The sequence below is a fragment of the Phoxinus phoxinus genome, assembly GCF_949152265.1.
Source record: "Phoxinus phoxinus genome assembly, chromosome: 4".
In the NCBI taxonomy this organism is placed as follows: Eukaryota; Metazoa; Chordata; class Actinopteri; order Cypriniformes; family Leuciscidae; genus Phoxinus; species Phoxinus phoxinus.
In genome coordinates this window covers 3,664,846-3,736,934 of record NC_136879.1, presented here as the reverse complement: position 1 = coordinate 3,736,934, position 72,089 = coordinate 3,664,846, and the positions used below count along the sequence as shown (strand labels likewise).

The window sequence follows — 72,089 nt, the reverse complement described above, 5'->3', positions numbered from 1 at the left end:
CTCATGTTTTGGAAACAATCCTCTTAACTCTGAGGGACCTCTTTCATGACGTAATCAACTATTTTCTTGATGTGCTACCTCTTTTAGACTTGTTTTACCGACAAATTTCACAGCACTTTTGCAGCTGGCGCTGTGGCTTAGCTGGTCAAAGCGCCTGTCTCGTAAACAGGAGATCCTGGGTTCAACTCCCAGCAGTGCCTATGCCACAGGATATGGGAGTTCTTAAGCTTTTCACATAAGAAAGTATTTGCATGCCGAACAGTGTGTAACTGCACAAAACTGGAAAAACTAAGAAGTGCTGCGCATGCAATACTTCCTTGAAGTGTGTCATTTTTTGGATCTGTGGTGCAATGGATAGAACTTTGGACATCTAGGATGCGAATAGATAAGTTCCCTGGTTGTGGTTTTGAGTCCCACCAGAATTGCCAATGGCCTCTTTTGCTCTGATGTCTCTGTAAGTCAGACATATGTTTAAAACTGGGGTCCACAAACTACTTCAGAAGCCTACCCTTCACATTCTGCTCATCTCCCTTATTGGACGCACCCAAGTCAGATCATAGAGTACTATCTGGTAGGTTTCGAGAATGGTTTGAAAACCACTGGCTTAGGCCAAAATCTGCTACTTCCTATTGTTGAGATCAAGCCTCTGGATGTGTGTTCAAAACAGTCTTTACCAATATGAATATATAATTCATGAAAATCTCTCTGGATTGAGTCTTTCAGATCAGCTGAAAGCATAGCAAAAATTGCTTTCCATTTCTCCTAGCTGAGACAGAGTTTAGATGGATTGTAACCGGAGGTTCCAAAAATTTTTCAGACACAAAGTATTGAGAGTTTCAGATATTCCTTCTTTCCTCAACAGCGCCCTGAATGCCCCTCGGGTTTTGGAAATAAACCAATAACCTCTTTCATGATGCAATCAACTATTTTCCTGACCTGCTACCTCTCTTAGACTTTTTTTCTGCCAACGCATTGTCAAAGGTTTAGCACGTGGCGCTGTGGCTTAGTTGGTCAAAGCGCCTGTCTTGTAAACAGGAGATCCTGGGTTCGAATCCCAGCAGTGCCTGTGCCACAGGATGTGGGCACAGCTCACTTAAACTTTTTACATATGGAAATATTTGCATGCTGACCTGTGTGAATCTGCACAGAAAGTGGAAATCTAAGAAGTCGTGTGCATGCAATAGCGTCTTAAAGGCTGGCTTTTCGTGGCTCTGTGGCGCAATGGATAGCGCATTGGACTTCTAGGTTGTGAATGGAGGTATTCAAAGGTTGTGGGTTTGAGTCCCACCAGAGTCGGGCATACCCTCTTTTGCTCAGATGTCTTTGTGTTGGACAAGCATACGCTTAAACCTGGGATCCACAAACTACTTCAGAAGCATACCCTTCACGTTCTGCTCATTTCCCTTATTGGACTCACCCAACTCAGATCATAGAGTGCTCTACTAATTAGCTTAAGTCACCTATTTAAATAAGGGTGATAACAAGAATGGGTTGAAATCCACTGGCTTAATCTGCAACTACCTATTGTTGGCCACCTACCTAGCAACAACAAAAACAATTTCTCCCAGCTGAAACAGCGTTTAGATGTATCGTAACTGGAGGTTCCCAAACCATTTGAGACATGAGTACTGAGAGTTTCGATCCAAATTGAAATGGTTTGATATATTCCCTCGTCCCTGAACAGAAGCCTGCACACCTTTCAGGTTTTGGAAATAATCCTCTAACTTCAAAGGGACCTATTCATGATGTAATCAGCTATTCTCCTGACGAGCAACCTCTTTTAAACTTTGTATACAAAGGCATCGAACCATGGACAGTACCTGGCGCTGTGGCTTAGTTGGTCAAAGCGCCTGTCTAGTAAACAGGAGATCCTGGGTTCGAATCTCAGCAGTGCCTGATCTGTGGCTTCTAGGGAGTAGTCATTCAAACATTTCAGATGTTAAAGTCTCCGCAGGAAAGACATTCTGTACTTCTCGGTTGCAAATGAAGGCTTTTAAAAGGATGTTGGTTTTTGGGTCCCACCAGAGTCACGAATGGTGTCCCTTTGCATAGACGTCTTTGCCAGACAGATTTTGCCGTTTCATATTAGAAGAAAGCTCAGGAAACATTTTAGCCATGAGTATCGAGAGTGTAGAGCCAAAATGAAATGAGTTCAGACATTCCTTTGAGGCCTGAAAGCCCCTCATGTTTTGGAAACAATCCTCTTAACTCTGAGGGACCTCTTTCATGACGTAATCAACTATTTTCTTGATGTGCTACCTCTTTTAGACTTGTTTTACCGACAAATTTCACAGCACTTTTGCAGCTGGCGCTGTGGCTTAGCTGGTCAAAGCGCCTGTCTCGTAAACAGGAGATCCTGGGTTCAACTCCCAGCAGTGCCTATGCCACAGGATATGGGAGTTCTTAAGCTTTTCACATTAGAAAGTATTTGCATGCCGAACAGTGTGTAACTGCACAAAACTGGAAAAACTAAGAAGTGCTGCGCATGCAATACTTCCTTGAAGTGTGTCATTTTTTGGATCTGTGGTGCAATGGATAGAACTTTGGACATCTAGGATGCGAATAGATAAGTTCCCTGGTTGTGGTTTTGAGTCCCACCAGAATTGCCAATGGCCTCTTTTGCTCTGATGTCTCTGTAAGTCAGACATATGTTTAAAACTGGGGTCCACAAACTACTTCAGAAGCCTACCCTTCACATTCTGCTCATCTCCCTTATTGGACGCACCCAAGTCAGATCATAGAGTACTATCTGGTAGGTTTCGAGAATGGTTTGAAAACCACTGGCTTAGGCCAAAATCTGCTACTTCCTATTGTTGAGATCAAGCCTCTGGATGTGTGTTCAAAACAGTCTTTACCAATATGAATATATAATTCATGAAAATCTCTCTGGATTGAGTCTTTCAGATCAGCTGAAAGCATAGCAAAAATTGCTTTCCATTTCTCCTAGCTGAGACAGAGTTTAGATGGATTGTAACCGGAGGTTCCAAAAATTTTTCAGACACAAAGTATTGAGAGTTTCAGATATTCCTTCTTTCCTCAACAGCGCCCTGAATGCCCCTCGGGTTTTGGAAATAAACCAATAACCTCTTTCATGATGCAATCAACTATTTTCCTGACCTGCTACCTCTCTTAGACTTTTTTTCTGCCAACGCATTGTCAAAGGTTTAGCACGTGGCGCTGTGGCTTAGTTGGTCAAAGCGCCTGTCTTGTAAACAGGAGATCCTGGGTTCGAATCCCAGCAGTGCCTGTGCCACAGGATGTGGGCACAGCTCACTTAAACTTTTTACATATGGAAATATTTGCATGCTGACCTGTGTGAATCTGCACAAAAAGTGGAAATCTAAGAAGTCGTGTGCATGCAATAGCGTCTTAAAGGCTGGCTTTTCGTGGCTCTGTGGCGCAATGGATAGCGCATTGGACTTCTAGGTTGTGAATGGAGGTATTCAAAGGTTGTGGGTTCGAGTCCCACCAGAGTCGGGCATACCCTCTTTTGCTCAGATGTCTTTGTGTTGGACAAGCATACGCTTAAACCTGGGATCCACAAACTACTTCAGAAGCATACCCTTCACGTTCTGCTCATTTCCCTTATTGGACTCACCCAACTCAGATCATAGAGTGCTCTACTAATTAGCTTAAGTCACCTATTTAAATAAGGGTGATAACAAGAATGGGTTGAAATCCACTGGCTTAATCTGCAACTACCTATTGTTGGCCACCTACCTAGCAACAACAAAAACAATTTCTCCCAGCTGAAACAGCGTTTAGATGTATCGTAACTGGAGGTTCCCAAACCATTTGAGACATGAGTACTGAGAGTTTCGATCCAAATTGAAATGGTTTGATATATTCCCTCGTCCCTGAACAGAAGCCTGCACACCTTTCAGGTTTTGGAAATAATCCTCTAACTTCAAAGGGACCTATTCATGATGTAATCAGCTATTCTCCTGACGAACAACCTCTTTTAAACTTTGTATACAAAGGCATCGAACCATGGACAGTACCTGGCGCTGTGGCTTAGTTGGTCAAAGCGCCTGTCTAGTAAACAGGAGATCCTGGGTTCGAATCCCAGCAGTGCCTGATCTGTGGCTTCTAGGGAGTAGTCATTCAAACTTTTCAGATGTAAAAGTCTCGGCAGGAAAGACATTCTGTACTTCTCGGTTGCAAATGAAGGCTTTTAAAAGGATGTTGGTTTTTGGGTCCCACCAGAGTCACTAATGGTGTCCCTTTGCATAGACGTCTTTGCCAGACAGATTTTGCCGTTTCATATTAGAAGAAAGCTCAGGAAACATTTTAGCCATGAGTATCGAGAGTGTAGAGCCAAAATGAAATGAGTTCAGACATTCCTTTGAGGCCTGAAAGCCCCTCATGTTTTGGAAACAATCCTCTTAACTCTGAGGGACCTCTTTCATGACGTAATCAACTATTTTCTTGATGTGCTACCTCTTTTAGACTTGTTTTACCGACAAATTTCACAGCACTTTTGCAGCTGGCGCTGTGGCTTAGCTGGTCAAAGCGCCTGTCTCGTAAACAGGAGATCCTGGGTTCAACTCCCAGCAGTGCCTATGCCACAGGATATGGGAGTTCTTAAGCTTTTCACATAAGAAAGTATTTGCATGCCGAACAGTGTGTAACTGCACAAAACTGGAAAAACTAAGAAGTGCTGCGCATGCAATACTTCCTTGAAGTGTGTCATTTTTTGGATCTGTGGTGCAATGGATAGAACTTTGGACATCTAGGATGCGAATAGATAAGTTCCCTGGTTGTGGTTTTGAGTCCCACCAGAATTGCCAATGGCCTCTTTTGCTCTGATGTCTCTGTAAGTCAGACATATGTTTAAAACTGGGGTCCACAAACTACTTCAGAAGCCTACCCTTCACATTCTGCTCATCTCCCTTATTGGACGCACCCAAGTCAGATCATAGAGTACTATCTGGTAGGTTTCGAGAATGGTTTGAAAACCACTGGCTTAGGCCAAAATCTGCTACTTCCTATTGTTGAGATCAAGCCTCTGGATGTGTGTTCAAAACAGTCTTTACCAATATGAATATATAATTCATGAAAATCTCTCTGGATTGAGTCTTTCAGATCAGCTGAAAGCATAGCAAAAATTGCTTTCCATTTCTCCTAGCTGAGACAGAGTTTAGATGGATTGTAACCGGAGGTTCCAAAAAATTTTCAGACACAAAGTATTGAGAGTTTCAGATATTCCTTCTTTCCTCAACAGCGCCCTGAATGCCCCTCGGGTTTTGGAAATAAACCAATAACCTCTTTCATGATGCAATCAACTATTTTCCTGACCTGCTACCTCTCTTAGACTTTTTTTCTGCCAACGCATTGTCAAAGGTTTAGCACGTGGCGCTGTGGCTTAGTTGGTCAAAGCGCCTGTCTTGTAAACAGGAGATCGTGGGTTCGAATCCCAGCAGTGCCTGTGCCACAGGATGTGGGCACAGCTCACTTAAACTTTTTACATATGGAAATATTTGCATGCTGACCTGTGTGAATCTGCACAAAAAGTGGAAATCTAAGAAGTCGTGTGCATGCAATAGCGTCTTAAAGGCTGGCTTTTCGTGGCTCTGTGGCGCAATGGATAGCGCATTGGACTTCTAGGTTGTGAATGGAGGTATTCAAAGGTTGTGGGTTTGAGTCCCACCAGAGTCGGGCATACCCTCTTTTGCTCAGATGTCTTTGTGTTGGACAAGCATACGCTTAAACCTGGGATCCACAAACTACTTCAGAAGCATACCCTTCACGTTCTGCTCATTTCCCTTATTGGACTCACCCAACTCAGATCATAGAGTGCTCTACTAATTAGCTTAAGTCACCTATTTAAATAAGGGTGATAACAAGAATGGGTTGAAATCCACTGGCTTAATCTGCAACTACCTATTGTTGGCCACCTACCTAGCAACAACAAAAACAATTTCTCCCAGCTGAAACAGCGTTTAGATGTATCGTAACTGGAGGTTCCCAAACCCTTTGAGACATGAGTACTGAGAGTTTCGATCCAAATTGAAATGGTTTGATATATTCCCTCGTCCCTGAACAGAAGCCTGCACACCTTTCAGGTTTTGGAAATAATCCTCTAACTTCAAAGGGACCTATTCATGATGTAATCAGCTATTCTCCTGACGAGCAACCTCTTTTAAACTTTGTATACAAAGGCATCGAACCATGGACAGTACCTGGCGCTGTGGCTTAGTTGGTCAAAGCGCCTGTCTAGTAAACAGGAGATCCTGGGTTCGAATCTCAGCAGTGCCTGATCTGTGTCTTCTAGGGAGTAGTCATTCAAACATTTCAGATGTTAAAGTCTCCGCAGGAAAGACATTCTGTACTTCTCGGTTGCAAATGAAGGCTTTTAAAAAGATGTTGGTTTTTGGGTCCCACCAGAGTCACGAATGGTGTCCCTTTGCATAGACGTCTTTGCCAGACAGATTTTGCCGTTTCATATTAGAAGAAAGCTCAGGAAACATTTTAGCCATGAGTATCGAGAGTGTAGAGCCAAAATGAAATGAGTTCAGACATTCCTTTGAGGCCTGAAAGCCCCTCATGTTTTGGAAACAATCCTCTTAACTCTGAGGGACCTCTTTCATGACGTAATCAACTATTTTCTTGATGTGCTACCTCTTTTAGACTTGTTTTACCGACAAATTTCACAGCACTTTTGCAGCTGGCGCTGTGGCTTAGCTGGTCAAAGCGCCTGTCTCGTAAACAGGAGATCCTGGGTTCAACTCCCAGCAGTGCCTATGCCACAGGATATGGGAGTTCTTAAGCTTTTCACATAAGAAAGTATTTGCATGCCGAACAGTGTGTAACTGCACAAAACTGGAAAAACTAAGAAGTGCTGCGCATGCAATACTTCCTTGAAGTGTGTCATTTTTTGGATCTGTGGTGCAATGGATAGAACTTTGGACATCTAGGATGCGAATAGATAAGTTCCCTGGTTGTGGTTTTGAGTCCCACCAGAATTGCCAATGGCCTCTTTTGCTCTGATGTCTCTGTAAGTCAGACATGTTTAAAACTGGGGTCCACAAACTACTTCAGAAGCCTACCCTTCACATTCTGCTCATCTCCCTTATTGGACGCACCCAAGTCAGATCATAGAGTACTATCTGGTAGGTTTCGAGAATGGTTTGAAAACCACTGGCTTAGGCCAAAATCTGCTACTTCCTATTGTTGAGATCAAGCCTCTGGATGTGTGTTCAAAACAGTCTTTACCAATATGAATATATAATTCATGAAAATCTCTCTGGATTGAGTCTTTCAGATCAGCTGAAAGCATAGCAAAAATTGCTTTCCATTTCTCCTAGCTGAGACAGAGTTTAGATGGATTGTAACCGGAGGTTCCAAAAAATTTTCAGACACAAAGTATTGAGAGTTTCAGATATTCCTTCTTTCCTCAACAGCGCCCTGAATGCCCCTCGGGTTTTGGAAATAAACCAATAACCTCTTTCATGATGCAATCAACTATTTTCCTGACCTGCTACCTCTCTTAGACTTTTTTTCTGCCAACGCATTGTCAAAGGTTTAGCACGTGGCGCTGTGGCTTAGTTGGTCAAAGCGCCTGTCTTGTAAACAGGAGATCGTGGGTTCGAATCCCAGCAGTGCCTGTGCCACAGGATGTGGGCACAGCTCACTTAAACTTTTTACATATGGAAATATTTGCATGCTGACCTGTGTGAATCTGCACAAAAAGTGGAAATCTAAGAAGTCGTGTGCATGCAATAGCGTCTTAAAGGCTGGCTTTTCGTGGCTCTGTGGCGCAATGGATAGCGCATTGGACTTCTAGGTTGTGAATGGAGGTATTCAAAGGTTGTGGGTTTGAGTCCCACCAGAGTCGGGCATACCCTCTTTTGCTCAGATGTCTTTGTGTTGGACAAGCATACGCTTAAACCTGGGATCCACAAACTACTTCAGAAGCATACCCTTCACGTTCTGCTCATTTCCCTTATTGGACTCACCCAACTCAGATCATAGAGTGCTCTACTAATTAGCTTAAGTCACCTATTTAAATAAGGGTGATAACAAGAATGGGTTGAAATCCACTGGCTTAATCTGCAACTACCTATTGTTGGCCACCTACCTAGCAACAACAAAAACAATTTCTCCCAGCTGAAACAGCGTTTAGATGTATCGTAACTGGAGGTTCCCAAACCCTTTGAGACATGAGTACTGAGAGTTTCGATCCAAATTGAAATGGTTTGATATATTCCCTCGTCCCTGAACAGAAGCCTGCACACCTTTCAGGTTTTGGAAATAATCCTCTAACTTCAAAGGGACCTATTCATGATGTAATCAGCTATTCTCCTGACGAGCAACCTCTTTTAAACTTTGTATACAAAGGCATCGAACCATGGACAGTACCTGGCGCTGTGGCTTAGTTGGTCAAAGCGCCTGTCTAGTAAACAGGAGATCCTGGGTTCGAATCTCAGCAGTGCCTGATCTGTGTCTTCTAGGGAGTAGTCATTCAAACATTTCAGATGTTAAAGTCTCCGCAGGAAAGACATTCTGTACTTCTCGGTTGCAAATGAAGGCTTTTAAAAAGATGTTGGTTTTTGGGTCCCACCAGAGTCACGAATGGTGTCCCTTTGCATAGACGTCTTTGCCAGACAGATTTTGCCGTTTCATATTAGAAGAAAGCTCAGGAAACATTTTAGCCATGAGTATCGAGAGTGTAGAGCCAAAATGAAATGAGTTCAGACATTCCTTTGAGGCCTGAAAGCCCCTCATGTTTTGGAAACAATCCTCTTAACTCTGAGGGACCTCTTTCATGACGTAATCAACTATTTTCTTGATGTGCTACCTCTTTTAGACTTGTTTTACCGACAAATTTCACAGCACTTTTGCAGCTGGCGCTGTGGCTTAGCTGGTCAAAGCGCCTGTCTCGTAAACAGGAGATCCTGGGTTCAACTCCCAGCAGTGCCTATGCCACAGGATATGGGAGTTCTTAAGCTTTTCACATAAGAAAGTATTTGCATGCCGAACAGTGTGTAACTGCACAAAACTGGAAAAACTAAGAAGTGCTGCGCATGCAATACTTCCTTGAAGTGTGTCATTTTTTGGATCTGTGGTGCAATGGATAGAACTTTGGACATCTAGGATGCGAATAGATAAGTTCCCTGGTTGTGGTTTTGAGTCCCACCAGAATTGCCAATGGCCTCTTTTGCTCTGATGTCTCTGTAAGTCAGACATGTTTAAAACTGGGGTCCACAAACTACTTCAGAAGCCTACCCTTCACATTCTGCTCATCTCCCTTATTGGACGCACCCAAGTCAGATCATAGAGTACTATCTGGTAGGTTTCGAGAATGGTTTGAAAACCACTGGCTTAGGCCAAAATCTGCTACTTCCTATTGTTGAGATCAAGCCTCTGGATGTGTGTTCAAAACAGTCTTTACCAATATGAATATATAATTCATGAAAATCTCTCTGGATTGAGTCTTTCAGATCAGCTGAAAGCATAGCAAAAATTGCTTTCCATTTCTCCTAGCTGAGACAGAGTTTAGATGGATTGTAACCGGAGGTTCCAAAAAATTTTCAGACACAAAGTATTGAGAGTTTCAGATATTCCTTCTTTCCTCAACAGCGCCCTGAATGCCCCTCGGGTTTTGGAAATAAACCAATAACCTCTTTCATGATGCAATCAACTATTTTCCTGACCTGCTACCTCTCTTAGACTTTTTTTCTGCCAACGCATTGTCAAAGGTTTAGCACGTGGCGCTGTGGCTTAGTTGGTCAAAGCGCCTGTCTTGTAAACAGGAGATCCTGGGTTCGAATCCCAGCAGTGCCTGTGCCACAGGATGTGGGCACAGCTCACTTAAACTTTTTACATATGGAAATATTTGCATGCTGACCTGTGTGAATCTGCACAAAAAGTGGAAATCTAAGAAGTCGTGTGCATGCAATAGCGTCTTAAAGGCTGGCTTTTCGTGGCTCTGTGGCGCAATGGATAGCGCATTGGACTTCTAGGTTGTGAATGGAGGTATTCAAAGGTTGTGGGTTCGAGTCCCACCAGAGTCGGGCATACCCTCTTTTGCTCAGATGTCTTTGTGTTGGACAAGCATACGCTTAAACCTGGGATCCACAAACTACTTCAGAAGCATACCCTTCACGTTCTGCTCATTTCCCTTATTGGACTCACCCAACTCAGATCATAGAGTGCTCTACTAATTAGCTTAAGTCACCTATTTAAATAAGGGTGATAACAAGAATGGGTTGAAATCCACTGGCTTAATCTACAACTACCTATTGTTGGCCACCTACCTAGCAACAACAAAAACAATTTCTCCCAGCTGAAACAGCGTTTAGATGTATCGTAACTGGAGGTTCCCAAACCATTTGAGACATGAGTACTGAGAGTTTCGATCCAAATTGAAATGGTTTGATATATTCCCTCGTCCCTGAACAGAAGCCTGCACACCTTTCAGGTTTTGGAAATAATCCTCTAACTTCAAAGGGACCTATTCATGATGTAATCAGCTATTCTCCTGACGAGCAACCTCTTTTAAACTTTGTATACAAAGGCATCGAACCATGAACAGTACCTGGCGCTGTGGCTTAGTTGGTCAAAGCGCCTGTCTAGTAAACAGGAGATCCTGGGTTCGAATCCCAGCAGTGCCTGATCTGTGGCTTCTAGGGAGTAGTCATTCAAACTTTTCAGATGTAAAAGTCTCGGCAGGAAAGACATTCTGTACTTCTCGGTTGCAAATGAAGGCTTTTAAAAGGATGTTGGTTTTTGGGTCCCACCAGAGTCACGAATGGTGTCCCTTTGCATAGACGTCTTTGCCAGACAGATTTTGCCGTTTCATATTAGAAGAAAGCTCAGGAAACATTTTAGCCATGAGTATCGAGAGTGTAGAGCCAAAATGAAATGAGTTCAGACATTCCTTTGAGGCCTGAAAGCCCCTCATGTTTTGGAAACAATCCTCTTAACTCTGAGGGACCTCTTTCATGACGTAATCAACTATTTTCTTGATGTGCTACCTCTTTTAGACTTGTTTTACCGACAAATTTCACAGCACTTTTGCAGCTGGCGCTGTGGCTTAGCTGGTCAAAGCGCCTGTCTCGTAAACAGGAGATCCTGGGTTCAACTCCCAGCAGTGCCTATGCCACAGGATATGGGAGTTCTTAAGCTTTTCACATAAGAAAGTATTTGCATGCCGAACAGTGTGTAACTGCACAAAACTGGAAAAACTAAGAAGTGCTGCGCATGCAATACTTCCTTGAAGTGTGTCATTTTTTGGATCTGTGGTGCAATGGATAGAACTTTGGACATCTAGGATGCGAATAGATAAGTTCCCTGGTTGTGGTTTTGAGTCCCACCAGAATTGCCAATGGCCTCTTTTGCTCTGATGTCTCTGTAAGTCAGACATGTTTAAAACTGGGGTCCACAAACTACTTCAGAAGCCTACCCTTCACATTCTGCTCATCTCCCTTATTGGACGCACCCAAGTCAGATCATAGAGTACTATCTGGTAGGTTTCGAGAATGGTTTGAAAACCACTGGCTTAGGCCAAAATCTGCTACTTCCTATTGTTGAGATCAAGCCTCTGGATGTGTGTTCAAAACAGTCTTTACCAATATGAATATATAATTCATGAAAATCTCTCTGGATTGAGTCTTTCAGATCAGCTGAAAGCATAGCAAAAATTGCTTTCCATTTCTCCTAGCTGAGACAGAGTTTAGATGGATTGTAACCGGAGGTTCCAAAAATTTTTCAGACACAAAGTATTGAGAGTTTCAGATATTCCTTCTTTCCTCAACAGCGCCCTGAATGCCCCTCGGGTTTTGGAAATAAACCAATAACCTCTTTCAAGATGCAATCAACTATTTTCCTGACCTGCTACCTCTCTTAGACTTTTTTTCTGCCAACGCATTGTCAAAGGTTTAGCACGTGGCGCTGTGGCTTAGTTGGTCAAAGCGCCTGTCTTGTAAACAGGAGATCCTGGGTTCGAATCCCAGCAGTGCCTGTGCCACAGGATGTGGGCACAGCTCACTTAAACTTTTTACATATGGAAATATTTGCATGCTGACCTGTGTGAATCTGCACAAAAAGTGGAAATCTAAGAAGTCGTGTGCATGCAATAGCGTCTTAAAGGCTGGCTTTTCGTGGCTCTGTGGCGCAATGGATAGCGCATTGGACTTCTAGGTTGTGAATGGAGGTATTCAAAGGTTGTGGGTTCGAGTCCCACCAGAGTCGGGCATACCCTCTTTTGCTCAGATGTCTTTGTGTTGGACAAGCATACGCTTAAACCTGGGATCCACAAACTACTTCAGAAGCATACCCTTCACGTTCTGCTCATTTCCCTTATTGGACTCACCCAACTCAGATCATAGAGTGCTCTACTTATTAGCTTATGTCACCTATTTAAATAAGGGTGATAACAAGAATGGGTTGAAATCCACTGGCTTAATCTGCAACTACCTATTGTTGGCCACCTACCTAGCAACAACAAAAACAATTTCTCCCAGCTGAAACAGCGTTTAGATGTATCGTAACTGGAGGTTCCCAAACCATTTGAGACATGAGTACTGAGAGTTTCGATCCAAATTGAAATGGTTTGATATATTCCCTCGTCCCTGAACAGAAGCCTGCACACCTTTCAGGTTTTGGAAATAATCCTCTAACTTCAAAGGGACCTATTCATGATGTAATCAGCTATTCTCCTGACGAGCAACCTCTTTTAAACTTTGTATACAAAGGCATCGAACCATGGACAGTACCTGGCGCTGTGGCTTAGTTGGTCAAAGCGCCTGTCTAGTAAACAGGAGATCCTGGGTTCGAATCCCAGCAGTGCCTGATCTGTGGCTTCTAGGGAGTAGTCATTCAAACTTTTCAGATGTAAAAGTCTCGGCAGGAAAGACATTCTGTACTTCTCGGTTGCAAATGAAGGCTTTTAAAAGGATGTTGGTTTTTGGGTCCCACCAGAGTCACGAATGGTGTCCCTTTGCATAGACGTCTTTGCCAGACAGATTTTGCCGTTTCATATTAGAAGAAAGCTCAGGAAACATTTTAGCCATGAGTATCGAGAGTGTAGAGCCAAAATGAAATGAGTTCAGACATTCCTTTGAGGCCTGAAAGCCCCTCATGTTTTGGAAACAATCCTCTTAACTCTGAGGGACCTCTTTCATGACGTAATCAACTATTTTCTTGATGTGCTACCTCTTTTAGACTTGTTTTACCGACAAATTTCACAGCACTTTTGCAGCTGGCGCTGTGGCTTAGCTGGTCAAAGCGCCTGTCTCGTAAACAGGAGATCCTGGGTTCAACTCCCAGCAGTGCCTATGCCACAGGATATGGGAGTTCTTAAGCTTTTCACATAAGAAAGTATTTGCATGCCGAACAGTGTGTAACTGCACAAAACTGGAAAAACTAAGAAGTGCTGCGCATGCAATACTTCCTTGAAGTGTGTCATTTTTTGGATCTGTGGTGCAATGGATAGAACTTTGGACATCTAGGATGCGAATAGATAAGTTCCCTGGTTGTGGTTTTGAGTCCCACCAGAATTGCCAATGGCCTCTTTTGCTCTGATGTCTCTGTAAGTCAGACATGTTTAAAACTGGGGTCCACAAACTACTTCAGAAGCCTACCCTTCACATTCTGCTCATCTCCCTTATTGGACGCACCCAAGTCATGGAAATATTTGCATGCTGACCTGTGTGAATCTGCACAAAAAGTGGAAATCTAAGAAGTCGTGTGTGTGGCAGGTCAATTAAATTTATCCTGCCTGCAGGTGGCTGATTAATTAATTTGAGCTTGTCCTATCAGTGAACTGTAGTAGCGCATATAAACCAGCTGGTTAGAGTGTTTGGTGTCACGAGGCACCACCCCTTCCTGTGTCGTCATTCAGGTATGTTGGATGTTGTAAGCTGGTCGATCAATGGCATACTGTAGCTAACATTAGCTTATTTCCAGGGCGACATGCAAGTTATCATGGCTGGCATTCGGCTGAGGTTGTAGCCTACCCTGGATGGTCAAAGCATGGGTGTTGATGCTTCCCGCCAGTAATGTTTAGTTATCGCGGATGTGCATGCTTGCTGTCCATCTGATAGACGAGATGAATTTTCAGCCCACATGCGTGTTTGTTGCCTGACTGAGTTGGTTCCCAGAGATCGCACTTATAAGGTATGTGTTTTAAATGTTTGCCTTTGTATTAAATGGCGTTCTGTTGAGAGAAACTCGATTTTATTAATTGTTAGCAGTTAAATCATAGTTTCTGAATGTTTATTTTTTAACTTACTAGATGTAATAAGGACCGATTGGTCGCGTCTGCACCACCGATTAGTTTCCGTGCGGTTGACTGCGTGGGACTACTTCCGGAGGCGTTGCTGCTTTGCTGCTTTGCTGCTTTTGTTTTTGTTGTTCTCCATTTGTTCTGCTGTGGACAAAGGACTGAAATCGCTGTCCTTTGTGTTAATTTTAGTGTGTGTGCAGCCCTGTGAGCCCTTTATTTCAGGGATGTTTCTGTGTCTTGTGTGACACCAGGAAAGTTTCCTTTTTCTTTTGTATTAGTTTTTATTTTGTCTTTTGACTCAGAATGTAACATGGTAAACTTAAAACTGTGAATATCTCTACTTCAATTTCTGTCTCTTGGAGTGACACTTCTGAGTGTGTTTCAACAGTGACACTTCTGAGTGTGTTTCAACAGTGACACTTCTGAGTGTGTTTCAACAGTGACACTTCTGAGTGTGTTTCAACAGTGACACTTCTGAGTGTGTTTCAACAGTGACAATTCTGAGTGTGTTTCAACAGTGACATTTCTGTTCCAGGAGCTGAGTGCACAAAGCAGGGGCGGATTGTTGGTGGTGGTCTCCCTCACGAGTGTTGTCTGCTGAGTGTTGTGAGTGTGTGTACTGGTGTGAGTGTATATGCACAGGTGTACACCAAAAGGTGACTTGTTGTGGAGGCCTTACGTGCCCTTATCCACTGCTCTGCCTCAGCTCCTGCCCCGCTGACTCTGGTCGCTCCATGTGTGTTTGTTGAACCACAAAATTGTCTACATTGAGTGCTGTTGATGTATGTGCATTTTTATATTGATTATTTATCTATAATAAAACAATTTTTATATTTTTGTACCCACGTCTCCTGCCGTCTTACTGTGGGCGAACCTGTGTTTCCTTAAATAACAAATTGTATTTTATTGTCCCTGGCAAGATTCCAGGGTGGCGTAGTCGTTAGCAGAGATAATTTATGCTTAAAACCATTCCTCCTATGCTCGTGCCGCTACATGTGCATGCAATAGCGTCTTAAAGGCTGGCTTTTCGTGGCTCTGTGGCGCAATGGATAGCGCATTGGACTTCTAGGTTTTGAATGGAGGTATTCAAAGGTTGTGGGTTCGAGTCCCACCAGAGTCGGGCATACCCTCTTTTGCTCAGATGTCTTTGTGTTGGACAAGCATACGCTTAAACCTGGGATCCACAAACTACTTCAGAAGCATACCCTTCACGTTCTGCTCATTTCCCTTATTGGACTCACCCAACTCAGATCATAGAGTGCTCTACTAATTAGCTTAAGTCACCTATTTAAATAAGGGTGATAACAAGAATGGGTTGAAATCCACTGGCTTAATCTGCAACTACCTATTGTTGGCCACCTACCTAGCAACAACAAAAACAATTTCTCCCAGCTGAAACAGCGTTTAGATGTATCGTAACTGGAGGTTCCCAAACCATTTGAGACATGAGTACTGAGAGTTTCGATCCAAATTGAAATGGTTTGATATATTCCCTCGTCCCTGAACAGAAGCCTGCAAACCTTTCAAGTTTTGGAAATAATCCTCTAACTTCAAAGGGACCTATTCATGATGCAATCAGCTATTCTCCTGACGAGCAACCTCTTTTAAACTTTGTATACAAAGGCATCGAACCAGGGACAGTACCTGGCGCTGTGGCCTAGTTGGTCAAAGCGCCTGTCTAGTAAACAGGAGACACTGGGTTCGAATCCCAGCAGTGCCTGATCTGTGGCTTCTAGGGAGTAGTCATTCAAACTTTTCAGATGTAAAAGTCTCGGCAGGAAAGACATTCTGTACTTCTCGGTTGCAAATGAAGGCTTTTAAAAGGATGTTGGTTTTTGGGTCCCACCTGAGTCACGAATGGTGTCCCTTTGCATAGACGTCTTTGCCAGACAAATTTTGCCGTTTCATATTAGAAGAAAGCTCAGGAAACATTTTAGCCATGAGTATCGAGAGTGTAGAGCCAAAATGAAATGAGTTCAGACATTCCCTTGAGGCCTGAAAGCCCCTCATGTTTTGGAAACAATCCTCTTAACTCTGAGGGACCTCTTTCATGACGTAATCAACTATTTTCTTGATGTGCTACCTCTTTTAGACTTGTTTTACCGACAAATTTCACAGCACTTTTGCAACTGGCGCTGTGGCTTAGCTGGTCAAAGCGCCTGTCTCGTAAACAGGAGATCCTGGGTTCAACTCCCAGCAGTGCCTATGCCACAGGATATGGGAGTTCTTAAGCTTTTCACATTAGAAAGTATTTGCATGCCGAACAGTGTGTAACTGCACAAAACTGGAAAAACTAAGAAGTGCTGCGCATGCAATACTTCCTTGAAGTGTGTCATTTTTTGGATCTGTGGTGCAATGGATAGAACTTTGGACATCTAGGATGCGAATAGATAAGTTCCCTGGTTGTGGTTTTGAGTCCCACCAGAATTGCCAATGGCCTCTTTTGCTCTGATGTCTCTGTAAGTCAGACATATGTTTAAAACTGGGGTCCACAAACTACTTCAGAAGCCTACCCTTCACATTCTGCTCATCTCCCTTATTGGACGCACCCAAGTCAGATCATAGAGTACTCTACTAATTAGCTCAATTCAGCTTTTTGAAATAAGGAAGATAAGGAAAATGTATAGTATCTGGTAGGTTTCGAGAATGGTTTGAAAACCACTGGCTTAGGCCAAAATCTGCTACTTCCTATTGTTGAGATCAAGCCTCTGGATGTGAGTTCAAAACAGTCTTTACCAATATGAATATATAATTCATGAAAATCTCTCTGGATTGAGTCTTTCAGATCAGCTGAAAGCATAGCAAAAATTGCTTTCCATTTCTCCTAGCTGAGACAGAGTTTAGATGGATTGTAACCGGAGGTTCCAAAAATTTTTCAGACACAAAGTATTGAGAGTTTCAGATATTCCTTCTTTCCTCAACAGCGCCCTGAATGCCCCTCGGGTTTTGGAAATAAACCAATAACCTCTTTCATGATGCAATCAACTATTTTCCTGACCTGCTACCTCTCTTAGACTTTTTTTCTGCCAACGCATTGTCAAAGGTTTAGCACGTGGCGCTGTGGCTTAGTTCGTCAAAGCGCCTGTCTTGTAAACAGGAGATCCTGGGTTCGAATCCCACCAGTACCTGTGCCACAGGATGTGGGCACAGCTCACTTAAACTTTTTACATATGGAAATATTTGCATGCTGACCTGTGTGAATCTGCACAAAAAGTGGAAATCTAAGAAGTCGTGTGCATGCAATAGCGTCTTAAAGGCTGGCTTTTCGTGGCTCTGTGGCGCAATGGATAGCGCATTGGACTTCTAGGTTGTGAATGGAGGTATTCAAAGGTTGTGGGTTCGAGTCCCACCAGAGTCGGGCATACCCTCTTTTGCTCAGATGTCTTTGTGTTGGACAAGCATACGCTTAAACCTGGGATCCACAAACTACTTCAGAAGCATACCCTTCACGTTCTGCTCATTTCCCTTATTGGACTCACCCAACTCAGATCATAGAGTGCTCTACTAATTAGCTTAAGTCACCTATTTAAATAAGGGTGATAACAAGAATGGGTTGAAATCCACTGGCTTAATCTGCAACTACCTATTGTTGGCCACCTACCTAGCAACAACAAAAACAATTTCTCCCAGCTGAAACAGCGTTTAGATGTATCGTAACTGGAGGTTCCCAAACCATTTGAGACATGAGTACTGAGAGTTTCGATCCAAATTGAAATGGTTTGATATATTCCCTCGTCCCTGAACAGAAGCCTGCACACCTTTCAGGTTTTGGAAATAATCCTCTAACTTCAAAGGGACCTATTCATGATGTAATCAGCTATTCTCCTGACGAGCAACCTCTTTTAAACTTTGTATACAAAGGCATCGAACCAGGGACAGTACCTGGCGCTGTGGCTTAGTTGGTCAAAGCGCCTGTCTAGTAAACAGGAGATCCTGGGTTCGAATCCCAGCAGTGCCTGATCTGTGGCTTCTAGGGAGTAGTCGTTCAAACTTTTCAGATGTAAAAGTCTCGGCAGGAAAGACATTCTGTACTTCTCGGTTGCAAATGAAGGCTTTTAAAAGGATGTTGGTTTTTGGGTCCCACCAGAGTCACGAATGGTGTCCCTTTGCATAGACGTCTTTGCCAGACAGATTTTGCCGTTTCATATTAGAAGAAAGCTCAGGAAACATTTTAGCCATGAGTATCGAGAGTGTAGAGCCAAAATGAAATGAGTTCAGACATTTCCTTGAGGCCTGAAAGCCCCTCATATTTTGGAAACAATCCTCTTAACTCTGAGGGACCTCTTTCATGACGTAATCAACTATTTTCTTGATGTGCTACCTCTTTTAGACTTGTTTTACCGACAAATTTCACAGCACTTTTGCAACTGGCGCTGTGGCTTAGCTGGTCAAAGCGCCTGTCTCGTAAACAGGAGATCCTGGGTTCAACTCCCAGCAGTGCCTATGCCACAGGATATGGGAGTTCTTAAGCTTTTCACATTAGAAAGTATTTGCATGCCGAACAGTGTGTAACTGCACAAAACTGGAAAAACTAAGAAGTGCTGCGCATGCAATACTTCCTTGAAGTGTGTCATTTTTTGGATCTGTGGTGCAATGGATAGAACTTTGGACATCTAGGATGCGAATAGATAAGTTCCCTGGTTGTGGTTTTGAGTCCCACCAGAATTGCCAATGGCCTCTTTTGCTCTGATGTCTCTGTAAGTCAGACATGTTTAAAACTGGGGTCCACAAACTACTTCAGAAGCCTACCCTTCACAAACTACTTCAGAAGCCTACCCTTCACATTCTGCTCATCTCCCTTATTGGACGCACCCAAGTCAGATCATAGAGTACTATCTGGTAGGTTTCGAGAATGGTTTGAAAACCACTGGCTTAGGCCAAAATCTGCTACTTCCTATTGTTGAGATCAAGCCTCTGGATGTGTGTTCAAAACAGTCTTTACCAATATGAATATATAATTCATGAAAATCTCTCTGGATTGAGTCTTTCAGATCAGCTGAAAGCATAGCAAAAATTGCTTTCCATTTCTCCTAGCTGAGACAGAGTTTAGATGGATTGTAACCGGAGGTTCCAAAAAATTTTCAGACACAAAGTATTGAGAGTTTCAGATATTCCTTCTTTCCTCAACAGAGCCCTGAATGCCCCTCGGGTTTTGGAAATAAACCAATAACCTCTTTCATGATGCAATCAACTATTTTCCTGACCTGCTACCTCTCTTAGACTTTTTTTCTGCCAACGCATTGTCAAAGGTTTAGGACGTGGCGCTGTGGCTTAGTTGGTCAAAGCGCCTGTCTTGTAAACAGGAGATCCTGGGTTCGAATCCCAGCAGTGCCTGTGCCACAGGATGTGGGCACAGCTCACTTAAACTTTTTACATATGGAAATATTTGCATGCTGACCTGTGTGAATCTGCACAAAAAGTGGAAATCTAAGAAGTCGTGTGCATGCAATAGCGTCTTAAAGGCTGGCTTTTCGTGGCTCTGTGGCGCAATGGATAGCGCATTGGACTTCTAGGTTGTGAATGGAGGTATTCAAAGGTTGTGGGTTCGAGTCCCACCAGAGTCGGGCATACCCTCTTTTGCTCAGATGTCTTTGTGTTGGACAAGCATACGCTTAAACCTGGGATCCACAAACTACTTCAGAAGCATACCCTTCACGTTCTGCTCATTTCCCTTATTGGACTCACCCAACTCAGATCATAGAGTGCTCTACTAATTAGCTTAAGTCACCTATTTAAATAAGGGTGATAACAAGAATGGGTTGAAATCCACTGGCTTAATCTGCAACTACCTATTGTTGGCCACCTACCTAGCAACAACAAAAACAATTTCTCCCAGCTGAAACAGCGTTTAGATGTATCGTAACTGGAGGTTCCCAAACCATTTGAGACATGAGTACTGAGAGTTTCGATCCAAATTGAAATGGTTTAATATATATCCCTCGTCCCTGAACAGAAGCCTGCACACCTTTCAGGTTTTGGAAATAATCCTCTAACTTCAAAGGGACCTATTCATGATGTAATCAGCTATTCTCCTGACGAGCAACCTCTTTTAAACTTTGTATACAAAGGCATCGAACCATGGACAGTACCTGGCGCTGTGGCTTAGTTGGTCAAAGCGCCTGTCTAGTAAACAGGAGATCCTGGGTTCGAATCCCAGCAGTGCCTGATCTGTGGCTTCTAGGGAGTAGTCATTCAAACTTTTCAGATGTAAAAGTCTCGGCAGGAAAGACATTCTGTACTTCTCGGTTGCAAATGAAGGCTTTTAAAAGGATGTTGGTTTTTGGGTCCCACCAGAGTCACGAATGGTGTCCCTTTGCATAGACGTCTTTGCCAGACAGATTTTGCCGTTTCATATTAGAAGAAAGCTCAGGAAACATTTTAGCCATGAGTATCGAGAGTGTAGAGCCAAAATGAAATGAGTTCAGACATTCCTTTGAGGCCTGAAAGCCCCTCATGTTTTGGAAACAATCCTCTTAACTCTGAGGGACCTCTTTCATGACGTAATCAACTATTTTCTTGATGTGCTACCTCTTTTAGACTTGTTTTACCGACAAATTTCACAGCACTTTTGCAGCTGGCGCTGTGGCTTAGCTGGTCAAAGCGCCTGTCTCGTAAACAGGAGATCCTGGGTTCAACTCCCAGCAGTGCCTATGCCACAGGATATGGGAGTTCTTAAGCTTTTCACATAAGAAAGTATTTGCATGCTGAACAGTGTGTAACTGCACAAAACTGGAAAAACTAAGAAGTGCTGCGCATGCAATACTTCCTTGAAGTGTGTCATTTTTTGGATCTGTGGTGCAATGGATAGAACTTTGGACATCTAGGATGCGAATAGATAAGTTCCCTGGTTGTGGTTTTGAGTCCCACCAGAATTGCCAATGGCCTCTTTTGCTCTGATGTCTCTGTAAGTCAGACATATGTTTAAAACTGGGGTCCACAAACTACTTCAGAAGCCTACCCTTCACATTCTGCTCATCTCCCTTATTGGACGCACCCAAGTCAGATCATAGAGTACTCTACTAATTAGCTCAATTCAGCTTTTTGAAATAAGGAAGATAAGGAAAATGTATAGTATCTGGTAGGTTTCGAGAATGGTTTGAAAACCACTGGCTTAGGCCAAAATCTGCTACTTCCTATTGTTGAGATCAAGCCTCTGGATGTGTGTTCAAAACAGTCTTTACCAATATGAATATATAATTCATGAAAATCTCTCTGGATTGAGTCTTTCAGATCAGCTGAAAGCATAGCAAAAATTGCTTTCCATTTCTCCTAGCTGAGACAGAGTTTAGATGGATTGTAACCGGAGGTTCAAAAAATTTTTCAGACACAAAGTATTGAGAGTTTCAGATATTCCTTCTTTCCTCAACAGCGCCCTGAATGCCCCTCGGGTTTTGGAAATAAACCAATAACCTCTTTAATGATGCAATCAACTATTTTCCTGACCTGCTACCTCTCTTAGACTTTTTTTCTGCCAACGCATTGTCAAAGGTTTAACACGTGGCGCTGTGGCTTAGTTGGTCAAAGCGCCTGTCTTGTAAACAGGAGATCCTGGGTTCAAATCCCAGCAGTGCCTGTGCCACAGGATGTGGGCACAGCTCACTTAAACTTTTTACATATGGAAATATTTGCATGCTGACCTGTGTGAATCTGCACAAAAAGTGGAAATCTAAGAAGTCGTGTGCATGCAATAGCGTCTTAAAGGCTGGTTTTTCGTGGCTCTGTGGCACAATGGATAGCGCATTGGACTTCTAGGTTGTGAATGGAGGTATTCAAAGGTTGTGGGTTCGAGTCCCACCAGAGTCGGGCATACCCTCTTTTGCTCAGATGTCTTTGTGTTGGACAAGCATACGCTTAAACCTGGGATCCACAAACTACTTCAGAAGCATACCCTTCACGTTCTGCTCATTTCCCTTATTGGACTCACCCAACTCAGATCATAGAGTGCTCTACTAATTAGCTTAAGTCACCTATTTAAATAAGGGTGATAACAAGAATGGGTTGAAATCCACTGGCTTAATCTGCAACTACCTATTGTTGGCCACCTACCTAGCAACAACAAAAACAATTTCTCCCAGCTGAAACAGCGTTTAGATGTATCGTAACTGGAGGTTCCCAAACCATTTGAGACATGAGTACTGAGAGTTTCGATCCAAATTGAAATGGTTTGATATATTCCCTCGTCCCTGAACAGAAGCCTGCAAACCTTTCAAGTTTTGGAAATAATCCTCTAACTTCAAAGGGACCTATTCATGATGCAATCAGCTATTCTCCTGACGAGCAACCTCTTTTAAACTTTGTATACAAAGGCATCGAACCAGGGACAGTACCTGGCGCTGTGGCCTAGTTGGTCAAAGCGCCTGTCTAGTAAACAGGAGATCCTGGGTTCGAATCCCAGCAGTGCCTGATCTGTGGCTTCTAGGGAGTAGTCATTCAAACTTTTCAGATGTAAAAGTCTCGGCAGGAAAGACATTCTGTACTTCTCGGTTGCAAATGAAGGCTTTTAAAAGGATGTTGGTTTTTGGGTCCCACCTGAGTCACGAATGGTGTCCCTTTGCATAGACGTCTTTGCCAGACAGATTTTGCCGTTTCATATTAGAAGAAAGCTCAGGAAACATTTTAGCCATGAGTATCGAGAGTGTAGAGCCAAAATGAAATGAGTTCAGACATTCCCTTGAGGCCTGAAAGCCCCTCATGTTTTGGAAACAATCCTCTTAACTCTGAGGGACCTCTTTCATGACGTAATCAACTATTTTCTTGATGTGCTACCTCTTTTAGACTTGTTTTACCGACAAATTTCACAGCACTTTTGCAACTGGCGCTGTGGCTTAGCTGGTCAAAGCGCCTGTCTCGTAAACAGGAGATCCTGGGTTCAACTCCCAGCAGTGCCTATGCCACAGGATATGGGAGTTCTTAAGCTTTTCACATTAGAAAGTATTTGCATGCCGAACAGTGTGTAACTGCACAAAACTGGAAAAACTAAGAAGTGCTGCGCATGCAATACTTCCTTGAAGTGTGTCATTTTTTGGATCTGTGGTGCAATGGATAGAACTTTGGACATCTAGGATGCGAATAGATAAGTTCCCTGGTTGTGGTTTTGAGTCCCACCAGAATTGCCAATGGCCTCTTTTGCTCTGATGTCTCTGTAAGTCAGACATATGTTTAAAACTGGGGTCCACAAACTACTTCAGAAGCCTACCCTTCACATTCTGCTCATCTCCCTTATTGGAAGCACCCAAGTCAGATCATAGAGTACTCTACTAATTAGCTCAATTCAGCTTTTTGAAATAAGGAAGATAAGGAAAATGTATAGTATCTGGTAGGTTTCGAGAATGGTTTGAAAACCACTGGCTTAGGCCAAAATCTGCTACTTCCTATTGTTGAGATCAAGCCTCTGGATGTGTGTTCAAAACAGTCTTTACCAATATGAATATATAATTCATGAAAATCTCTCTGGATTGAGTCTTTCAGATCAGCTGAAAGCATAGCAAAAATTGCTTTCCATTTCTCCTAGCTGAGACAGATTTTAGATGGATTGTAACCGGAGGTTCAAAAAAATTTTCAGACACAAAGTATTGAGAGTTTCAGATATTCCTTCTTTCCTCAACAGCGCCCTGAATGCCCCTCGGGTTTTGGAAATAAACCAATAACCTCTTTAATGATGCAATCAACTATTTTCCTGACCTGCTACCTCTCTTAGACTTTTTTTCTGCCAACGCATTGTCAAAGGTTTAACACGTGGCGCTGTGGCTTAGTTGGTCAAAGCGCCTGTCTTGTAAACAGGAGATCCTGGGTTCGAATTCCAGCAGTGCCTGTGCCACAGGATGTGGGCACAGCTCACTTAAACTTTTTACATATGGAAATATTTGCATGCTGACCTGTGTGAATCTGCACAAAAAGTGGAAATCTAAGAAGTCGTGTGCATGCAATAGCGTCTTAAAGGCTGGCTTTTCGTGGCTCTGTGGCGCAATGGATAGCGCATTGGACTTCTAGGTTGTGAATGGAGGTATTCAAAGGTTGTGGGTTCGAGTCCCACCAGAGTCGGGCATACCCTCTTTTGCTCAGATGTCTTTGTGTTGGACAAGCATACGCTTAAACCTGGGATCCACAAACTACTTCAGAAGCATACCCTTCACGTTCTGCTCATTTCCCTTATTGGACTCACCCAACTCAGATCATAGAGTGCTCTACTAATTAGCTTAAGTCACCTATTTAAATAAGGGTGATAACAAGAATGGGTTGAAATCCACTGGCTTAATCTGCAACTACCTATTGTTGGCCACCTACCTAGCAACAACAAAAACAATTTCTCCCAGCTGAAACAGCGTTTAGATGTATCGTAACTGGAGGTTCCCAAACCATTTGAGACATGAGTACTGAGAGTTTCGATCCAAATTGAAATGGTTTGATATATTCCCTCGTCCCTGAACAGAAGCCTGCACACCTTTCAGGTTTTGGAAATAATCCTCTAACTTCAAAGGGACCTATTCATGATGTAATCAGCTATTCTCCTGACGAGCAACCTCTTTTAAACTTTGTATACAAAGGCATCGAACCATGGACAGTACCTGGCGCTGTGGCTTAGTTGGTCAAAGCGCCTGTCTAGTAAACAGGAGATCCTGGGTTCGAATCCCAGCAGTGCCTGATCTGTGGCTTCTAGGGAGTAGTCATTCAAACTTTTCAGATGTAAAAGTCTCGGCAGGAAAGACATTCTGTACTTCTCGGTTGCAAATGAAGGCTTTTAAAAGGATGTTGGTTTTTGGGTCCCACCAGAGTCACGAATGGTGTCCCTTTGCATAGACGTCTTTGCCAGACAGATTTTGCCGTTTCATATTAGAAGAAAGCTCAGGAAACATTTTAGCCATGAGTATCGAGAGTGTAGAGCCAAAATGAAATGAGTTCAGACATTCCTTTGAGGCCTGAAAGCCCCTCATGTTTTGGAAACAATCCTCTTAACTCTGAGGGACCTCTTTCATGACGTAATCAACTATTTTCTTGATGTGCTACCTCTTTTAGACTTGTTTTACCGACAAATTTCACAGCACTTTTGCAGCTGGCGCTGTGGCTTAGCTGGTCAAAGCGCCTGTCTCGTAAACAGGAGATCCTGGGTTCAACTCCCAGCAGTGCCTATGCCACAGGATATGGGAGTTCTTAAGCTTTTCACATAAGAAAGTATTTGCATGCCGAACAGTGTGTAACTGCACAAAACTGGAAAAACTAAGAAGTGCTGCGCATGCAATACTTCCTTGAAGTGTGTCATTTTTTGGATCTGTGGTGCAATGGATAGAACTTTGGACATCTAGGATGCGAATAGATAAGTTCCCTGGTTGTGGTTTTGAGTCCCACCAGAATTGCCAATGGCCTCTTTTGCTCTGATGTCTCTGTAAGTCAGACATATGTTTAAAACTGGGGTCCACAAACTACTTCAGAAGCCTACCCTTCACATTCTGCTCATCTCCCTTATTGGACGCACCCAAGTCAGATCATAGAGTACTCTACTAATTAGCTCAATTCAGCTTTTTGAAATAAGGAAGATAAGGAAAATGTATAGTATCTGGTAGGTTTCGAGAATGGTTTGAAAACCACTGGCATAGGCCAAAATCTGCTACTTCCTATTGTTGAGATCAAGCCTCTGGATGTGTGTTCAAAACAGTCTTTACCAATATGAATATATAATTCATGAAAATCTCTCTGGATTGAGTCTTTCAGATCAGCTGAAAGCATAGCAAAAATTGCTTTCCATTTCTCCTAGCTGAGACAGAGTTTAGATGGATTGTAACCGGAGGTTCCAAAAATTTTTCAGACACAAAGTATTGAGAGTTTCAGATATTCCTTCTTTCCTCAACAGCGCCCTGAATGCCCCTCGGGTTTTGGAAATAAACCAATAACCTCTTTCATGATGCAATCAACTATTTTCCTGACCTGCTACCTCTCTTAGACTTTTTTTCTGCCAACGCATTGTCAAAGGTTTAGCACGTGGCGCTGTGGCTTAGTTGGTCAAAGCGCCTGTCTTGTAAACAGGAGATCCTGGGTTCGAATTCCAGCAGTGCCTGTGCCACAGGATGTGGGCACAGCTCACTTAAACTTTTTACATATGGAAATATTTGCATGCTGACCTGTGTGAATCTGCACAAAAAGTGGAAATCTAAGAAGTCGTGTGCATGCAATAGCGTCTTAAAGGCTGGCTTTTCGTGGCTCTGTGGCGCAATGGATAGTGCATTGGACTTCTAGGTTGTGAATGGAGGTATTCAAAGGTTGTGCGTTCGAGTCCCATCAGAGTCGGGCATACCCTCTTTTGCTCAGATGTCTTTGTGTTGGACAAGCATACGCTTAAACCTGGGATCCACAAACTACTTCAGAAGCATACCCTTCACGTTCTGCTCATTTCCCTTATTGGACTCACCCAACTCAGATCATAGAGTGCTCTACTAATTAGCTTAAGTCACCTATTTAAATAAGGGTGATAACAACAATGGGTTGAAATCCACTGGCTTAATCTGCAACTACCTATTGTTGGCCACCTACCTAGCAACAACAAAAACAATTTCTCCCAGCTGAAACAGCGTTTAGATGTATCGTAACTGGAGGTTCCCAAACCATTTGAGACATGAGTACTGAGAGTTTCGATCCAAATTGAAATGGTTTGATATATTCCCTCGTCCCTGCACAGAAGCCTGCACACCTTTCAGGTTTTGGAAATAATCCTCTAACTTCAAAGGGACCTATTCATGATGTAATCAGCTATTCTCCTGACGAGCAACCTCTTTTAAACTTTGTATAAAAAGGCATCGAACCAGGGACTATACGTGGCGCTGTGGCTTAGTTGGTCAAAGCGCCTGTCTAGTAAACAGGAGATCCTGGGTTCGAATCCCAGCAGTGCCTGATCTGTGGCTTCTAGGGAGTAGTCATTCAAACTTTTCAGATGTAAAAGTCTCGGCAGGAAAGACATTCTGTACTTCTCGGTTGCAAATGAAGGCTTTTAAAAGGATGTTGGTTTTTGGGTCCCACCAGAGTCACGAATGGTGTCCCTTTGCATAGACGTCTTTGCCAGACAGATTTTGCCGTTTCATATTAGAAGAAAGCTCAGGAAACATTTTAGCCATGAGTATCGAGAGTGTAGAGCCAAAATGAAATGAGTTCAGACATTTCCTTGAGGCCTGAAAGCCCCTCATGTTTTGGAAACAATCCTCTTAACTCTGAGGGACCTCTTTCATGACGTAATCAACTATTTTCTTGATGTGCTACCTCTTTTAGACTTGTTTTACCGACAAATTTCACAGCACTTTTGCAACTGGCGCTGTGGCTTAGCTGGTCAAAGCGCCTGTCTCGTAAACAGGAGATCCTGGGTTCAACTCCCAGCAGTGCCTATGCCACAGGATATGGGAGTTCTTAAGCTTTTCACATTAGAAAGTATTTGCATGCCGAACAGTGTGTAACTGCACAAAACTGGAAAAACTAAGAAGTGCTGCGCATGCAATACTTCCTTGAAGTGTGTCATTTTTTGGATCTGTGGTGCAATGGATAGAACTTTGGACATCTAGGATGCGAATAGATAAGTTCCCTGGTTGTGGTTTTGAGTCCCACCAGAATTGCCAATGGCCTCTTTTGCTCTGATGTCTCTGTAAGTCAGACATGTTTAAAACTGGGGTCCACAAACTACTTCAGAAGCCTACCCTTCACATTCTGCTCATCTCCCTTATTGGACGCACCCAAGTCAGATCATAGAGTACTATCTGGTAGGTTTCGAGAATGGTTTGAAAACCACTGGCTTAGGCCAAAATCTGCTACTTCCTATTGTTGAGATCAAGCCTCTGGATGTGAGTTCAAAACAGTCTTTACCAATATGAATATATAATTCATGAAAATCTCTCTGGATTGAGTCTTTCAGATCAGCTGAAAGCATAGCAAAAATTGCTTTCCATTTCTCCTAGCTGAGACAGAGTTTAGATGGATTGTAACCGGAGGTTCCAAAAATTTTTCAGACACAAAGTATTGAGAGTTTCAGATATTCCTTCTTTCCTCAACAGCGCCCTGAATGCCCCTCGGGTTTTGGAAATAAACCAATAACCTCTTTCATGATGCAATCAACTATTTTCCTGACCTGCTACCTCTCTTAGACTTTTTTTCTGCCAACGCATTGTCAAAGGTTTAGCACGTGGCGCTGTGGCTTAGTTGGTCAAAGCGCCTGTCTTGTAAACAGGAGATCCTGGGTTCGAATCCCAGCAGTGCCTGTGCCACAGGATGTGGGCACAGCTCACTTAAACTTTTTACATATGGAAATATTTGCATGCTGACCTGTGTGAATCTGCACAAAAAGTGGAAATCTAAGAAGTCGTGTGCATGCAATAGCGTCTTAAAGGCTGGCTTTTCGTGGCTCTGTGGCGCAATGGATAGCGCATTGGACTTCTAGGTTGTGAATGGAGGTATTCAAAGGTTGTGGGTTCGAGTCCCACCAGAGTCGGGCATACCCTCTTTTGCTCAGATGTCTTTGTGTTGGACAAGCATACGCTTAAACCTGGGATCCACAAACTACTTCAGAAGCATACCCTTCACATTCTGCTCATTTCCCTTATTGGACTCACCCAACTCAGATCATAGAGTGCTCTACTAATTAGCTTAAGTCACCTATTTAAATAAGGGTGATAACAAGAATGGGTTGAAATCCACTGGCTTAATCTGCAACTACCTATTGTTGGCCACCTACCTAGCAACAACAAAAACAATTTCTCCCAGCTGAAACAGCGTTTAGATGTATCGTAACTGGAGGTTCCCAAACCATTTGAGACATGAGTACTGAGAGTTTCGATCCAAATTGAAATGGTTTGATATATTCCCTCGTCCCTGAACAGAAGCCTGCACACCTTTCAGGTTTTGGAAATAATCCTCTAACTTCAAAGGGACCTATTCATGATGTAATCAGCTATTCTCCTGACGAGCAACCTCTTTTAAACTTTGTATACAAAGGCATCGAACCATGGTCAGTACCTGGCGCTGTGGCTTAGTTGGTCAAAGCGCCTGTCTAGTAAACAGGAGATCCTGGGTTCGAATCCCAGCAGTGCCTGATCTGTGGCTTCTAGGGAGTAGTCATTCAAACTTTTCAGATGTAAAAGTCTCGGCAGGAAAGACATTCTGTACTTCTCGGTTGCAAATGAAGGCTTTTAAAAGGATGTTGGTTTTTGGGTCCCACCAGAGTCACGAATGGTGTCCCTTTGCATAGACGTCTTTGCCAGACAGATTTTGCCGTTTCATATTAGAAGAAAGCTCAGGAAACATTTTAGCCATGAGTATCGAGAGTGTAGAGCCAAAATGAAATGAGTTCAGACATTCCTTTGAGGCCTGAAAGCCCCTCATGTTTTGGAAACAATCCTCTTAACTCTGAGGGACCTCTTTCATGACGTAATCAACTATTTTCTTGATGTGCTACCTCTTTTAGACTTGTTTTACCGACAAATTTCACAGCACTTTTGCAACTGGCGCTGTGGCTTAGCTGGTCAAAGCGCCTGTCTCGTAAACAGGAGATCCTGGGTTCAACTCCCAGCAGTGCCTATGCCACAGGATATGGGAGTTCTTAAGCTTTTCACATAAGAAAGTATTTGCATGCCGAACAAGTGTGTAACTGCACAAAACTGGAAAAACTAAAAAGTGCTGCGCATGCAATACTTCCTTGAAGTGTGTCATTTTTTGGATCTGTGGTGCAATGGATAGAACTTTGGACATCTAGGATGCGAATAGATAAGTTCCCTGGTTGTGGTTTTGAGTCCCACCAGAATTGCCAATGGCCTCTTTTGCTCTGATGTCTCTGTAAGTCAGACATATGTTTAAAACTGGGGTCCACAAACTACTTCAGAAGCCTACCCTTCACATTCTGCTCATCTCCCTTATTGGACGCACCCAAGTCATGGAAATATTTGCATGCTGACCTGTGTGAATCTGCACAAAAAGTGGAAATCTAAGAAGTCGTGTGTGTGGCAGGTCAATTAAATTTATCCTGCCTGCAGGTGGCTGATTAATTAATTTGAGCTTGTCCTATCAGTGAACTGTAGTAGCGCATATAAACCAGCTGGTTAGAGTGTTTGGTGTCACGAGGCACCACCCCTTCCTGTGTCGTCATTCAGGTATGTTGGATGTTGTAAGCTGGTCGATCAATGGCATACTGTAGCTAACATTAGCTTATTTCCAGGGCGACATGCAAGTTATCATGGCTGGCATTCGGCTGAGGTTGTAGCCTACCCTGGATGGTCAAAGCATGGGTGTTGATGCTTCCCGCCAGTAATGTTTAGTTATCGCCGATGTGCATGCTTGCTGTCCATCTGATAGACGAGATGAGTTTTCAGCCCACATGCGTGTTTGTTGCCTGACTGAGTTGGTTCCCAGAGATCGCACTTATAAGGTATGTGTTTTAAATGTTTGCCTTTGTATTAAATGGCGTTCTGTTGAGAGAAACTCGATTTTATTAATTGTTAGCAGTTAAATCATAGAGTTTCTGAATGTTTATTTTTTAACTTACTAGATGTAATAAGGACCGATTGGTCGCGTCTGCACCACCGATTAGTTTCCGTGCGGTTGACTGCGTGGGACTACTTCCGGAGGCGTTGCTGCTTTGCTGCTTTGCTGCTTTTGTTTTTGTTGTTCTCCATTTGTTCTGCTGTGGACAAAGGACTGAAATCGCTGTCCTTTGTGTTAATTTTAGTGTGTGTGCAGCCCTGTGAGCCCTTTATTTCAGGGATGTTTCTGTGTCTTGTGTGACACCAGAAAAGTTTCCTTTTTCTTTTGTATTAGTTTTTATTTTGTCTTTTGACTCAGAATGTAACATGGTAAACTTAAAACTGTGAATATCTCTACTTCAATTTCTGTCTCTTGGAGTGACACTTCTGAGTGTGTTTCAACAGTGACACTTCTGAGTGTGTTTCAACAGTGACACTTCTGAGTGTGTTTCAACAGTGACACTTCTGAGTGTGTTTCAACAGTGACACTTCTGAGTGTGTTTCAACAGTGACAATTCTGAGTGTGTTTCAACAGTGACATTTCTGTTCCAGGAGCTGAGTGCACAAAGCAGGGGCGGATTGTTGGTGGTGGTCTCCCTCACGAGTGTTGTCTGCTGAGTGTTGTGAGTGTGTGTACTGGTGTGAGTGTATATGCACAGGTGTACACCAAAAGGTGACTTGTTGTGGAGGCCTTACGTGCCCTTATCCACTGCTCTGCCTCAGCTCCTGCCCCGCTGACTCTGGTCGCTCCATGTGTGTTTGTTGAACCACAAAATTGTCTACATTGAGTGCTGTTGATGTATGTGCATTTTTATATTGATTATTTATCTATAATAAAACAATTTTTATATTTTTGTACCCACGTCTCCTGCCGTCTTACTGTGGGCGAACCTGTGTTTCCTTAAATAACAAATTGTATTTTATTGTCCCTGGCAAGATTCCAGGGTGGCGTAGTCGTTAGCAGAGATAATTTATGCTTAAAACCATTCCTCCTATGCTCGTGCCGCTACATGTGCATGCAATAGCGTCTTAAAGGCTGGCTTTTCGTGGCTCTGTGGCGCAATGGATAGCGCATTGGACTTCTAGGTTTTGAATGGAGGTATTCAAAGGTTGTGGGTTCGAGTCCCACCAGAGTCGGGCATACCCTCTTTTGCTCAGATGTCTTTGTGTTGGACAAGCATACGCTTAAACCTGGGATCCACAAACTACTTCAGAAGCATACCCTTCACGTTCTGCTCATTTCCCTTATTGGACTCACCCAACTCAGATCATAGAGTGCTCTACTAATTAGCTTAAGTCACCTATTTAAATAAGGGTGATAACAAGAATGGGTTGAAATCCACTGGCTTAATCTGCAACTACCTATTGTTGGCCACCTACCTAGCAACAACAAAAACAATTTCTCCCAGCTGAAACAGCGTTTAGCTGGTCAAAGCACCTGTCTCGTAAACAGGAGATCCTGGGTTCAACTCCCAGCAGTGCCTGATCTGTGGCTTCAAAGGGACCTATTCATGATGTAATCAGCTATTCTCCTGACGAGCAACCTCTTTTAAACTTTGTATAAAAAGGCATCGAACCAGGGACTATACGTGGCGCTGTGGCTTAGTTGGTCAAAGCGCCTGTCTAGTAAACAGGAGATCCTGGGTTCGAATCCCAGCAGTGCCTGATCTGTGGCTTCTAGGGAGTAGTCATTCAAACTTTTCAGATGTAAAAGTCTCGGCAGGAAAGACATTCTGTACTTCTCGGTTGCAAATGAAGGCTTTTAAAAGGATGTTGGTTTTTGGGTCCCACCAGAGTCACGAATGGTGTCCCTTTTTCTATAGACATCTTTGCCAGACTGACATTTGCCTTAAAGGTCCCATGACATTATTATATTATTTTATAATGTTTCCTGGGTTTCCCTTATAATGTTAGTATGTTTTTTAGATAAAAAATAGTCATAATTTAGAAACCAAAAGCATTTTTCCTAGCCCAGTTTTAGCCTCTGATTTGAACGCTCTGTTTGAAGGGGCGTGTCTGTGTGAGACTTCAGTGTAACCGGGCACTGCTGTGATTGGCTGACATGTTTGCATATGAAATAGCTACTTATTACATGTGAAACTCTCTCGAATACTTTTACTACAGTTATTATACGTTTTTACTATTACAGCTATCGAGATTAACAAATCGTCAGAAGTTTTTAAAAGTTCACATAAAATGTTGCCGTGATGAGCATTGCGCAAGCAGATGACAGTCTGTTTTTGATCGCGAGAATGAAGATCTTATCATTGCAACGCAGTTTCTGCACTCTCTCTGCTTTACCCAATGCAAACACGATGATGTAAATACAGTAAGAGCGATCATGTGCAGTGTAACGTGCGTCATTGATTTCATAACGAGTTTGGCAAGTGTCCAGATAAACTCGATCGCGCTGTGTCCATGTGAAAATGAGCTAGCGTGTGCGCGATTCCTACAAAGATTGTTCTTTGATCGCTTTCTGTTGCCTATATAATTCATTCACAATTTAAATACGATTATTTTCATCCTACTTAAAGAAACGATGTGAAGTTGATATTTTAGTCACTGGCTTGACTTACTGAGGCATAAACAGCTGTATTGAACGATTTGAGAGAAAGATTACCTGTCTGAACTTGAACAATTACACATCAGAAAGTGTTGCTTGGCTCGATCGATTTATTTTCAGACGTTCGTCGAGGCCAGCTCTGTATTGACCCAAGTTGAGGAAACAGTCGTCGGTGAAATGTATGCCGCAGACATGCAAAACTTTGGGGAGTTGTGTCGGCGCATTTCCAGAGAAAATGAAATTAATCCACTGGTTCTTCTGGGGCTTGGATGAAGGAACTAAAAAAAGGATTCAGTGTTCATTTGTACATCCAGTTATTGAGCAATTATTATGCTTCGCTCGCTCAAAAGCCATGATATCTCTCGTGGACAAACTAAAATCGCGCGCACGCGTTCCTACTTCCTAGCTCATTTTCTCATGGACTGGAAATATTCTCTGGGCGGGCAAAGCAGAGAAAGGGGAGGTAACATTTCCTCCGTATGACGTCATAAGGAGGAGATTCAAGATCAGCCCGATTGAGCTTCCACTTTCTCAAAGGCAGAGAAAGATAGCAAAAGCTCGATTTACACCGATTGAAATTTCTAGAAACTTGGGGACCATATACAGGCTAGGGGAACTCATATTAAATGTTAAAAAACCTCAAAAAGTGAAAATTTCATGTCATGGGACCTTTAAACCTGGGGTTTTCCAACTTTTCCAGAAGCCTACGCAGCACATTTGTCTTGTTTTCCTTATCGGGCACACCCAAGTCAGATCATCGAGTACGTTAATAATCAGTCAATTATTTGATTCACCTGTTTTAAATGAGACAGATAATTTAACAAAATATGTGGTGCAGATGCGCTTCAAGTGAACAGGTGATGGAGGCCGGTCAGATCTCACGCTGGGATTCAGATTGCGAAGGAAAAACATTGTGGCAAGTTCAGCGACGACTGTTGTGTGAATGAAGAGAGTGAAGGAGGTAGTGTAGATGAAGAAGATGAACGCAGTAACTGTGAAGATTGGATTCAGGTAGATCAGACATCTCAAAAACGAAAAGACAGAGGATCGGACTCGGAGGAATACGTTGGAGTAGGAGCAAGGAACAAAACGATGAGTAAGGAGGATGAGTACAAAGTTATTTTGACAATTGCTACAATGGGTGAATTGAGTAATCCTCTGTGTTTAACAAAGGCACTCAAAAAAGCAATTGGGAACATTAAATCAGCTCAATATCTAACCAACAATCGGGTGCTTGTGTTTTGTTTGAACAAAAACCTCATGAAACATAACTTAAACGGCTCTCGCTGCAGGCTCTGGTGTTTTGCTGAGGACACAACTTTTTTACATAGCAGCAAAATAGACTTAAAATTTATTATATTATATTTTAAAAAAAAATTATTTGCTATCATCTCCATGCTCTCTGCTCTGCATCATCGAGTCTGAATCTGACCACTAAAACTTTAAGATTAAACAAAACGGTTAATTTACATAGTAAAATCTAAAGCGCGGTTTGGCTGTCCCTCACTGAAGCTCTGCCTTTGGTAACTGGTTGCTATAGAAACATGACACGCACTTGACTGCATATATGCGCGCTAGCTGGATCAACCTAAAATATGCTTTTTAACGCAATTTATTTTGAGTGTCAAAGTAAACATTCATGTGACAGTTCACCTCAGATTATGTTACTGATTTAAAATATATTAAATATGAGTGTGACAAGACGCATTTTTGAGATTGATGACTCGCACGGGTATTACACACAATGTTAAACAGACCCGGGACCCGAAGTAATAGATTCCGACCCGACCCGGCTGATCTTTTAAAATATAGACCCGAACCCATACGGGTCCCGGGTCAACGGGTCTCGGGTTCACTGTGAAGACCTCTAGGCAGTGCACAATGACAGGACTCTATCCATCATGGCAACCATGTGCTGAAGGCTGGTGTCTGGAGAGAAAGGAACAGCATTAGGATTAAGATGAGTTACAGGCGGCAGTGACTGGGCTGGCATGGAAACAGGCTGCTGAGGAGAACTGGACACAGAACTGGGGCATGCCATAACAGTGCACTGGTTGCAAGCTGACAAGGACATTGTGTGCTGCATCCGAGAAGAGACTCTCTTTAGATCCCTTTGATGACTATCTAATCGCTCCTGGACCTCAACGACGCTCCACTTCTCAGCTGGCTTAAACTGAAAAGACAAAGCAAGACTTGGGTCTGGGCAATGTGAAATAAACATCATGACAGCTTCAGCAGCGGGATCCTCAACACTCTTATGACGTCGTCACAAGCACTCATCAGCAACATCTATGGCCTTGTTAAGAGAGTTAAGTTTTATGTTTTATGGCCCCAGATGTATTCAAATCATTCATCTTGCTAAATCAAATCAGGAGACAAATGAAACTACCAGGATAAAGATCAACAAAAACTTGAATAATGAATTGCCATATTATATCAATTTAATGTGATAGTGTTGTCTTTTGTACTCAATGTTTGTTCTCAAAAAATGTACCTCTTCGAATGAGAAAAAGTGAAGTGTGCTTCAAGTCAAGGAAGAAAACACTATTAGAAACATTTATATAAAAAGTCTACTTTAATGCAATTTAGTTTTTACAAATGTTTACAGAGGAAGTTTTTTAGAGGGTTAATGTTGATTACTGCAGAATAAACACATTGAAAACATCAATATGTGCATTACAGCACCGGCTCCCAACTCTGGTTCTGCAACCTGGCTATTAAGTCTGACATCACACTGCATCATTTCCGGGTCCAAATGCACCTTCAAATCCCAAAAGCAACCAACAAATGGTGCTAATATACACTCATGGTGTTCTCTAGTGCTACTGAAAAATCATGATCCTATAGCCTTCATCTCCATACCGAGATCTCAGAAGTCCAGACAGTAATTCATCTTTTGCAAAATATTCAAACATTGCTGTCCGGGAGGCCGTGAGCCCAGAGGGGGAAGTTCACAGGGGACAATTTTGTTGCTGATTTGAAATGTTATTCAAATGTGAATTTGGCTAGCAGTTTTTGAGATTTCAGGATTTTCCCATTGAAGTGGATACGAGTTCCCGGAGGAGTTGCAAATATGGCAGCAGAGTGAACAGACTTTCCACGAAAGGGACCAGGATACAGTATTCAACAAGTCACGACTTAACCAGTGGATTATGTACTATTAAACAAACACCAGGTCTAATGCTTATAAATGACCCACTACTGATAACCATTTTAAAACATATGGTCATTATTTAATAAAAAAAATTAAATAAAATAAAATCTCTACTGGAGTTACCTAGACATAACTTAGTAGTGTGAAACAGGCGTCAGAAAGTCAATGGCAGATATGAGGAAACTGCAGTAAGAAGCAGCGGCGAGTTGTTTTATTCTGAATGAGCTTTAGTGCTTCTTCACGCTGGAGCCTTTAACGTTCAGCTCATGGTAATGGGTTTGATTTTCTGCAGCTGCTGTGGCATTTCTGTGAACACAAAATAGTAAAGAAACATTTTTATATTAAACAGGACAAATCGCATTTCAGTGCAACCCTAGATTCTCTTTCAAATGTGACCTTTCACATTATGGTGTCATGTAATATGGCTGTGCATGTATCAGCTGGTTAGTTCAGCTATTTAAGGAACATTAACTACTGGCAAATGTCCTGCCGTCCTGCAGTTCAGTACAGTTATACGAGTCACCCGCCCTTCAGGAATCTTACACGACCAACATTATAACATACACTTGTTTGTTTTCAATCTTTAAATGAGATTTTGAATTCAATGTGGACTCCTGGACAAATCCTTTTGGCTAACCGTGCAAGGTTAGTTATTTAATATTAGTAAATTATCGAAAAGCCATACATTACTGTTACTGTCTTATCAAGATATCCTAACAGAAAGTCAAAAAGAAAACAAGACTGTAGATAAAACACCATCGCCTGTCGATGTTAAAAAAAACACTGTTTATTACTGTTTTTAACTTTTCTAGGATTAAAGGAATTTGCTCATAAATCTATAAATCACTGGCTTCCGGCAACAGTTGTACGCGTGTCTTTCTCATGAACGTGAGTACGGCTGTTGTCAGAAGCCAGTGATTAAAGTTGATCAAGTTATAAATATGGATACTTTTCTTCGCTTCAGAAGGCCTTTATTAGCCCGTGGAGTCGTATGGATTACTGTTATGATTGATAGATGCGCAGTTATCATTCACTGCCATTATAAAAGCTTGGAAGAGCAACAATATTTTTTTATATAACTCCGATTGTATTCGTCTGAAAGAAGAAAGTCATAGACACCTAGGAGGATGGCTTGAGGGTGAGTAAATCATGGGCTAATTTTCATTTTTGGGCAAACTATCCCTTTAAAATGAATCAAGATTTCTCCCAGTTTCAGTATCAAACTGAAAATCAATGGATATTTAGATGGACTCCAGATAAATAAATAAAAACAGTTCATCTGATTTGAAATGGCAGCAGCATCAGAAGTGTGTCATGTGTGCTCCCGTCACTGACCTGCGTGTCTCCTGTGGTCCTGTGATGGCTGCTCGATGTACGGCTCGATGTCTCGGGGCTTCCAGGCGGGACATGGGCGCAGAAACGTGGAATCGGGACACCTCACGCTGCCATTCATCATCGAAGGACTGGGCCTCCGCTGGAGAGACCGAACACATGGTCAGAAACAGTGTCTGCAGGAGCTAATGGCCCTGATATACTTCACAGCTAAATCAATCATCTGGTGTGAAGTCGTTTTGAACAAAATCAGGCCAAAAGGCAGTTTGTTCAGACTTATGTGCCATCCAGAAACTTGCGCTCTGCAAGTGAGCGGCGTCTGGTGGTGCCATCTCAAAGAGGCACGAAATCTCTCTCTCGGACCTTCACCATGACTGTTCCCTGCTGGTGGAATGATCTGCCTAACTCAGCCAGAGCTGCTGAGTCTGTAGCCATCTTTAAGAAACTGCTGAAGACGTATCTTTTTCGGCAGCACTTGAGCACTTGATCCAGTACTACTAACACTTTCTTATCTATTCTAAAAAATAAAATAAAATGCGTTGGATTGTACTGTGAAGGGTCATAGCACTTACATACTGTTGTCCTACTGCTAGTTTAATTGCTTCTATTGTTTCTCATTTGTAAGTTTAAGCTAAATGAATAAATGTAAATGTTTGGAGCTCGTTTCTGGAGCACTTGGAGAAAACAAATATCCATTTGGACTTGTTTGTCAGTTGTCTGCAAGGTGAAAATCTGATTTCTTAGAAATGCTTAGAAATACTTTTTATGTGTAAGGTTTATTCAAATCATTTATGTCAAGTATAAGTAAAGTGAACATTTCTTGACATAAAAACATTTCTGAGAATTTGCTTGAGAGTAGTAAAAGAACAAGCATTGAATGTGTTTTTCACTGCCTGCTTATCCTTCTTTACATGTTTACTTCATCAGTGAAACTTTAAATTCTCTATAAATCAGTCCTCACTTTCATCCATGTTCTGGAAGTCCTGGTTGAGTTCTTTCTCTCCGGTTTTCCGGTTCTCCTTCTTCTCGATGACGTGACCTCTATCCTGAATGTGATGGCCAATGGACATCTTTTCTTGTCCACTCTCCGTGTCCTTCAGACTCTTCCTGGTCTCCTTTAACTGAAAACACCATAAATTACATCCTAATGTTGCTCAACAGGTGTGTTTGGCTGTTTGAGAGAGATTGAGAGCAGTACTCACTCCTCCAGGAGCACAGCGGGTCTGAGATGAGGCCTGGAACACTTTTGGGGCCTCGTCTCCCATTTTAGAGTATGTCATGACAGAGGAGGAGGAAAACGAGTGGCTGTTGGAGTCTGACGCCATGTTTTCCTGAAAGAAACAGTTACAAAAACATCTGAGAAACTATCTACCAATAACTGCAGGACACTGAATTCAGTCTAGTATTCATGTGTGACTGATTCACCAGTGTAATTACTGACCAGGTGTTCGTATGTGTAGTGAAAGATACATATGCACAACAAATGAACATTTTTATGTGACATTTTATGAAAATATGATATCAAAAAAGAATAGTTCAATAAATCACTTTTTTAATGTCACGTGCCATGGTGAGTGAAAGGCTTGAGAGCATACAGAATATAATAAGACACACTTTACAATATATACACAATATAAATAATAAATGTACATAATAAATACATAAAATACATAATAAATATACAAAAGGTTCAGACAATACACAATTATACACATGATACAGCTGCAGGTGTGCAGTGATAAGTAAGTGATGGCAGAGTTGATTAATGTGTTAAAGTGCAGTGACTGCATCATTAGAGTCAGGTTTGGTTGAAATAGTGGTGATGGAGTTTAAAGGAATCCTATATTATGCCATTTTATGAAGTCCTGATTTTGTTTTTGGGGTGTACTAGAATATGCTTTCATGCTTGATTGTTCAATAAACACATTATTTTTCACATATTTTGCATTATTACAGAACCTCTCTCCCCAGTCTGCCTCGAACATGCCGTCTAGTTCCTGTTTCGATGAAGCCTCTCCCTCCGAAATACGAAAAGTGCAGTGATTGGTTAGCTGGCCCAGTGTGTTGTAATTGGCAGAGCTTAGCGTGTGTTCACAAATCTGCTCAAGTTTAACTATTAAGGATGGTTTCAATTTCAAACCATTTCGAGCCCGATTCAGACCCTGACAATGTTAACTAACAAAAAGGATTGTGCTAAACGGATTTCATGCACGGACTTTGCAAGCACGGATTTCACAGGACGTTTCAGAGTCGGATGTTTTTTATGGTCATTTTCTTATACATTTTAGATACAATGTTTTCCACCATTTAATCATGATATTTGTCGGTAAACTATGGTAATATAAAGAGTAATTGATCACAAAATCATGGATAATTTTCCTAATGGGCAGTGAACAGTCTTACAAAAGCAAGAGCTTACAAAAGCTATAGTAAACACTACATCAATACTGTAATGTTAGTTAGCAGGCTAGCGGAGACAAAGCTTTTCCCTTCGTCGACTCTACATAATAGAAACAACATAAAACTTATTATTAAGACATACATAAGTTGTGATCCAAAAACCTGGCCGCCACACCTGAGTCTCGTCACATTTGTCCGGAAGCTAGAATTTTACTTTGTAACATGTTAAATATGAATATTTTTCTTACACAAACTCATCGTTTTGCATCATAAGGCCTTTATTAACACCCTGGAGCTGTATGGAGTTTGTTTATGATGGATGACGAACCACTCTAAGTTCATCCGCCATAAGAAGGTCAAACTACGTTTTTGAAACCATTATCTGTGCCTTTCCGAATAAGGTATTCAGCTTGAGGATCATTCCTAATAGTCAGGACTAATTATTCTTCAAAAGTAATATAATTTTTAATGAATCAGAATAACTGAATTGCCTACAATACCCATTCTTACTGTTACTATGAAAATCAGCTCATTATAAAAGCCCATTTTAAAAGAGCAGCATAAAAGAGGCAGTTTCCACGACCTTGCATGTGTTCAGTTTATTAACCTCTCTTCTGGCTCTCAACGAAGGCAGTCGCATTTTCTCTCCCTCTCCTCCCCCTGACCTTCCCTGCTTCGCTCCTCTCGTCTAGTCTTATGTCTTAACTTTGAGAGACTCTCTCCGCACTGCTCTCCAAACTAAAAATCATGGATTTGATCAACTGGTCTCTCAACGCAATTGACACCATCTTCTCGACGAGAAGCTTGGGTTCTGGGGAACCTGACTGCCCTGCCGGAACGGTCGCAGCTGGCTACACGATGGACGCGTGGGAGAGGTGGCGGGTCGTGTGTCTGGCGGCTCTTTCCGTGGAGGACATTGAAGATATCTATCTATTCGGAACCATGATAACAGGTCTTTTGCTGACTGGATTAGGCATTGCCCTGGTTTATCAAGAAATTAAGAAGACGGTGACAGCTGTCCAAAGCCCCACAATGCTGCCCGGCATGATTGAAGCAGTGGGCAGAGCGGTCAGCACTCAGGCTGGGACTATTAACCGCATTATGGATAACAACAGGGAGGTGACCCGAAATATGGATAACATCATGGAGAAGCTCACGGCTTTGCAAAAGCTGATGGACCAGAATGGACTAAGAGAGTAGTCGTGCAAAGGAATGCGGCTACTCGCCCCAAGACCAAATAATCCCAATCTTATCTGCTTTCGGCCCCCCTCAACCAGCACTGGCCTCGGGCAAGGCCGCTGTTGGAACATCAACTCCCCCGGAAGAGCACTGCAGTGAGCCGCTCTTGCGTTCCTCCCCCCATCTCTCACGGACACCTGCTGATTGTTGACTCTGTTTGGGACCTAATCAAGGTTGTCTCCATGGCAACTTGCTGTGTTAACGCTATAACATCCTGCGGACAGAGGCACCGAGATTTGGATGCCAGGCGGAGCGAATCTCCAGGCCTACACATACACAAACTCTTACATATATACACAGATATGCAATCACCCGCCACCCCACATCCCTCGCCTTCGCCGCTTTGTACCCCCCAGCCTGGCGGGCGGGTCTGTGACCAGCGCCGAGTGGCTGCAGGACCGGATGGCTGCTTGCCTGTGCTGGGTGACCTCCATCCCCCACTCCCCTCCCCTGTTGCAAGTCTTGTGGATTCATGTCGTACTGATTATGTGCTAATGTTGCTGAGGTGTTTTTTTCCTGTTCCCAGACTGTACTCCTCACAGGAGCATAGTCTGGGAGTTGCCTTTTTTTTTTTCCTCACCTATCCTCATGTCATGCTGTATTATTTTTCCTCAATCCTGTCTTCCTGTCTTGTCTACCCCATTGTCATATTGTATGTATGTTTTGTATAGACAGGTTGATGGCTAATTTCGCTGGTACTTGTGACTAAGTGACAATAAAGGCTACTACTTAAGTTGAATTGGTGGCAGAAGGTGTAAATAAACTCGCTGATACTGTGGTTCATAGAGATGCTGGTACAATATGAGAACAGAGAGGTCAGACTTACAAAGTTTCTGTGCATCGCCTCCATCCTGTTCCTCATGCTGTCTATCATAGAGAAAGGATTGCCAAAGAAATCCAGTTCCTGTGGACATTTATCACACACAGTTAGTGACACAGCAAAGAACAGATTCAACTACAGCCATCTAGACAGCAGTTATTCAAAGGAAATGTACTTGAGTTTGTATCATCACTTAATTTCCCTACATTGTCCTTAAATCACAATTGTTATTTAAACAATTTTGTATTATAACTAGTATTTAGAGTTAAATATTACACTAACATCTAACTGTGTGAAGCTGTGATGTTCACTGGTCTGTGTGAAGTTGCATGAAATTGTGCTACCAGACATGAAATGCATTAGCAACTTCTTCTGTCATGTGATATATTTTCACTTCACTTCTGTCATGTGATATATTTCCAAGTGAAACAATAAAAAAATTGGATGATGGGGAAAAAGATGCTTCTTTTTTACATCTATCCTTATTTGCTTTTATTGCTTTAACCCTTGATAAAGTAGCGAAGCAGGTATTACATTTTAATGAGTGATGTCACAGCCAGGCATGAAAACAGGTCAGGGGTAAAAAAGGTGAGAAGGATGCGGCATATATCCCCCCCCCCCCCAAAAAAAAAAAAATGAAACAACAACAACAAAAAAAACAACTTGTAATCTGCATTGGCATTGTAGTAGGCTACCAGTGTTTCTCACAGGATTTTTGGATCACTGTGATGAGTGGTCCTCTGCCACTCTAGGGGGGTTCGGGGGCATGGTCCCCCGTAAGAAAATTTTGTGCTTTTTAATGTGAAATTCATCAATCTGGTGCAAATTAAACAAAGAAAATTTCAAAACTCTTTTAGTTACAGTGTCTGTCTACATTACTACTACAATAATAGTTATAATATTAATCCCATGATAGTAATAGCCATATAGCCTATTGTAAAACAAATGCACTGAAAAATAAAGGAAACTTTCATAATTAGTTTTGTACTAATTTCTATACTTGAAAGAGTATATTTCTATACTTCACATTAAAGATGTGATTGGGCTAGCCCAGTGTCAATCAAGAAAAGAACCAATGGGCCGCTGATCTACGTATTTCATCGGGTCTCAGAGAAAAAAAACTATTTACTACTACTATTTATCCCAAAAATGCCCCAAACCAGTCGTCTGTATGATAATCTGAAACAAGCACTGGTGAGCCGTTGTCCTGCTTCACTTCACAGATGCTGAGTGAAAGGAGAATTATAGAATGAAAGGATATTCATTTATATGACACTTTATTAATCAGGAGAACAGCTTGTTCAGCGCGTCATACGTCGTCCTTTCAGTTTCGGTTTTCAATCGATCAAGTTTTTTCACGTTCTCTCGATAAACCACCCCTTTCAATCCGATCGAAATAATTTGTAATAGAGCTGACACTTTGAGTTTTTAACGGGTTATGTTAAAGCCCTACTTGTTATGTTTTTATAAAATATCTATAGTGAATGCATTATCATATCACCGTATTATTTACCGCCATGATGCAACTGCGAGCCACAAATTAAAGCTTGGCGAGCCGCATGAGGCTCGCGAGCCGCGCAACTTGTTCCTGCTCGCTCAGCGCTCACGGCGCCCGCGCCCACTCGCGATATTATCTCGCCCACTTCTATGTCAAAATAAAAAATAATGACATTGGCAACATCGCTGTCTGTATCTGACAGGACAGTTAACATTGTAAGCTAACTTACCTCAGGCTTGCTTTCCGACGTGCGGTTCTTTGTTCGGCAGTGTGTCCAGTTCTCAGACTCGCGGTGTAAAAGACTTTGAAAACATTTCTGCCCTAACGTTACTCTGACTCGTATTGGCTGTCATGTTTCGGAATTCGGAATGATGATTGTTTTTTAAAGCTTATAGTTTTGTAAAGTTTATGGTAACTTTATAGGGGATAAATGCTGGCCTCGACCTCGAACACCCCCCCCCCCCAACAAAATATTTTCTCATCGGATCTGCACAAATCACGTAGGTGACCCTTTTAGGTTTTAAAACGGCGAATTTCGCCGAAAGGTGAGGAGTTTTCATGCCTGCACAGCAATAGAGTGTCCAGTCAGTGCTGATACAGTGGGTAGTGTGGATTCAGGCTGACGCTGGAGATTACAGGTCAGATTTCACTGGCCTTGCAGTTTCTAGAACGTGAGATGCGTGGGAGTAACTAAACTGAAGTTAATAAATGGGTAGTTGAAATTATGTGTGTCATACTCTACTTCAATGTTTTTCCAAACTTTTTCTATTATTTTTGGAATTATTAATTCCTAATTACTAGAGCTAATTAGCTAGATTAATTGCTAAAATATCACAATCTTAATTCAAACACCCAAGTGATCTTATTCCTAAAAGACTCGCCTATGGTCACGTCATGGCCACACACCAGAGTCTCGTCACGTCATGGCCACAACACCAGAGTCTCGTCACGTCATGGCCACACACCAGAGACTCGTCACGTCATGGCCACACACCAGAGTCTCGTCTCGTCACGTTATGGCCACACACCAGAGTCTTTTCATGTCATGGCCACACACCAGAGTCTTGTCATGTCATGGCCACACACCTGAGTCTTGTCATGTCATGGCCACACACCAGAGTCTTGTCATGTCATGGCCACACACCAGAGTCTTGTCATGTCATGGACACACACCTGAGTCTTGTCATGTCATGGCCACACACCAGTCTTGTCATGTCATGGCCACACACCAGAGTCTTGTCACGTCATGGCCACACACCAGAGACTCGTCACGTCATGGCCACACACCAGAGTCTCGTCACGTCATGGCCACACACCAGAGTCTCGTCACGTCATGGCCACACACCAGAGACTCGTCACGTCATGGCCACACACCAGAGACTCGTCACGTCATGGCCACACACCAGAGACTCGACACAATCTTGTCACGTCATGGCCGCAACACCAGAGACTCGTCACGTCATGGCCACACATCAGAGTCTCGTCGCGTCATGGCAGCCACACACCAGAGGCCGCCACACCAGAGTCTTGTCACGTCATGGCCACACACCAGAGACTAGGGGTGTAACGGTACGTGTATTCGTACCGGACCGTTTCGGTACAGCACTTTCGGTACGGTGCACATGTGTACCGAATGCAATCATACACGTAAATTAGGCTAGTTTTGTGTGCAGAACATAGGTCAATTCCGAGTTTCCACACGAACATATTAAGTGTCGGAAGTCTCCGCGCTGCACTGATTAAATCCGATTAATCGTTTTTGTGATTCAAATTCATGTAAAATATTACCATTACATCTGTCTTCCTGTGTGCGGAAATTTGTTTATGTTGCTGTGACAACGAAACACGTGCACACGCGCCTGTGTTAAGAGCGCTTGTAGCTCCGTGCGCGCTGATGCACTCATCTGTGGACATTTCCGAATGCCTTTCTGTTAAAAGCGGGCTTTCCACACAAACAAACGTACATGTGTCATTAGTATGAGAAAAAAATAGGATTTTAACTCGGGTCGGGCTCGGACATAAATAAAGATCACCACATACGCTTGCTTTAGCCCAGCCTCTCGCTAGCTAGCGTCATGGCCAATATTGGTTTGAGAGTATTTTATTTAGTGGAGAACTTTGCAGCAGTATTTTATTTCTTATTCTTTTTTATTTTATATATTTTCTATTTATTAGCCTATATTTTATTAAAAAAGTGTGTTTAAAAAAGTGTAAACAAATTGTTAAAAAAAAAGTTTATAGTAAACAACCAGCAGTTTAATGTTTTGCATTTCTTTCCCTTACTGTACCGAAAATGAACCGAACCGTGACTTTAAAACCGAGGTATGTACCGAACCGTGATTTTTGCGTACCGTTACACCCCTACCAGAGACTCGTCACGTCATGGCCACACACCAGAGTCTCGACACATTCTTGTCATGTCATGGCCGCCATACCAGAGTCTTGTCACTTCAGAGCCGCCACACCAGAGACTCGTCACGTCATGGCCACACATCAGTTTCATAACATCATGGCCACACACCAGAGTCTCGTCACAATCTTGTCACGTCATGGCCGCCATACCAGAGTCTTGTCACGTCATGGCCGCCACACCAGAGTCTTGTCACGTCATGGCCGCCACACCAGAGTCTTGTCACGTCATGGCCGCCACACCAGAGTCTTGTCACGTCAAGAGTCTCGTCACGTCATGGCCACACACCAGAGACTCGTCACGTCATGGCCACACACCAGAGACTCGTCACGTCATGGCCACACACCAGAGACTCGTCACGTCATGGCCACACACCAGAGTCTTGTCACGTCATGGCCACACACCAGAGTCTTGTCACGTCATGGCCACACATCAGAGTCTTGTCACGTCATAGCCGCCACACCAGAGACTAGTCACGTCATGGCCACACATCAGTTTCATAACGTCATGGCCACACACCAGAGTCTCGTCACAATCCTGTCACGTCATGGCCGCCACACCAGAGTCTCAACACGTCAGGGCCACCACACCAGAGTCTCGTCACGTCATGGCCACACACCAGAGACTCGTCACGTCAGGGCCGCCACACCAGAGTCTCAACACGTCAGGGCCACCACACCAGAGTCTCGTCACAATTTTGTCACGTCATGGCCATCATACCAGAGTCTCGTCACAGTCACGTCATGGCCGCCACACCAGAGTCTTGTCACGTCATGGCCGCCACACCTGAGTCTCGTCACATCATGGCAGCCACACGCCAGAGTCTCGTCACGTCATGGCCGCCACATCAGCGACTCATCATGTCATGGCCGCCACACCAGAGTCTTGTCACGTCAAGAGTCTTGTCACGTCAGGGCCACCACACCAGAGTCTCGTCACAATCTTGTCACGTCATGGCCGCCACACCAGAGTCTTGTCACGTCATGGCCGCCACACCTGAGTCTCGTCACATCATGGCAGCCACACGCCAGAGTCTCGTCACGTCATGGCCGCCACATCAGCGACTCATCATGTCATGGCCGCCACACCAGAGTCTTGTCACGTCAAGAGTCTTGTCACGTCAGGGCCACCACACCAGAGTCTCGTCACAATCTTGTCACGTCATGGCCGCCACATCAGAGTCTCGTCAAGTCATGGCCACACTCCAGAGTCTGGTCACGTCATGGCCACATGCCAGAGTTTCATCACGTCATGGTTGCCACGTCAGAGTGTCACGGTTTTCAGGTTAACTAACTCATTTTCGCTGTCTCTCTCTCTCTCTCTCTCTCTCTCTGTGCTCATAAGTGCTGATTGAGTCATCTGTATCACCTGGTCCTCATTAGCACTACTCTACTTAACCTTTGCCTTTTCTGTTCTGTGTTGTCAGAAGTTTGGTGTTTATTGTGCAGTGTGTTCCAGCTCACAGTTGTTCCAGTCTGGATGATTGCTACTCTGATGAATTCGGATCTTGTTTATGGATAGTCTGCTTGCGGCACTTGTTGTTGCCAGTATACCCACGACTCTCTGTACCAGTGTCTAACTGGCTTTGCCTGCTGTTCACACTAGTGTCTATCTAATAAATTCACCTCACTGCATTGCATCCGTCTCGTTCATCTCTGACACAGAGTCTCGTCGCGTAATGGCCACACACCAGAGTTTCTTTACGTCATGTCTGCCACGCCAGACTCTCTTCACACAATGGCCGCAACGTCAGTCTCGTCACGTAATGGCCGCCACACCAGAACCTCATCACGTCTCTTGTCTAGCTTTGTCGATGTAACCTACTGTTGGTGAGTTTAATCAAGCCTGTTACACGAGTTCACACTTACAAATAATCAGATAAATTAGTATGCGTATTTGGCGCGCTGTCCGAGGAGAGGACTCCGAGCTCTGTATTTTGGTCCGGACCCAGAGTACTCCCACTGTATTTCTGGTTAGGAAAGTAACCAGGTGAGTGTAAGGAGACGGGGTGGTAGAGGGATGCTGAAAACTTAGAACATAGGTGGGTCGACTGTATATATATAGGCTTCCACTCATGCTGATTGGGTAGATATGTTGATTACTGACTGCTGGTTGGAATGACGTTGTGAGTGCAACAAGCTGACTCACTAGCTTAGGACTTCAAAGTTATTTTGTACTCAACACGAAACGTCAAATAAAAGTCTTGAATCCAAAGTTATTCGTTTGACTGTTTAATTATGAATCTCAAAAACATAAAAAATAAAAATTTAGGATATATTTACTTTTCTTACAAATTAAATGTGCAGTTTACGTGTAGGTCAAAAGACTGTGTTGCTCCAAAGTCCAGTGGCTTCTGACTGTTTCGCGGGTTCTATTTCTTGCTTACTAAATCTAACAGCCAATCAAATTACATTAAACTAAATCACTGGTTAACTGTTTACATTCCAATTTCTATGTTTTATTTGCGACACAGGTTTTCTCAGGTTTTACAAAATAAATAAAAAATATTTTTACTTCCATAGAAATGGCTTCAACAGACGTGATTAGATCATTTGAACATGTTCCTCTCGAACTTTGTTAATAAAACATAATTTATGTCAAGCTCTCATGTTCAAGTTTAGGTTTGCTCTTTTTTTCTTCTTCTTTTTTAAATCGAATTCATGGTTTTCAATAAAACTGCACATGGGTTCTCAACTTCAATTTGCCTTCAGTGGATAAATGTTACAATATGACTCATGAAAAATTAAACAATTCATTAATAATTACTGCAGCAGCAACTAATAAAGAGTCTTATCTGATTAATAGACTTATTAATTGTCATCATGGATTAATTCTCTATCCCTAGTATTAACTTAAATGAATGTGTTAATTACCACAATGGGTCGAAGCCATGTATTTCAACTTCCAGCATCTGTTTTAATGAATCATTAGCCAAGATTTCCTTATATTATGACTTTACTTGTTGATCCATATAACTATTACCATTTTAATTGAAAATAACATGCAAGTAAGTGTAAACATTACTTTCATTTATCACTTTTCAAAAAATATTCATAATAAGCACTCTTTTAAAAAGTATGCTAAAGTGTATTTCTTTTTGACAAGGGTTGTAACTTTTAATTTTTACTATGTTTTTACTAGAAGTAATTATACATTAATGAGCACATATAATGTTAAAAAGAACAAAGTGTTTTTTGCTTAGAATCAACTTAAACAATTACAGTGTAGCTTTAATTATCAAGTGGGGAAAAAATACAAAATATTTATAATAATTTGTTTTTTAGATTTTGGGGTGAAATATATCCTGGACATTTTTTGACAGTTTTCATGAGTCACCCGTTTATGGCATCTATATGGAATGTGTGTGAAAACATGTTTTTATGTTTCTGTAACTCATGGTGCTGAGAGCTCTGAATAAGTCCCAAAATTGGTAGCTGTCACCTCTGGTTATCACATCTAATAATGGAGCAGGCAGCTCGTGTTTCTCTGAACAGTTTAGGCCAGCATTGCCTAAGTTCCTTCTTATGGTCGAGTCGATTTAAAACCATCAACACTATTAATGCAGTTATTCAAGCTATTAATGCCTCTGGAGAGGACAACACCACTATCTGCTCACCGTTGGAGTGTATTTTTAAGTGCTTCAAAATCTGCTGGAGGACAGGTCATGTACGCTATTTTAGGTCAGCTGTGTTTAGAAGACACAACCCTGAGGTCATGACCCATTTATGCTACATGCTATCACAGCAGAGGGTCTCATATTGCAGGTCTTGTGTCTCATCTGGGCAGAAGGATTATTCAACAGATGCACTGGGGAAAACACTTTTGATTTAGCAAATGACCCACACAAGACAGCTCTTGGAAGAGGACGCAGTTCTGGGAATAATCAGAACATTAGCAACGCTTCGGACGTGACCTTAACACTGTTTCTCAGGTTACTTAACGCAATTTTACTAAACTGCAAATGCGACTCATAAGCTGGTTCAAAATGTTGCCAAATGTGTAGAAGTATTTTATATGATCAAATGATGATCACCATGTGAAGTAAGCAACCAAAAATGAAAATTCATAGCCCGCCATTGTTCACTTTTAGCAAACCACTCTAGGTAACAGCGAACTAGTTTAGCTAACTGCAAGAACTACTCGAGCACACAGATCTGTGTGTGTGTGTGTGTGTGTGTGTGAGTGTGTGTGCTGATTTGTACTGCCAGTAGTCATTAAGCTTAAATATTCTCCCAGTGCTCAAAGCTATGTCTAGGGTTGCCAACTGTCCCGTATTAGCCGGGACGTCCCTTATATTGGGTCTAATAGATTTGTCCCATACATGTCCTATTTATTGACTGCAATGCTGATCTAACCACTGACTAAGAGGCCGTTCACATGTTTATGAAGTTAATTGGTATTATATAAGTTGTATGTATTTTTAATAAAAAGTTAATTAATTTCCACAATCCTACAGTTGTAGGCTGTTAATGAATTTTCTAAATGTTGTCCATCAATGTTACTGACTAATGAATATTTTTTAGTGAATGCACTCATCAAATTGGGTGTCATGTGGCACATTTATTTATCAGCGTATAACTAAAGTGCAAAACGGATATATAGACTAAACGTCAAAATGAACGTATTCTTGTTCCAGAATATTAGTTCTGAACAAAAACAAATGTAGGGCGGGGCTTGATTTTGTTTGTGGTGAATTCATTGGATGGTTGTGGTTTGCTATTGGTGTCCATTTTGATTGCATTGAGACTTTAAATAAAAATATTAAAGTAGTTTACTAGGAGCATGCATCAAAGTGTACTTTCATAAACATAAAATGGGCTAGAAGTATATAACTAGTAAACTAAAAGTATACCAATAAGTTCATTTATAGTATAGTTGCAATGATAAAGATGTAAACTACTTGTGTGCTTAAAGTTTACTGCTGTTACACTTAAAAGTATACTTTTATAAACAAAACATTTGGCCAATATACCCACAAAATGGTACATGTACAAGTATACTACTAGTGCTGATATTAATATACTTACTAAATAAGTCTACTTGGAAATATATTTGAACTTTACTATATAATTTAATATAATTTATAGCATATTTTTTTATTCTTGTTCTGTTCTGAATACTGTTACATTTGTTTGAGGAGTGCGGGGAAAATAGCCTAGGTCGTAGTGTGTATAATGTTTGTAAATTTTTTGTTTTATGTAGGCTACCAGTATTTAATTTACATTTAAATTATATATAATTGTTTGCAATTACGAGATTAACGGTGTATTTTGGAGTTAGATCAGTTTCTCGTTCATGAGATACTTCCTCTCAAAAGTTTATATATTATCGTTAACAATAATTTTTAACTGGAGGAAATATATGTGATTTTCACTTCCAGAATCCTTCTGTTGCTCTATATTGTGGCACCTATTGCAACCCAAATTTTACAGCCCTAAACGGCACGTAACAAACCAACTATGATTGGTCACTGTACGAAGGTACTGTATGTAAACCAGTCAGATGCTATGTTTTTTTCAAAAATGGCAGTTCTTGGCCAAAATAAGCTGCAAAGTGGACCAGATTTCATGCTGCTGGTCAAACGTCTGTCTCTACAGGTGCTAGCATGTACCATCCATCCCTGACCCCAAAACAACCCAAACCTCAACTAAAGCCCTGACCCATGGGTGAGCATGCTATCTTTACCGCCTCTCGCTGGCGTTTACACGGGGCCGTGAAGAGGCTGGCATCAGATGAAAGTAATTACCCGGGATAAATATACTGAGCAGAGAGAGGTGGGGAATTACAGATGGACACGGGGACTAAGTTTAGCGCTCTGAGCTGCCAAAGTGGCCAGCTGGTCTGTGACATGCTGTCCACCGCAGGCAGGCTGTTAACACACAGCAAGACAACAACTTCAAGCAGCGTTTAGTTAAAGGTTAGTGCTAGAATACACTCCTTTATCAAGAAGGAATTTCTTTTTTTTTGGCTAGTGATAATGCATTACTAGTGCTATTGCTCATAGTTAGTGATCTGAACAATCCCCTAACCTTGAGCAACTTGAGAAAGTGTGGTGTGGTTTTTTTTTTTTTTTTTACTACAGACATTCCTCAGATCATGTGTGTGGTTGAGGGGAGTGTGCTGCTACTTTAGTAAGTGAATCAGACACACCGTTTTCACCTGCCGGACCAGAAAACAGCTGAAAATATCCCACAGGGACTTGAGCAAGTAAAGGCCGTGACATACCAAACTGACATAAAAGAGCTATCGGTGACGAAAGCTGACTGTGTTGAAGCCTTTCTGCTCCTGCGTGTCAGAAAATATCCGTCTATATCAGTGTTTCCCAACACGACACACTACTGTCGCTTGTCAGTTGTGCCATGGAAAATTATTAAATTCCCCAAAATAACAAAAAATAAATGCTACAAATAAGAATACAATTGCGCTGTTGGATCGAAACATTGAATCTCTCTATATTTTGTCATTGTTTTATCAAATTAATGCTATTAGTCATCCTTTACGTCTGTATGTGGGTTTCACAAATATTTAACCAATAAAAAGCATTTAAAAGAGGTTGTGACTAAACCATCGGCTCCTCAAACTGTCAGTCGAACCTCATAACTTCATCCCACCTTATTTAGCTTGTTTGCAATGCAAGGGAAAATAACCAACTAATGTTTGCATATAGCGTTATAAGAAACTGTTCATAGAGGCTAACATTTTTTGTATTTGAAGAGAGGAGAATAGTCTTAGTCTTTGACGTCTAGACTACATTCAACATGCTGAATCGGTTGAACTGCCGCCAACATGAGCCTGACTAGAGCCGATGTGTGGAACACACTGCGAAAACTAGCCCGACAGACGCCGAAGTCCCTTTGAGACAAGTCATTTCACTCGACGGCCATCTTTGGCATGCTAGTGCAGCTCCTATCTCTATCAAGCTTACGATTGAATTTCAAATTTGAAATCACCAATGAATTCTGACAACAACTGTCTCATCAATATTGTTTCTAAACGCTCGAATCATGACAGAAAACGAAATTTTTCAGGCTGGATCAAGCTAATGCGCATTCGCAGTGTCTGACTGTCTCTATAGCAACCGGAGCTTCTAACAGTGACGCGATGACTTTACCAATCGGTGATTGGCTCTTATTTAGAAGGCGGGACATATTCCGGGATATTGAGCGTTGCACTTTTCCCCGTTCAAAACAATATGTGTGCCGCGTCTTCTGTTATTCTATAGTCTTTGCAGACGCTGGTTGATGGCCGACCACCAGCTTGTTGTGGCATGGCACCAAGACCTCACCTACACACTCCATATCATCGTGATTGTTAGCCTACTTTAGCACACGTAAAGATATTCTAAAGGAAATGTAAAGAGTGAATCACTTGCTGTGCGCTGCTTCAGGAGAACTGCTACAGTTAGTACATGCTTCACAATAGACAGACTACCAAGAGAGTCTGAGTGTCAGAACTGTGTCAGTGGCACAAAGCCTTCCAGCGTCAAATAAAAGAGCGTTAGCCTTAACATGACCTACACACATCGCTCCAGGACACCAGAAGACTCAGTTACAGGATTTTTAACCGCCTATTGACCATGATGACCTTCATGAACTCTTCTCTTGCTTACTGTGAAACTGGGACAGTGAAGAAGATAGATAAAATCTCTGTGCCCGGTTGCATAAAGCACATTAAGTGTTATTTGTCCTTTAGAACACCCTTAGGTGTCCCTTAGACTTAAGGTTGTTGCAAAAAATAACCCTTAAGGGTTACTTAAGGGTTTCTTTAGGAGAAACGTCATACACCCTATGAATTTCCCTTAAGTAATCTCTTAAAAAATGATGTGTTGTTGCATAAAGCCCCTTAACTGTTCAAGTATAACATAAGGTTTGTAAAACTTCACCTTAACTGTTGCACAGAGCGAGCAGGTTCAATCCAAGTCTTCTAACGAGACGCGATCAGCCGCTTTATATGACAAACAAATTTAAATTTTGACGGTTTATTTCATATATAAACGCATAACGCACATCTTATAAGGTTAACGGATATGGATTACTTTTATGTCTTTCAATAAATGGACAGAATTATATTATATCACCGCGCCGGTGTGGATACTGGCATTCAGAATCACACATTCTACTTTCGGAAGTATGACCAACATAATAATTTTCGCCGGAAAATGTCATCTGAACAAGTAAGTAACATCCACTTTTGTTCTGACCAACTAAGGGGAAAAAAGCATTGCAGTGAATCGCTCTGATTAAATCTAACAATCGCTTATATCACTTCTAACCGTGCAAATTATACTTTGTTGTAATTGTTAATGTTAACAACACCAGCATTGCGTGACTACATGTATTTCTGTAGCCTACTCCGTAACTGAATGAATTAAGCGAACAAGAGAGCTACTGTGACATAATTGAACCGTTGAAATTTCTTACCTGTCCAGCAGAAAAAAACCCTGTTTTGAACCCCTTCACAACACAGTTCACGCCACCTTTCAAAAGCCCTTCCGATATTTATCCTTGTGTTCGCACGGGCCGGTTGCAGTCTCGTTTTTTCTGTAGCCACTCCAAAGTCTTTTGCATTTTACAACGGGTGAATCTAGTCACTGGTGATTGTCGTTTGAAGCTTTCTGGATCCGCCATCAAATTGATAAGTTTAATTATATCAAGTGCTGAGAGAAAAGGCTTTAAATCTCCACCTCCAACATCCTCACACGCAATATAGCCTATACTAGCCGAGATTCTTCTTTATGTGTACAGATGTGACTAGCCGAGACTCTTCTTTATGTCTACAGATGTGACGTAATGAGCAATATAGCCTATACTAGCCGAGACTCTTCTTTATGTGTACAGATGTGACGTAATGAGCAATATAGCCTACTAGCCGAGACTCTTCTTTATGTGGACAGATGTGACTAGCCGAGACTCTTCTTTATGTCTACAGATGTGACGTGATGAGCAATATAGCCTATACTAGCCGAGACTCTTCTTTATGTCTACAGATGTGACGTAATGAATAATATAGCCTATACTAGCCGAGACTCTTCTTTATGTCTACAGATGTGACGTAATGAGCAATATAGCCTATACTAGCCAAGACTCTTCTTTATGTGTACAGATGTGACTAGCCGAGACTCTTCTTTATGTGTACAGATGTGACGTAATGAGCAATATAGCCTATACTAGCCGAGACTCCTCTTTATGTGTACAGATGTGACGTAATGAGCAATATAGCCTATACTAGCCAAGACTCCTCTTTATGTGTACAGATGTGACGTAATGAGCAATATAGCCTATACTAGCCGAGACTCTTCTTTATGTCTACAGATGTGACGTAATGAGCAATATAGCCTATACTAGCCGAGACTCTTCTTTATGTGTACAGATGTGACGTAATGAGCAATATAGCCTATACTAGCCGAGACTCCTCTTTATGTGTACAGATGTGACGTAATGAGCAATATAGTCGACTAGCCGAGACTCTTCTTTATGTGTACAGATGTGACGTAATGAGCAATATAGCCTATACTAGCCGAGACTCTTCTTTATGTGTACAGATGTGACGTAATGAGCAATATAGCCTATACTAGCCGAGACTCCTCTTTATGTGTACAGATGTGACGTAATGAGCAATATAGTCGACTAGCCGAGACTCTTCTTTATGTGTACAGATGTGACGTAATGAGCAATATAGCCTATACTAGCCGAGACTCCTCTTTATGTGTACAGATGTGACGTAATGAGCAATATAGTCGACTAGCCGAGACTCTTCTTTATGTGTACAGATGTGACGTAATGAGCAATATAGCCTATACTAGCCGAGACTCTTCTTTATGTGTACAGATGTGACGTAATGAGCAATATAGCCTATACTAGCCGAGACTCTTCTTTATGTGTACAGATGTGACGTAATGAGCAATATAGCCTATACTAGCCGAGACTCTTCTTTATGTGTACAGATGTGACGTAATGAGCAATATAGCCTATACTAGCCGAGACTCTTCTTTATGTCTACAGATGTGACGTAATGAATAATATAGCCTATACTAGCCGAGACTCTTCTTTATGTGTACAGATGTGACGTAATGAGCAATATAGCCTATACTAGCCGAGACTCCTCTTTATGTGTACAGATGTGACGTAATGAGCAATATAGTCGACTAGCCGAGACTCTTCTTTATGTGTACAGATGTGACGTAATGAGCAATATAGCCTATACTAGCCGAGACTCTTCTTTATGTGTACAGATGTGACGTAATGAGCAATATAGCCTATACTAGCCGAGACTCCTCTTTATGTGTACAGATGTGACGTAATGAGCAATATAGCCTATACTAGCCGAGACTCTTCTTTATGTGTACAGATGTGACGTAATGAGCAATATAGCCTATACTAGCCAAGACTCCTCTTTATGTGTACAGATGTGACGTAATGAGCAATATAGCCTATACTAGCCGAGACTCTTCTTTATGTCTACAGATGTGACGTAATGAGCAATATAGCCTATACTAGCCGAGACTCTTCTTTATGTGTACAGATGTGACGTAATGAGCAATATAGCCTATACTAGCCGAGACTCCTCTTTATGTGTACAGATGTGACGTAATGAGCAATATAGTCGACTAGCCGAGACTCTTCTTTATGTGTACAGATGTGACGTAATGAGCAATATAGCCTATACTAGCCGAGACTCTTCTTTATGTGTACAGATGTGACGTAATGAGCAATATAGCCTATACTAGCCGAGACTCCTCTTTATGTGTACAGATGTGACGTAATGAGCAATATAGTCGACTAGCCGAGACTCTTCTTTATGTGTACAGATGTGACGTAATGAGCAATATAGCCTATACTAGCCGAGACTCTTCTTTGTGTACAGATGTGACGTAATGAGCAATATAGCCTATACTAGCCGAGACTCTACTTTATGTGTACAGATGTGACTAGCCGAGACTCTTCTTTGTGTACAGATGTGACATAATGAGCAATATAGCCTATACTAGCCGAGACTCTTCTTTATGTGTACAAATGTGACTAGCCGAGACTCTTCTTTATGTGTACAGATGTGACGTAATGAGCAATATAGTCGACTAGCCGAGACTCTTCTTTGTGTATAGATGTGACGTAATGAGCAATATAGCCTATACTAGCCGAGACTCTACTTTATGTGTACAGATGTGACTGGCCGAGACTCTTCTTTATGTCTACAGATGTGACTAGCCGAGACTCTTCTTTGTGTACAGATGTGACGTAATGCGCAATATAGCCTATACTAGCCGAGACTCTTCTTTGTGTACAGATGTGACGTAATAAGCAATATAGCCTACTAGCCGAGACTCTTCTTTATGTCTACAGATGTGACTAGCCGAGACTCTTCTTTATGTCTACAGATGTGACTAGCCGAGACTCTTCTTTGTGTATAGATGTGACGTAATGAGCAATATAGCCTATACTAGCCGAGACTCTACTTTATGTACAGATGTGACTTAATAAGCAATATAGCCTACTAGCCGAGACTCTTCTTTATGTCTACAGATGTGACTAGCCGAGACTCTTCTTTGTGTACAGATGTGACGTAATGAGCAATATAGCCTATACTAGCCGAGACTCTTCTTTGTGTACAGATGTGACGTAATAAGCAATATAGCCTACTAGCCGAGACTCTTCTTTATGTCTACAGATGTGACTAGCCAAGACTCTTCTTTATGTGTACAGATGTGACTAGCCGAGACTCTTCTTTGTGTACAGATGTGACGTAATGCGCAATATAGCCTACTAGCCGAGACTCTTCTTTATGTCTACAGATGTGACTAGCCGAGACTCTTCTTTGTGTACAGATGTGACGTAATGAGCAATATAGCCTATACTAGCCGAGACTCTTCTTTGTGTACAGATGTGACATAATGAGCAATATAGCCTACTAGCCGAGACTCTTCTTTATGTCTACAGATGTGACTAGCCGAGACTCTTCTTTATGTGTACAGATGTGACTAGCCGAGACTCTTCTTTGTGTACAGATGTGACGTAATGAGCAATATAGCCTATACTAGCCGAGACTCTTCTTTATGTCTACAGATGTGACTAGCCGAGACTCTTCTTTATGTCTACAGATGTGACTAGCCGAGACTCTTCTTTATGTGTACAGATGTGACTAGCCGAGACTCTTCTTTATGTGTACAGCTGTGACTAGCCGAGACTCTTCTTTATGTGTACAGATGTGACTAGCCGAGACTCTTCTTTATGTCTACAGATGTGACTAGCCGAGACTCTTCTTTATGTGTACAGATGTGACTAGTCGAGACTCTTCTTTATGTGTACAGATGTGACTAGCCGAGACTCTTCTTTATGTCTACAGATGTGACTAGCCGAGACTCTTCTTTATGTGTACAGATGTGACGTAATGAGCAATATAGCCTATACTAGCCGAGACTCTTCTTTATGTGTACAGATGTGACGTAATGAGCAATATAGCCTATACTAGCCGAGACTCTTCTTTATGTGTACAGATGTGACGTAATGAGCAATATAGCCTACTAGCCGAGACTCTTCTTTATGTGTACAGATGTGACTAGCCGAGACTCTTCTTTATGTGTACAGATGTGACAAGCCGAGACTCTTCTTTATGTGTACAGATGTGACTAGCCGAGACTCTTCTTTATGTGTACAGATGTGACAAGCCGAGACTCTTCTTTATGTGTACAGATGTGACTAGCCGAGACTCTTCTTTATGTGTACAGATGTGACTAGCCGAGACTCTTCTTTATGTGTACAGATGTGACTAGCCGAGACTCTTCTTTATGTGTACAGATGTGACTAGCCGAGACTCTTCTTTATGTCTACAGATGTGACTAGCCGAGACTCTTCTTTATGTGTACAGATGTGACTAGCCGAGACTCTTCTTTATGTGTACAGATGTGACGTAATGACGCAAATACATGCTCAAATTTCCAGCGGAAATCCACCAGTACCACTGGAATTAAAAACATTTTTACAAGCTTACTGTTTTGAATCGAGCTACGGCAAGCAGACAGTTTTGAACACTGGCTGGTTATGTACTTGCTCACAAATGTATTTTGGATAATTTTTTAACCCAAAAAAGTTACGGACTGGAGCTTTAAGTAATTATCTTAGCTGAGCGGAAATCAGGCCTCAAGTCTCATACTTACGGGAAAAACTTAAGGTGCTTTAAGCAACCGGGCACTGGACTGTAGTATCTAGAATGGGGAAACTCCCAACTTTACTAGCCAAATCTAAAAGCCATTCTGGGGTTGATGGGATCAACAATAGTGGACAACACCACAGGCTGAAGAATGGAGAATAAGTTAACACTCACGCGGTCAGGGCGAGTGTTCGGGCTGGTGTTAGGCTGACCCGCACCCCTGTCTGTGATGCTGGGCATGAAGCCCTGGCCGAAGGGGTCCGAGAAACCCCTCATCATCTGCCGCATGCGCTCATGATGCACCTGGAACGGGTCGCTGGAGAAAGACATCAGACAGAAGATGAGGTGAATAAACCATGCTGGAAATTTTGCTCTTTGACAGTGGATCTCAACTGGTGGGTCGTGACAACAACGACCAGTTGCATAAACTCTCTGTTAAAGTCCCCCTGTGGTGTAAATCCAGCTTTTAATGTTGTTTTTAATACGCTTTAAGACAAACCATGAGCAAATTCATAAGTGGACAGCATTGCTGAGTATTTTCTGCTTAAAAACTGCAGTGAACCAAAGACCGTCTCAAAAACACGGCTTGAAATCGCTGGTGTTTCTGACGTCACACACTACCTTGTAACCAATCAGATCAACGTGTGATCGTCCACCAGTGGATCTCTGAGTGAGTGAGTGAGTGAGTGAGTGGAGGCGGGGCTCATTTGCATATTCACAGAACCACGAATACTAAATGAGACAAGGGTGTTGAGTTACATTCTGAAAGCTATTTTTTTTGCAAGGAAAAAACGTTTCAATATGTAATTTTGGTGATCAAAGATGAGTTTTAAGCGATACAATAATTGACTACGGGGGGACTTTAAGATTGTGGTTGAAGAACTAGTTTGACCAACTAGCTGAGACAAGAGGTAATCAGTCTTACTTTTCCAATTCAAATTAGACCAATCAACCCTTTTATTTAACTGACTTTAAAAAGTTAGAACCGGTCTTTAAGACTAGTCTAACTATAGTTTATGCAACCGGCCACAGATGCCAACATGGACAAGCTGTGTGACGTGTTCTCGTTCTCAAAAACCATGCACAGAACTACACAAGAAAGACAATAAGACTACATTAAATACAGCTTTACTTGCAGAGAGGATAAACAATCCTTATCATTTCTCAAACTGTTGGGCCAATATAGTTTATGGTAATATCACTAGACTTTAATGTTAGATTTCTATGACATCTGTGTTAACAGTCGCAGAGCACCGCATGCATTGAGGACAGAAGTGCCTACCTTGAGGAGCTATTTCAGAACGGAAAGAAGAGAGACAAGAAACTTCATTACACTTTCTATTTACAGCATGATGGCATAAAGCACGCTGGCCATCTCTACATGTCTGTACAGTGACTTCACAACCAAGACCTCGGACAGATCTGAGATCAAACTACAAAGTAACTCATGTAGGCCTGTGAAAGGTGTTGGTTAGACTTTATTTTAAGGTGTCCTTTTTACAGTGTAAATATACATTTAATACTGAGTATTATTAATTAACGACGTGTACTTACTATGGGTTTGGTTTAGGGTTAGTTGCATGTAACTTAATTATGCATAAGTTATCACTATAGAAGTTATAGTAAAAATGTTGGCAATCAAACAAAAGTCAATGGCTACTGTCAACTGTTTGATTAACAACATTCTTCACACTATCTTCTTCTGGTGTTCAGCTGAAGAGAGAAACTCATACAGGTTTGGTAGCACACGAGGCTGAGTACATTATTTTGGGGTGAACTGTCCCTTTAAGCGCAAGACTAACGAGCAAATTTACAGAGCAAACAGTGTAAACTTTATCAGTCAGCAGACAGAGCATCTTTTAAACTATAAAAACACGTAGTAAACCTAACACTACTAATGAAATGAAAACTATATATCATTTTGACTTATGACTCACTGAACCTAACTTACAAATAGCTCATTATTTGCTGATTTCGAAATTATTCTAAAATTATTTCTAAACCAATTATAATGTAATATTTTCAAATTTCTAAATAAAGAAAGCAAGATGTTGAATATGAAAGTTCATAAGACTTACGAAAAGAAGGGGTCTTCTTCAAACTGAGGTCTGTTGTTGAACATGTTGCCGGATGAACTGAACTGAAGACTGTTACTGTTACTATCGAGACTCCACGCGCTGCGGGCGGAGAGTGCGCACGTGACCCACTCTGAGCCCTGCGATTGGCTGAATCCTGAACTCTTTTTATTCTCTAGTCTAGAAGCATCTACATATTTAATCCGTGTTCTCTGCCATGCACATACTTATCTGAGTATCTGAAATGCTGTAACTTTGTTGATCTGTAAAGTAACTCAAACTACAACTGAGTTCATCAGTAAATTTATAACATTATGCATTATATCTGTACAGAAATGCATCTGCAGATGAAGATTGGCAGTTCCTTGCTGTTATCACCACGTCCACCAAAGCAGGTGTGTGTGTGTGTGTGTGTGTGTGTGTGTGTGTGTGTCAGATGGAGAGGCCTGGTGTTCCCTCACAGCACACACACTTTGTCAATAACATGCCAGTGCACTCAAATATGCAGTGTGTGTGTGTGTGTGTGTGTGTCAGATGGAGATCTGGTGTTCCCTCACAGCACACACACTTTCTGTCAATAACATGCCAGTGCACACTCAAACATGCAGTGTGTGTGTGTGTGTGTGTGTGTGTGTGTGTGTGTGTGTGTGTGTGTGTGTGTGTGTGTGTGTGTGTGTTGTAATTCAATGCCAGTGTTGTGGACTGCATGATCTTTATTTTTTGCGGGTCTGTGGATTAATATATTGATTTACAATCTGCATTACTGAGCTGGACAGCCGCTCTCCACAGTAACATTTATGCTAACAGGAGAACATGCTTTAGTAGAGACACCACACACACTTTCAGCATATTCCACACATGCACTGTGTTCAGAGGAACGAGGCCATCTAGTGACTCGAGTCTGAACTCAGGCTGTGTCTCACATCACATCCCTCCACACCCTGAAATAAGGCACTATTTAAGGGGACAGACACCTGTAGTGCTCTCCGAAACCATGCGGGACGGTATCGAGGGCACTTAATATTCAACAATATCATTGACACCATTATATGAGAACTCATTTGAGCTGGACGATGACATCACGGTTTTCTCCAGGACCGGCTATATAAATAAATTAACTAAGTTAATAACTTATGATTTTTACAACAGAAATGAATCAACACTGAATTTACTTAAAGTCTGTGTGAACCGTAACTCACTTAAGCTGAACAATGGCTTTCTTCTAGAGACCCTCTGGAAAACTAGGCCTGTCCGAATAGGGTTATATATATATTTATATAGGCCTATATATATGGCTGCTAGCAACTTCCCGTAAATTACAATTATTTTAACCAGCACTGACGCCATTTACGAGAAATACCCTTAAAAGATTGTAAAAGTTTCAGAGTGTTTTCACGATTTAGTAAAAGAGTTGGATATTGAAGAGTTAGGAATTACTCCAAGAGTGGTGTTACCAGCTGTCCCTTTGTGGATTTTTCCATAAGGGAATACTTATGGTTAAATTATGGGCAAAAAATACAAGTATTTACAGATGCATCAAAAAAATCCAGATAATGAACATGTAGGGGGTAGCGTTTGTTGTTAAATAAGGATATCAGATAAATGATCAGTTTAATTGCAATAATGATGGCATTGAGATGGATAAATGAGGCAGGATTAAAGGATGCTGTAATATGTTCAGACTCCAGATCTGCTCGTATGTGCATTGAAGCACAACAGTCAGACACTAGACAGGACTTGTTTACACGGAAACGATCTGAAGAGAAAACGCAAAAGTGGCGTTGCGTTATCACTTTTTATTGTGCGTTTAGATGAGCGTTATGGGGGGGGATCTGCGTGCATATGGTGACGCAAAAGTGTGTGATATTAGATGTAGTGTGCACTCCAGACGGCTAGGTGGCGATGTGGAGCACTGGAAGTTAAAGAGACGCTGACACAGTTTGTCATGTTTAATACGGTAAAGCTGCTGCTTTAACCCTCGGAGCTCTTCGGGTGTCACTCAAAAATTACAGATTTTATTTTTTTTTGTCAATGAAATTAATGCTATATTTTAGTTTGATAATGTTTTGTTATTTTCCTGTACTGGCGCATGCCTGTGATGTAAACGCGTACGCGACGCCTTCACTGTCTAGCAGACTTTTGCGTTTTTACAGTTTTTACCCTTTAGACGGGAACGCGGCGGTGGAGTGTTTTTAAGATTTCCACTCTGGAGGGGGGTTTCACTTTTTTGCGTTTTTAAGCCCCAAAAACGTCGTCGCCGTGTAAACGAAAGGCACATCCGATAAAATATTTTTACCCGCGAGCATTCTCGTGTAAACAGGGCCTTAGTAGTGGAGATATTACAAGAATTATATATGCTACAGCAGGAAAGAGTGAGGGTGATATTCATGTGGGTACCAGCTCATGTTGGGGTACAAGGGAATGAGGCGGCAGATAAAATGGCGAAACAAGCATTGCAGGAGGATAGAATAGAAATGGAAATAACACATAGTAGAGATGAAATTAAAGCAATAATTAAAAAACAAATCAAAGATGGCAACACATGTGGGAACCAGGAAGTAAGGGTAGACGTATGTATGCAATCCGCGTGATTTTTTCCCCCAAACCAGTTAAGCGCAAACCACGGCCCCCGCGATGACTCCTCGTCTATAGCTCGATTTCATTGGTCAACTCTAACGTAGTAGTCATCTGAGGAGAAAAGTTTAGACATCAGCTAAATGGATCCGATGTTGACAAACGGTAAGATATGGTTGTTTTCACTATATTTTTATTAATATAAGTATTTGTAGGTTTCAATTATGATTATAATTTTAACTTATTTTATCTGATGAATTTCTATCTTCCTCAGTGGAGAACACTTATTCTGGCTGTGATGAAGACCAAGCCTCAGATCTAAAGGTTACGAATTTGAATTCAATTAATTTGATATAACATCTTTCTGATTATTGTAATATGACGCTTGTAATATTATTTGTTTTAATAAACTTTGTTTACTGTTATGTATCGAAACATTGGGACCATCTCAGTTAAAATGCTTATTGACGAAATCTCTGTCAGCTTTAACGTAAATATCAGTGACTAACATTTCTTTTTAATTTACAGAAATGGTCACCTCCCGGTTACAATGATCATTTCTGCACCTATCATTTGTGCACTCCAAAAGGCCAATCACACCTGGACCACACAAGCTTTGAGACGTCGTTCAGAATTGCACTGACAGAAGTTTGGGAAGTGAAGGAATGGGTGAAAAAGCTTGGGGAGTCATCAGGAGTGAGCTGGAGAGTTGCAGTGACAAAACCAAACAAGGGACAACGTGTGTTTTTTAAGGTATTTCAATTATGTATATATTGTGCTTTATATACTAAAGATATACTAAATCCTGTGGCAAAATCTCCAATGTCTTCAATGAGAAATCTACCGGCAAATCTTAAATAGTACAATCTATAACAATAGTACATAAAAAAAATACTTAATACAATAAAGTTTCATTAGTTAACATTGGTTAGAAGGACCTAGTAATGAACTGCTTCTGCAGCATTATTAATCTTTTGTTAATGTTCATTTTTAACATTCACTAATACATTATTAAAATCAAATATTGTATTTGTTAACATTAGGTAATGTACTGTTAAGTAACATAAACAGACAATGAACAGCTGGATTTTTATTAACTAATATTAACAAATACAGTACCAAATGTATTGCATTGGTCATCATGGTTAGTTCATGTTAGTTATTAACACATCAACTAATGTTAACAATTGAAACCTTATTGTAAAGTGTTGCCGAAAACTATTTATGACATTATTTTTTAAAACATTCTCAATTTACAGCATTTTCTCAGACCAGATCCTATGGACCATACTGTCTGTTTTGGACTCCTTGTGCATACAGAAGTGGATTAATTCTTAGTGGATTATTACAGGGCAAAATGTAAATTTGGAAATTTAAACTAATATTTCCTATTGGCGCACTAATGCAAATTATATAAATATCTAAATGAAATTCTAACATGCCTAAGACTTTTGCATGGTTCTGTATATTTAAACATTCATACTCTATCTATATCTATCCATAGGCTCATTATAGGTGCCAACACAATGTTTGTGCCCGATCAGGCTCAGCTAATCAACGATGGCTCTCAAAAAATACAGGCTGTGAGGCTAAAATGGTTTGCACTCTGGTTAAGACTGTAGACAAAAGGGGAGGATCTAGTAGGTGGGTTAGCAATGTGAAAACGAAATAAAAAAAATTTTGTCAGCTACTTTGTAAGATTTGTTTTTATTTTTGTGATCCCCATATACTCACCTACCCAGCTTCTGTGCGCTTGTACAATGTACATAATCATAACATCTTTATTGCGGAGGCACTGAGATGTGGGGGTCAAGGGGATTGAAACCCTAACTCAGTTGTTTGAGATTGGGCACAGCCCTACATCAGCTCTGGCAGTTCTGAAAAGTGACCTGTTGGCTGAGCATGGCAACAAATATGTATATGCCTCAGCTAACCGTGCCCTTTGCCCAGACCTTCAGTTTTGCTACAGGTATGTGAAAATGTACTTGGTCTTCAAATCAGTAGCTTTGACTGACTTATGCAGTAAAACAATCAATTTAATTTGCAGACTGTATCAGAAAGTGAATAAGCAGGAGTTTGGAGAGCAAAGTGGGGAGGGAATGCTAGCGGCTTTGAAAAGGCAGGAAGAATCCTACAATGCAACGTGTGATGACAGCTGTGCCAAGCTTAAAATGTCCTCAGCAGGAACAACACTTGTAGCCATTTGTTCCCCATTAATGAAACGAACACACAGCCTTTCCAATAGTGGAGAAATGTGTTTTCTGGATTCATCTGGTAACATGGACCAGGAGAACTGCAGAGTGTTTCTGCTTCTCACACACACTTGTGCTGGTGGTCTTCCTCTTGAGATAGTGATAACCCAGTCAGAGAGGACAATTGGTGAGGGCCTTGCGTGTTTCTTACAGATGACTCAAAGGCAGAAAGGGAGCTATAGCCCAGGTCTTTCCTGAAGCCACACAGCTGCTCTGCATATTTCATCTTCTGCAAGCTGTGTGGAGGTGGTTGTGGAACAAAGATCACAGCATTGAGATGAAGGACAGGCAGACACTGTTCAGCATAGTAAAAGACATGCTTTATGCCAGGGAGATGAGTACAGTTGAATTGATGTACCAGCAAGCCCTGGACAACCCTTTGACCAACAGGTAGAGAAAATAGTAGACAGGTAGAGGTACTTCTGATATGTTCACCCTCCAAAAGCCTGTTTTGGGGGATTTATTGTTTTGAATGTATTATTTGTCTGAACTCGCTACAGATACAAGAAGTTCCTGACCTATCTACGGGTACTTTACAATCGACGTGAGAGTTGGGCTCTCAGCTATAGGAGAGACTTGCCAACACGTGGCAATCAAACAAACAACTATGTGGAGGCGGCAATGCGTGTTTTGAAAGACAAAATACTCCAAAGAACAAAAGCATTCAACCTCCCTCAATTATTCAACCTTTTCATCACCCGACTAGAGGTGTACTACGAGGCACGTGTGACAGACGTTGCACTTGGCCATTGGGAGGCATTCCAGCGGTCAAGATTCCTTGCTACAGAAAGTAACACTAAAACATCTGATATTTCTCAGGTGAAGAATAATTTAAAAATATGAATCATTATAAAATTGTAAGATCTTTTTGTAAATATGTCTATATGTCATGTCTTCATGTCACTGTTAGATTGGAGAGAAGAAGTTTCAGGTGAAATCCTCCACATCAGGAGACGCCTGTACCGTGGACATGGAGTTGGAACTCTGCACATGTCCAGTTGGCCATAGTGGGGCACCATGCAAACACCAGGCAGCAGTGGTGCAAAACTACAACATCACCTCCATCAACTTTCTCCCCACAACAGCTGAAATGAGAGCTGAGCTGCTGAAAATAACAAAAGGTATTTTTTTTTTTTGCAGAATCACTTTTCACACATGTGGCAAATATCTAAAGAAGGTATTTAAAGACAATGTCCGATTCATCTTCTTCACAGCCTCAGTTTCTCTTGACTTCCTGAACCCTTTAAGGCAAAATATGCCTTGTTATGTTTTGTTTTTCAATTTATTCTTTTTTTTTCTTGTTTCCAATGATGACATAATTAACAGAAATTCTCTTGCAATATTTATATTCATTTTGTGTGTAAGGAACAGTAGACATGCATCAGCTGGACCGGTCTTCCCCCAGCTCATCTACTCTAGAGGCCGCATACTCCAACCAACCCTGTATGCACAGTAACTCAGAGGGAGGTGAGTTCATGAAGATTAGAAGAGTTAAAGGAACAGTTCAAACTAAAAATTAAAATTATCCCATAATTTACTCATCCTCCAGCCATCCTAGATGTATCTGACTGTCTTCTTTCAGCCGAACACAATCAGAGTTATAAAAAAGTATCCTGACTCTTCCCAGCTTTATAATGGCTTTGAATAGTGTCTGAGTTTTTGAAGCTCCAAAAAGCGCAACTATCCTTCATAAAAGTAATCCATATGACATAGTGGGTTAACAAAGGCATTCTGAGGCGAAGCGAGTTTTTGCAAGTTTTGGATCTAAATGTTTATTAGGGACCGTTTATGTCTGTATAAAAAAATAAAACTATTAGAAAACACGTTATGCTATTTTCCAAATAATGAAGTATGTAAATTGGAAATAGAGCAGAAGCATTCAGATTCAGTTTATCCTTCATTCTAACTTATTTTGCCTCACTTAACAGTACAAATACGTTTCCATTAAATACGACACTTAACCATGAATAACAGGTGTGTTTATATGTAACTAACATTCAGAAACTGTATTTTAAACTAATTAATAAGGATAACTAAATAAGTAATACAAAAAAACACAAGAAATAGCATCTATTGATTATGACTGATTTTATTTGACATGCACAACACGTGACAGATGCACACAGTAAGACGGGTGCGTGTTGATGAGCCGCTAACAAAGCAATCTATTCAAATAATGTTCTGTTCTCTCTCTTAAGATGTAAGTGAGTTTAAATGTCAGCATTATCACATATGTCTATATTTTATACATACAGTCAACTTCACGTATATAAGCAGAATCCATCTTTGAAAAACAGACTCTATCAATCGATCTACGAACCACCGATCCAAATGCGCTGGACCATATGAGATTCTACACAGTTCAGCGCATTTGGATCGGTGGTTCGTAGATCGATTGATAGAGTCTGTTTTTCAAAGATGGATTCTGCTTATATACGTGAAGTTGACTGTATGTATAAAATATCTTCTTATTAAACTGTCTGGACACTGTCAAAGTTCTCAATGCTTCGGTTTGCATGTAGGGACCCTCATTATGCTGCCGTGTTAGTGTGGGGCTATTTTGAGCCTTGTTAGTGGTATTAACAAGCGATTTTTATTTGTCATTACTCCATGCCCCATATACTAGCGTTATACTAGCGTTATAGGCTAAACTGTTTTTAGAGATAAAACTATTTACATTCGATAATCATGAAAACAAATCTCAGATAACGGTTGACTAGGTAACAATGTGTAATTAGACCAAAGGTTCATTTTGCGCTGGAGTTCTCCTTTAAAATGGCACGAGTGTGAGTGTGTGTGTGTGTGAGAGAGAGAGAGAGTGTGAGTGTGAGTGTGAGTGTGTGTGTGTGTGTGTGTGTGTGTGTGTGTGTGTGGGGGAGGGAGGGGGTAATTACAGGTACAGGGTAATTAACAGTGTTTCAAATTGTTTGTTAGTAGATAAGTTAAACGTATTATTTATTATTTATCATTTATCAATTCTGTGCTATGAATTTTTGTTAACAGTAGCAACTGCACATAAAAACTCCTTTCATGCGTCCTTTTAAAGTTAAATTTATGTTTAGAAATTGTGAATTGTATGTAATGTTGCTTTTTTTACCCATAAAAGGCAAACGTGTAATAAAAATGTATATATTTGTTTTGTTTTTGACATCTTTTTCTGGAAGATTTGTTACATACAATAACGCGTGTAGTTTTCTAATTGTAAAGCTCTTTTTTGGTTTGTTTGTGAGTGTGTGTGTGTGTGTGTGTGTCTGTGTGTGCGGACGTGAAATATTTAATTTGGACACTCGTTAACACTAGTAACTGCACAGGGAAAAAATGCACCTCTTTTTATTTACAGTTTTTATGATTTTTATTTATTTATTTATCTTATAAATAAAATATATAATAATAATATATAATATATATAAGTTGTATACTTGTATTTTGGATTTCAGCGATGTGCGGCCAATCAACGCTTTGATAGAGTTGACCAATGAAATCGAGACATTGACGCAAGTCGTCGCTCCGGGGTGTGGTTTTCGGTTAAGGGGCGTGGTTTGCGTCTAGCTGGTTTGGGGGGGGAAAATCACGCATGCAATCCAACCAAACGTGGGGAACAAGAGGTACTCAGGTGGAGGTAGAAGGGAGGAAAACATTTTATCAAGACTTAGAATAGGACATAGGCCTACAGGACTTAATAAAACATTGAAATAATGTCCAAGCGTCCGACAGGACTCTGTGAATGGTGTGGAGACAATGTAACAGTATCAGATTTTCCTCTGTTGGATTATATTTTTCCTTTTTCAACTTTGCCTTTAAAGGAACACTCCACTTTTTTTGGAAATAGGTTCATTCTCCAGCTCCCCTAGAGTTAAACAGTTGAGTTTTACCGGTTTCGAATCCATTCAGCCGATCTCCGGGTCTGGCGGTAGCACTTTTAGCATAGCTTAGCATAGATCATTGAATCTGATTAGACCGTTAGCATCTCTCTAAAAAAAAAAATTATCAAAGAGTTTAGATATTTTTCCTATTTAAAACTTCAAGTTCAAACTTCTAATAATCCAGGAACTGCTGCCGTACCAGCAGCGCAGTGATATTACATACTTATGGCGCTTTTCCACTGCATGGTACGGCTTGGTTCGGCTCGGTACGGTTCGATTCAGCGCGGAACGGTTCGGCTCGCTTTGCTTTTCCACTGCGTGGTACGACTTGACTCGGTACGGTACGGCACGGTTCGGTTCGCTTTAGCTCGGTTGCTTTTCCACTGCAGTTAGTACCGCTTCAAAGTGGGTGGGACTGATCGTTATTGTATGTCCGGTGGTAGCCGTGTGCGGCTAAGAGCTGTGCTACTTCCGCTCCTCGGCAACCAACGAGAGGAACGTCTGCACCTCGTCCACTGACCACGATTCAGCCATTTCTTGTTTGTTTGTTTTTTACTTTTTTGTAAAACAGGTGCTACCGTGTTGGCTGTTGTCTGTCTATTTAAATCTAGCGGGTTTAGTGTCTCGTGTCGCAAATACAATGACGCTGAAGTGACGATTCTGTCTGCCCCAATCAGTGATCTGCAGTGTTTTCACGTCACATTTAGTATCGGTACGGTACGCTTGGAACCTCAACAGAGGTGGTACCATTTAAAGCGAGCCGTACCGTACCGTACCATGCAGTGGAAATGCGCCATAAGTGAGCCGTACCGAACCGAGCCGTACCGTACCATGCAGTGGAAAAGCGCCAAAGCGTGCCGTGCCGTACCGAACCGTACCGTACCATGCAGTGGAAAAGCGCCATTAGTGCCGGTCACGTTGGAAGTTACCGAGCTGGGGACTATTTTCAGGCGCTGTGTAATATCATTGCGCTGCTGGTCCGGCAGCAGTTCCTTGATTATTACGCAGGAATGAGAGTATAGTTCCTAGTCATATTGGCCTAGAAAATCGCAATTTTTCATTTTTGTCGGTCACTTAGTACACGTTGTAACTACAGAAGAGTCAAGTTTTAAATAGGAAAAATATCGAAACACTTTGGTCATTTTTTTGAGAGATGTAATGGTCAGATTCAATTATCTATGCTAAGCTATGCTAAAAGTGCTGCCGCCAGACCCGGAGATCGGCTGAATGGATTCGAAAGTGTTCCTGTAAGTCTGTTCTAAGCAGTGTTCTTGTGAGTACATCTCAGAGGCTTGATAAATACGGACCCAGTTCAGTTTTTATATTATTCTCATGCCCTGCGTCTCGCATTTCTGATTGCAAAAACGCATTCTGTCTGAACCAGGCTTTGTGATGTTTTTATGATGACACTGTCCAGTCAGACGAAGAAGACAACAGCATCATCATCATCTCTCATAAAACTCTGCGTCACACGGTTCTCACTGACGCCCTCGTTTCCACATTACCCCCCCAGTCAGTCAGACTCCAAACACACGATCAGTGTGAGTACACAAAACCGACATGGTGAACATCAGTTACATCACATGACTGAAGCTGTTAACTGTCACACGCTTTTTACACACAGATCTGCATTTTGTAATGCCACTGTGGCATACAACAGGCCTAATGTGTAAAATGTGTGTGTTGTGGTTTTCTGGGGAGGTGGAGGAACTATTGTGTGTCCCTTTTGTTTTGAGATTTCTTATTGTTGTTGTTTTACATGTTATTTAATCACCTCTATCTTTATTTATTTTTATAGTGCAATCAATAAATATATATATTTTTTCATAAATCCGGGTTTAAACTAAGTAAACAAGGACTGACATTTTTAAAATTAGGGTTACCAAAAAACTGAAATTTTACAGTCTCACTCCAGCCAAAGTTGTCAACCCTGTAAAAGGATGCTAAAAAAGACTTCGCTTTCCTTGGACAAGCAAATTTATTTGTTTTTGATGAATATACGACAATCAAAGTCAATCTCTCTCTCGTTCACTCTCTGTTTAGGCTTGTTAAGTG

The 72,089-nt window shown here is 41.6% G+C and overlaps 2 protein-coding genes across 5 annotated transcripts; one reads left to right on the top strand and one right to left on the bottom strand.

Moving 5' to 3' along the window:
- Nucleotides 1-35,826: 35,826 nt before the first annotated feature.
- mlf1 (myeloid leukemia factor 1) lies at nt 35,827-61,501 on the bottom strand. 4 transcript variants are annotated; one of them, XM_079610557.1, is made up of 7 exons: nt 61,349-61,501; nt 59,445-59,586; nt 42,226-42,303; nt 38,963-39,091; nt 38,722-38,881; nt 37,764-37,902; nt 35,827-36,734 (listed from the first exon to the last, which is right to left on the bottom strand). In XM_079610557.1, the coding sequence occupies exons 1-7, from the start codon at nt 61,390-61,392 to the stop codon at nt 36,656-36,658; spliced, it is 771 nt and encodes a 256-aa protein (XP_079466683.1). In that variant the 5' UTR covers nt 61,393-61,501; the 3' UTR covers nt 35,827-36,655. The 4 variants fall into 4 exon arrangements, with proteins under 4 accessions (XP_079466683.1, XP_079466684.1, XP_079466685.1 ...); XM_079610558.1 differs by having other exon boundaries at nt 60,553-61,407; XM_079610559.1 differs by lacking the exon at nt 42,226-42,303 and having other exon boundaries at nt 61,349-61,495.
- A 2,346-nt stretch (nt 61,502-63,847) lies between these two features.
- LOC306996869 (uncharacterized protein) lies at nt 63,848-65,591 on the top strand (the record flags this gene model as incomplete). Its single annotated transcript, XM_079609772.1, has 4 exons — nt 63,848-64,084; nt 64,194-64,243; nt 64,448-64,672; nt 65,424-65,591. The coding sequence occupies exons 1-4, from the start codon at nt 64,063-64,065 to the stop codon at nt 65,589-65,591; spliced, it is 465 nt and encodes a 154-aa protein (XP_079465898.1). The 5' UTR covers nt 63,848-64,062.
- Between the last annotated feature and the right edge of the window lie 6,498 nt (nt 65,592-72,089).

What these genes read in the sequence shown, in the direction of transcription:
- mlf1 (XM_079610557.1), bottom strand. Translation starts at nt 61,392, where the DNA reads ATGTTCAACAACAGACCTCAGTTTGAAGAAGACCCCTTCTTTTC. An exon ending in CTTCCAGAACATGGATGAAA is followed by an intron (nt 37,903 to 38,721) that starts GTGAGGACTGAT and finishes CGGTCTCTCCAG; the next exon opens with CGGAGGCCCAGTCCTTCGAT. An exon ending in GGACCACAGGAGACACGCAG is followed by an intron (nt 36,735 to 37,763) that starts GTCAGTGACGGG and finishes TTGTGTTCACAG; the next exon opens with AAATGCCACAGCAGCTGCAG.